At 39.2% G+C, this 62600-nt stretch overlaps 10 protein-coding genes across 10 annotated transcripts; 4 read left to right on the forward strand and 6 right to left on the reverse strand.

Annotated features, from left to right (window-relative positions):
• Positions 1 to 3647: 3647 nt before the first annotated feature.
• Positions 3648 to 8553, reverse strand: LOC108888421 (antigen peptide transporter 2). Its single transcript, XM_018684409.2, has 11 exons — positions 7970 to 8553; positions 7569 to 7683; positions 7345 to 7475; positions 6876 to 7081; positions 6481 to 6678; positions 6240 to 6368; positions 5656 to 5844; positions 5342 to 5515; positions 4905 to 5064; positions 4549 to 4685; positions 3648 to 4308 (listed from the first exon to the last, which is right to left on the reverse strand). Exons 1-11 carry the CDS (start codon positions 8475 to 8477, stop codon positions 4102 to 4104), a joined length of 2154 nt encoding a protein of 717 aa, XP_018539925.1. The 5' UTR covers positions 8478 to 8553; the 3' UTR covers positions 3648 to 4101.
• Positions 8554 to 8725: 172 nt separating this feature from the next.
• On the reverse strand, positions 8726 to 11635 carry LOC108888422 (proteasome subunit beta type-9). Its single transcript, XM_018684410.2, has 6 exons — positions 11332 to 11635; positions 11121 to 11188; positions 10627 to 10758; positions 10333 to 10462; positions 9940 to 10081; positions 8726 to 9689 (listed from the first exon to the last, which is right to left on the reverse strand). The coding sequence occupies exons 1-6, from the start codon at positions 11380 to 11382 to the stop codon at positions 9562 to 9564; spliced, it is 651 nt and encodes a 216-aa protein (XP_018539926.1). The 5' UTR covers positions 11383 to 11635; the 3' UTR covers positions 8726 to 9561.
• A 182-nt stretch (positions 11636 to 11817) lies between these two features.
• On the reverse strand, positions 11818 to 14600 carry LOC108888425 (proteasome subunit beta type-6-B like protein). The gene is made up of 6 exons (XM_018684414.2): positions 14455 to 14600; positions 13944 to 14014; positions 13148 to 13279; positions 12811 to 12940; positions 12572 to 12716; positions 11818 to 12225 (listed from the first exon to the last, which is right to left on the reverse strand). Exons 1-6 carry the CDS (start codon positions 14500 to 14502, stop codon positions 12098 to 12100), a joined length of 654 nt encoding a protein of 217 aa, XP_018539930.1. The 5' UTR covers positions 14503 to 14600; the 3' UTR covers positions 11818 to 12097.
• Positions 14515 to 17353, forward strand: LOC108888423 (proteasome subunit beta type-7). Its single transcript, XM_018684412.2, has 8 exons — positions 14515 to 14662; positions 14897 to 14984; positions 15326 to 15423; positions 15543 to 15683; positions 15792 to 15907; positions 16298 to 16356; positions 16648 to 16799; positions 16946 to 17353. Exons 1-8 carry the CDS (start codon positions 14601 to 14603, stop codon positions 17055 to 17057), a joined length of 828 nt encoding a protein of 275 aa, XP_018539928.1. The 5' UTR covers positions 14515 to 14600; the 3' UTR covers positions 17058 to 17353.
• Positions 17354 to 17593: 240 nt separating this feature from the next.
• LOC108888424 (proteasome subunit beta type-8) lies at positions 17594 to 20779 on the forward strand. The gene is made up of 6 exons (XM_018684413.2): positions 17594 to 18031; positions 18285 to 18426; positions 18805 to 18916; positions 19295 to 19424; positions 19670 to 19874; positions 20225 to 20779. Exons 1-6 carry the CDS (start codon positions 17882 to 17884, stop codon positions 20311 to 20313), a joined length of 828 nt encoding a protein of 275 aa, XP_018539929.1. The 5' UTR covers positions 17594 to 17881; the 3' UTR covers positions 20314 to 20779.
• A 1200-nt stretch (positions 20780 to 21979) lies between these two features.
• LOC108888429 (class I histocompatibility antigen, F10 alpha chain) lies at positions 21980 to 31951 on the reverse strand. Its single transcript, XM_018684418.2, has 8 exons — positions 31762 to 31951; positions 30563 to 30823; positions 25304 to 25582; positions 24558 to 24842; positions 24170 to 24271; positions 24031 to 24048; positions 23826 to 23898; positions 21980 to 23498 (listed from the first exon to the last, which is right to left on the reverse strand). Exons 1-7 carry the CDS (start codon positions 31817 to 31819, stop codon positions 23852 to 23854), a joined length of 1050 nt encoding a protein of 349 aa, XP_018539934.1. The 5' UTR covers positions 31820 to 31951; the 3' UTR covers positions 21980 to 23498; positions 23826 to 23851.
• Positions 31952 to 35680: 3729 nt separating this feature from the next.
• On the reverse strand, positions 35681 to 38779 carry LOC108888427 (class I histocompatibility antigen, F10 alpha chain). The gene is made up of 8 exons (XM_018684416.2): positions 38577 to 38779; positions 37573 to 37839; positions 37009 to 37287; positions 36586 to 36906; positions 36405 to 36506; positions 36190 to 36267; positions 35981 to 36059; positions 35681 to 35881 (listed from the first exon to the last, which is right to left on the reverse strand). Exons 1-8 carry the CDS (start codon positions 38626 to 38628, stop codon positions 35878 to 35880), a joined length of 1182 nt encoding a protein of 393 aa, XP_018539932.1. The 5' UTR covers positions 38629 to 38779; the 3' UTR covers positions 35681 to 35877.
• A 2246-nt stretch (positions 38780 to 41025) lies between these two features.
• LOC108888428 (class I histocompatibility antigen, F10 alpha chain) lies at positions 41026 to 46748 on the reverse strand. The gene is made up of 9 exons (XM_018684417.2): positions 46595 to 46748; positions 45573 to 45833; positions 43282 to 43560; positions 42520 to 42822; positions 42302 to 42409; positions 41938 to 41964; positions 41616 to 41681; positions 41369 to 41444; positions 41026 to 41151 (listed from the first exon to the last, which is right to left on the reverse strand). Exons 1-9 carry the CDS (start codon positions 46641 to 46643, stop codon positions 41148 to 41150), a joined length of 1173 nt encoding a protein of 390 aa, XP_018539933.1. The 5' UTR covers positions 46644 to 46748; the 3' UTR covers positions 41026 to 41147.
• A 2903-nt stretch (positions 46749 to 49651) lies between these two features.
• Positions 49652 to 53463, forward strand: LOC108888426 (tapasin). Its single transcript, XM_018684415.2, has 8 exons — positions 49652 to 49851; positions 50831 to 51016; positions 51164 to 51412; positions 51499 to 51858; positions 52012 to 52335; positions 52532 to 52633; positions 52808 to 52836; positions 52925 to 53463. The coding sequence occupies exons 1-8, from the start codon at positions 49791 to 49793 to the stop codon at positions 52934 to 52936; spliced, it is 1323 nt and encodes a 440-aa protein (XP_018539931.1). The 5' UTR covers positions 49652 to 49790; the 3' UTR covers positions 52937 to 53463.
• A 2289-nt stretch (positions 53464 to 55752) lies between these two features.
• On the forward strand, positions 55753 to 60740 carry LOC108888431 (death domain-associated protein 6). The gene is made up of 9 exons (XM_051067263.1): positions 55753 to 56282; positions 57041 to 57283; positions 57423 to 57869; positions 58252 to 58383; positions 58514 to 58630; positions 59189 to 59420; positions 59703 to 59871; positions 59990 to 60163; positions 60356 to 60740. Exons 2-8 carry the CDS (start codon positions 57059 to 57061, stop codon positions 60081 to 60083), a joined length of 1416 nt encoding a protein of 471 aa, XP_050923220.1. The 5' UTR covers positions 55753 to 56282; positions 57041 to 57058; the 3' UTR covers positions 60084 to 60163; positions 60356 to 60740.
• The last annotated feature ends 1860 nt before the right edge of the window (positions 60741 to 62600 follow it).

The following is a 62600-nucleotide window of genomic DNA, read 5'->3' on the forward strand; positions in this document are numbered from 1 at the left end:
TAACATAAAACAAACACAACCTGGGTGATTCAACATGGCTCTAAATTGATCATAGATATTACTGGATAAAATAATTTCTTATTTTGTCCCACTTGAGGGCACTCGAGATCTATCGTTTATATCTTTTGCCAAGACTTATGCCAGTCGGTTTACAGTGGCTGGTTCACCAGACTGAGACGGAGTTACAGGAAATCACATGGTTGCCTGGTTTTGCCTGAGATACGCACATGGGGTGCTGTTGTTCTTCCTGATGCTCTTCATCTCTCTGTTTTAAGTAAATTATGTCACTCTCCCACCCACCATACTGCACTGAAACTGACATCATGGGAATCTGTCCGACCTGGTTTCAGTACAGTTTTATGGTAATAAGAGAGACCGGTCCTGTAGCCGAAAATCAAACGCTTCAATCCCTTCAACCTGCCAGTTTAGGAGTTCACACACAAGATAACAAAGTCTCTGCATTTTGATTCCCCTGCTAAAATATACAGATCTTACACAATATGTCCAGTGACGGATGCATCCAAAAATAAATCACAATCAACCAGTGTAACTCCCACTATGTCACTATGTTAATTCCTTTTTTGGTGGGTTCTGCTGTGCATTCATGTGGCCCTGTTGTCACATATATGTCTGTGGTTTCCTGTTAATCTATAGATACCACAAGAGCTCATAGAACACAAAATCTATACCAACCAAGAACTGAAACCCTGCTACATAACAAATCTGATTATAACCACCTCTTAAACCAATGTGGTTTGTGTCGTTGGCAGTTTTCAGCACAGTTGTTTTCATGTTTTCTTTTGCAGGACTGTTTTGTGGTTCCCACCAGATGTCAGTCGAGAGCAACGTTTCTATCCTCTGCTGGAGAATCCCCTAACTTTAGCCTATCTGCCAGGCAGGGTTTCCAAGAAATCACATGGCTGTTGATAAAAGTGCCAAACACAGCCAACCGCGGCGCTGTTACACTGCTCAGGGTTGGTGTGTGTTTCTGTTTGTCCAATTCATTTGACTTTTGTTCTGAAGCCGGGACTTCCCTCCACTGATCATGTGGTGTGTGTTCATTACCATCAACTTGGGAAATCACACATTAACTGCTTGATGCCTCGTTAGTAATCTCTAAAAACTCTTGCTGTATTTAACGTTGCAATTGTCACACTCCCCAGGGGAAGTTAGGGGATTCACAAAATAACAGTGGGGGTTTACCTGGCTATAAAACAATACAATACTCTCCCTGGCTCAGTTTAATGCCTGCACAGTGGTTTTATCTGGCTACTATTACCACAAGTAAAACAGTATATCCATAACAGCGTCATGTGACACTCCAGATCAGACATATTAATTCAATAATAACTCATTTTTCATACATCTGTCACACAAACTGAGGTGAGGAGAAGCTGCATCAGTGTCAGTTTTGTTGCTTCAGTTTCTGTATTACTTTTGGTTTAGAGAGAACAGAAGCAAGTTTTATGTTACAGTGAAGCTAATCTGTCAAGTGACTCATTTTCTCTCACTTCTGAAAGACTTTAATTTTGGGATCAAGCAGGATCTATACAGTTATAATAATCCTCTGTCTGTTACTTTACCAACCATTTTAAGTGTTCAAACTATGTAACAGGCTTACAGACCTAATACAGGGATGGCTATTTTCATGACTTGTTTATTAAAGCAACAATAGGAGACCTGTGTAGGCGACCTGGTCCTTTGGCACTGGTAAAACCTGTTTTGAAACAATTAAGGCCTGGTAGAGGGAGATGATACCTTGCAATTGAAACAACAGGTTTACTAGAAAACTCTCCATCAACAGCCACTCGCTGGCAGCCCATCTGACAGCCTGTGTGGCAGATATAGTGTATCAAACCAAATACTGACGCTGAAAAAATCAACAAAAGCTGCAAACCTAAAAGGAGAGAGACAAAACCAGAACAAGTTCAGTCACAAGACCTTGGGCTTGGCTTCGGTTTGGCTGAGTCAGACGGCCACTGCCCAAACAATTAAGAAAGAAAGTGAAAGAAAAAAGATAAGGGACTTTCCAGCTCGGCTGCGTGGTGAAGTGGTATGGTGCAGAACTGGTTAGGCAAAAGCTTCTCGGCACATACGCAAATACAAAGACACACACACACTCACACACAGGAATATATATAGAGTATATTTTAGTGCACACTCAGGTTTGAGGATGCATGAGGGTGACTCTTTTCTGTCACATCACAGTGACAGATCAATCCACAGATTCACTGTATCATCTTTGATTTGTCTTGATAGTGCAGGTTTTGTGTGCACGCACGCTGTCAGACATTTTGTGTTGAGGTGTAGCCTAAGATGGCGGCAGCTTTGCATTTCCACTTTAAGCCCTGCTGCCTTATTGACCCGCAGGCAGCACACCATGCTGATGGGAAGCAGCCAAGTTTTCTGATGAGTCACTGTGCCCGAAACCTTGTGTCTACAAACTGTCCGGCGTTTTTAGAACAATGAAAAAATGTTTGTTTTTTACACCGGACCACCACACATCTTATTTGGTTCATCCAGATAATGTGAAAAAAGTTTTGATAAGTTCCAACAGGAAACAGACCAACTTCCAGTCATAGAGCAGCATGCAATACTTCAGTTCATGTTGAAACAGCAACGTGCAACCAATGTGTGCAGCATAATACTGCAAGCAAAGGTTGTGTTGAAACAAACTTTAACTTAACACACTTAAAACATGTTGAAAAATAACACATAAAGCTGTTTTAGTGTGAATGATGCTGTTTCCTCCTGCAGGTTGGGTTTACATGTAAACACAAGCACCTATAATTACAGTAGATTTAAAAAAGAGACAAAATGACACATATGTTCCTGAACCTGTCTCAGGATACTTTAAGTTCTAAAAAGTCATGCAGGCGTTGAAATGCAGGAGAAGCGAATATCTGATCTGTTTGAAACACGTGACTTTCGCCACCATTTTGTGGATGAAGAGGAGTCTTGACAAAATGGCAGCGAACAGTCTGATTGATGTCGATAGAGGGGGTTGGTGTTTTGATTTGGTGCTACTTGATCGTTTCACTCTACCTTTGGTGTTTATGACACACATCACCAGGCAACTTTCCAAACCATCTCAGTCATAAAAACAACACACACAGATTGGTAGTCAGGGACTTTCCAGGTCAGCGCAGACAATAAAACTCAACCCTGACCTGCTGTGTTTTAATGCACTGCATCAGCTTCAAACCAGAAATACAACACACACTGATTATATGATCAGAAAAACTCAAAGGCCTCAGACAACAGGTATAACAAACTCATAATTAACATGTTTGATAATACTTGAGTCATTTTAGTTATTTTTTAAAATCTAATCTAATCTGTGTTCCTTTATTTTGAAGTAGTTTTTCTTATTATTGCATCTATATAGTGACATTTAGAAAATGCTTTAATGATTATCTCATTTACTTTTATTTTTTTATTTTTACTGTGTATGGAACAAATCTGATCACGTTGGCCAAACCCTGCATTCTCCATGTTTATTCACATTTTTTAATTTATGTCTGTATGAATGTGTGAATGTATTTGGTTTCAGACTTTATGAATATTTGACATAAAGCCAAACAAACACATTCAGATAAAGTTTGTCCTGGCAGGAGTCAAATGAGGCCACTGAGTATGATCCAAAATTATGTTGTTGATCAACCTTTTATTTGGAACAGACCAATAAAGCAACCTTTGACCACTCTGATCATAAATTAAAGTTATGGTGTCAGCTGTGTGTCATCATGTCAAATCTTTATTCACATTCACAGAATACAAGGAAATGGAAAATGTTATAGCAGATTTATATCCATTAGAAAAGTAATTTGATTCATTTACAACGCCTGATGTGATTAGAACAGTCTGCAAAATAAATAATAGATGTGTAACACTAACAGAGTTGTAAAGGTGCATTTTTAAAGTACAGAAAACGTCTAAAAAATGCGAATTATTTTTCAATATTTACACAAAAAAATTTGACTTAAATATTTACAGTAATTCCAACTTGTTATCACACATCTTCATCAGGTTAGCTGCTGTTGAACTGAAACAGAATTATCTCACATCAAACTGCAGCATTTACACAGTGACAGTAGTTTTTCATTGCACCGAGTTTCCCTCAGTGAAAAGCTTCTCCACCAGTTTGTAGTAGCTCCCCTTCATGTTCATCAGTTCCTGGTGAGTCCCTTTCTCCTCAACTCTGCCACCACCAATCACAACAATCTGATCTGCCTTCTCAACGGTCTTCAGCTTGTGAGCGATGACCAGAAGCGTCTGGTTGGGACAGCTAGCCAGGGCCTGCTGGACCTGTGAAGAGTCAGTCACAGAAATATTTAGTTTTATTATTATTATCCACATGGTATGACTCTCTTTTCAGATGAACACAGAGCTAATGGATGTCAGAGGAAGCATTTAGATATATCTTATAATATGTAAAATGAATGATATATGAAGGAATAAAAAAACTAAACAGAACTATGCAGTTGAAAGATGGTATGCTGAGGATATACTGGACAATACAGTGTTAGAAGTTGCAGTATATTGTACCTTATTTTCACTCTCAGTGTCCAGAGAGCTGGTTATTTCGTCCAGAATGAGGACCTGTGGTTGTCTGACCAGAGCTCGAGCGATGGCGATCTGCTGCTTCTCGCTCTTGGACAACTGGCCGCCTCCTTCACCCACCTCTGAGAAATTAACCACATTATAACATCAGAACAGGCTGATGTGAAAGGTTTAAAATAAAAAAACAATTTGATGCAGTGAGGAATATTCAGTCTTCACTGTGCACAAATTTCATCTCCATCAAATAACAATGTTTAAAATAAATAAACACAAAGTTGTTCTTTCTCTCCAAATGATATTTTCTTTATAATTCCTTTCTGCAGGCATTCAGCGGTGTTCACCTGTGTCGTAGCCTTTCTCCAGCTGCCTGATGAAGTCGTGGGCGTAGGCTTTGCGTGCTGCTTCCTGGATCTCATCCAATGAGCAGTCAGGAAGCCCGTAGGCGATGTTGTCTCTAATGGTGCCAGAGAAGAGCACTGGGTCCTGGCTCACCACTGCGACCTGTTAACACACTCTCATCAGCTCGACTGTTTAACACATTATAAAAGTAAAATTCACACTAAATCAGATGTATAACTCACATCTCAGAACACACTTCATTTTCTGAATTTTACTTTTTTGTTAAAGGTCAAAGGTGATGAGTGATGGATGAGTGCTTAATGCTCTCTAAAATTGTTGATGTTGTATTCACAAAAATAAACCAATTTAAACACAAGATAAAACGTTTTCCAAGACAGGAGCTTCATCACCATCAGAAAAAATACTGCTGACTAATGACCTTCTTGTGGAGGAACTGGTGGTCGTAGGATTTCAGCGGTTCATTGTCCAGTAGGATCTCTCCCTCCTGTGGCTCGTAGAATCGCTCCAGCAGACTCACACAGGTGCTTTTTCCTTCTCCAGACGGACCCACCAGGGCCGTCATCTGACCCGGCTTCAGCTCCAAGGAAAAATCCTGAATCAAGGAGATAGCAATGGTATTAATGGTTTTAGTAATTGTAGGTAACTGTTAATAATCTTTTCCTCTATTTATTTAATTTTACTTATGAATTGTCTGAATTGAAACCAAAGATCTACCTGACATTGAGCTCTCACCTGTAGCACCATTTTGTTGGGGTTTGAAGGATAGGCGAAGTTGAGACTGTGGAAGTGAACGTGTCCTATCAGCTGATCAGGTTTGAGTTTTCCGTCTGTGTCGACCTGAGGTTTTCGGTCCAGGTACTCAAACACTTTCCCAGCAGCACCCACCGAGTTCAGCATGTCACCAAAGATGTAGGTGAGTGTCTGGAAGACGGCAGTCACAGGACAGCGTTGGTGAAGTGATCACTTAAAGAGACATGCTTTCATTTATAGAGCGTCTACAGTCAGAGTTGCAGTAAAATAAATATAAATATTTTACAAGGAATTATATGTTCAGAATAGCATATTACAGGGAAGATATGTCCAGTTAGACACACTTAAGAGCTATGAGTTGTCTGGACTTTTAAGGTCATCTGATACTGATGTTCTTGCTGTTCAAAGATTGGTGAAACTGTCTTTTTTGTTTTTCTTTTTCAAATGCCGACTTTTCGACTTGAGTAGGAATAAAAAGTTCTCTTAGCTTAACTGCTAAACTCTAATACTCCAATGACGAGCCCTGACTGACAACAATCCACAGAGGATTATGGGATATGGGATACCCTGATGTTGTCTCCAAGATCTGACTGGTAGAGGATGAAGGAAACCATGTTGCCAGTTGTCATCTGTCCACTCTGGATTAACAGCCTGCTGTAGTACAACATGAGGACCTGCATGGCCAACCCTGTCAACTGTAGACAGGATTACAAACACACACATATGCAATGCACATAGGCAATGATAGAGTCAACACTACATGAGTTCCAAAAAAAATAGTTTCAAAAAATATTACAAACTTCTCACCCTCCGTGCGAGCAGATAAACAGCTGAGACAATGTCCCGGCGGGTCTTGAGGGCTTTTGTGCCCATCAAGCGGTTGTCATAGCGACGGGCTTCATGTTTTTCTGTGTTGAAGCTCCGCACCACACGAATACCAGACACTACCTCACTCGCTGCTTCATTAGCCAGAGCCATGGAGTCCTGCATTGCCAGGGACAACCTCTGAGGAAGGAATAAAAAAACTAGTGTGAGTACTTCAAGAAAATGCAGCTTAAATTAAATAAATTGTTGCAAATTTGTGGCTTACTTACTTATCACTAGAAATGACTATGAATACTTTCTTGGTAAAGGATGTCATATACATATGAGTTTGTGGTTCTCAGTGTTTATTTGACGTGGTAGATGAATAAACCTGATACCTGGTAGTGTGTGTCGTAGATGTTCTCAATGAGGCCAGTGATGGGCGTCTCCATCAATGCGAGGAACGTGAGCTTCCATGAAAGATTCATCATCAGGGAGATCATACCCATCGTCTTGATGAATGTCCTCAACAGTATGTTGACATTCAGACACACTGTTTCGGCCATCAGAGTGGTGTCTCTGGACAACCTGGATGTGATTTCACCTGCACAGAACATGAATATAAATTGTCTTGTCCTGTTCTGTCGCGTTCTTCTTTGGTTTGTCTTGTGTTGTTCCATTATTTTCTGTCCTGTTTCTTTTATCTTGTCTTCACCTGTCTTGTCCAATATGCCTTGTCTTGTCCTGCACTATTTTGTTCTGTCTTTGTGTGTTCTGTTTGATCTCAACCTGATGTCTTGTACCCTTCATGTATACTGAAGAATTATTCATACGGTGTAACTGCATGTTATATTATAAAAGCCTTACCTGTCTTTATCGTCTCAAAGAATCCAATGTCTTGTTTGGTCAAAGCCCCAAACAGCATGACTTTCACTTTGCATGTGAAGGCACTGATGGTGCAAAGTAAGAGACCCCCTCTGCAGCCTGCACTCGCAGAGCTGATAGTACAAAGAGATTAAAGTTAGTTAGTTATGCACTGAGCCACTGACAGATGCTAATGGATGACTGTGGAGGAAAACATCGTCTCGTACCTTCCCACAGAGTACAGGCCCATGAAGAGCAGTGCAGATATGAATTCATTCTGCTGGTACTGACCACCCAGGATGTCAATGACCCTCCCAGTGTAGAACGGGATGAACATCTCACCTGAGAGGAGACACACAGGTTCATATAATTTAAGTACACACGTAAATTAGAGTTACAACTCCTCCAAGATTAATGTTTATATTCCAACAATGAGATTCCAAATTTAAAACAGACTATGTGCAAATCATACTAATAAATAAAATGAAAATAACAGTGTTTTAACAATACTTTCCACAGTATCCACAGCTGACAACCGGACATTATCATCATCAGTCTGCACAATTTTCTAAGACTCACTATCATGTTCAGCGCCCTACACTAAAATCATCCTCAGCTGGATACTTACAGATGACAGCCAGCGACAGGAACACAAACCCTCCACACAGCATGTGATAGTAGGGTCTGTACAGACGGACGACTCTCATTAACAGCTCTCTAGCCTTCTGCTTATTCTCTTCGGCTGCCTCGTCGCTGTCCGGGATGGTGATCTCCCAGAACAGCGCAGCAGCCAGCGACGCTCCGGTGCAGACCATCCAGCAGTGCATGCCCGCCACCTGGCCACACTGGCTCTCCTCATAGTAGAGCGCCTTGGTCCCGGTCCCAAACACCGCGGGCAGGAGACTGTGCGCCGTTATAAGACGAATCAGCAAAGGTCTGAGGTCTCCGAGGGAGAACAGACCCACAGCGATTAAAGCCGAACACCGGAGAGCCGCAGTTAACCAGAGACGAGCGAGATGTCCAAAGACGCTGAGAGTGACTACAAACCCTGACGCGTAAAACAAAGAAAGGTCGACGCAGACTGCTAAAGTCAAAGCAGCCACTGTGTGGATGGTTGTTGCTGTGTTACCTGCCATTTTACAGTAACAGTCGTCCTCGTTTGACCTGCTCTGCTGCCGCACCAGTGTTTTAGTTTTCACCTACTTTCAGTTTCATTTTCTGGCTGAACAGGGGTTTCCCTGAAACCCAGAGACACAAAACTACAGCCTGGAGCAGAGCAGTTCAGGATAATTAAACTGTGTGGTTATACATGTGAAGTATTTATAATTATCATCATCATCATCCTCCACCTAAATAACTACATCATATTCCTGGATATGATGTAGTGGTGTCATAAAACCAGATTTATTGGCAAAAAATTAAATAAAAAACGTATAGCACAGTTCTTGTATTGTATTTTTTATCATTTAAAATGCACATAAATTTAAGACTTTTCACTATGTTCAGTCTAAACTGTTCAGCCAGGAGACCAACCACCAACCAGTCCTCTTTGTCCTGGGGATAAAAAAACTGTCACATGCTGAAAAGGGTGACATAATCCTTTAATGGTATGACTTTCACTTTTTGGTGATATGATTGTCAGAGTGAATACCTCACACAGACAGCTGCTCAGTGCTCATGTTGGAGAAAGTGTCTCTGTGGGACTGTTTATAGAGATGCTTCAGGAATATCAGGGGTTCTGCAGGTTAATTTACTTTTATTTATCCTGCTACTTTGGCCCATTAAACCATAAATTGTTTGTACTACTGTCTTGTGATCTCACTGGCAGAATAATGCAGCAAGTTGTGACCTTGAATGACCTGTTGGGACAGAGCTAATAAACTTAACTATTATATATCTTGTGAGATAATCTTGTCAGAGTTACACATTAACAATTAACTAAAATTAACAAAACCCAGTGTCAGTAAAATTTCCCTGATCAGGAAAAGTGTGTGTGTGAACAACTTTTGAATTATACTAATACAAGAGCTACATGGTCACGCTTTGGGAATTAGAGAGGGATGCAGTTTTTTTTAAATTAAAATTATTATTAAGGTTTACTTGTCAAATATATTTCACTTTACAAGCTGAGTTAGTTGAGAGTTGAGTCAAAAATTAGCCACAGTTATTGTGAGGAAAACAAACATAATTGGATTTTGCAGATCAGTAGCTTGGCACTGATCACTGATCAAAGAAGGTCGGCAGGTTATTTCCCAGAACGACTTTCTCCTCTGTGCTGTGTTCGTCGATGGTGACGATGTAAGCTACACCGCCACTGGAGCCATCACGGTTCATTGCCAAAGAGAGAGCTACAAGAAAGAGAATAAGAGACGGGGTGAGAGAGGTCAGGAGACTGATCCAAATCAGTGTTTCTCCTACCACTGTCTTGGCAGGGCAGCCTGCCATCAACCCCCACCCTCCCAAGAAAAACATTAAAAAGTCAAAGAAATAATAAAACTAAAAGTGAAATCATGATCTTTTCAGCAGTCAGCACAAGAAGGATGATTGTCTATTATCTCTTTCACTATCCAATAATATGTGTGACAAGAATAAACTTACTGTTGACAACAAACTGCTGGCACTCCTCTTTGCTCATGCCTCTGCGATACTCAGCATCAACAAACCCATAAACATACGAGCTGCCAGAGCCACCAACTGCAAAAGGCTGCCTGGTCAGGAGACCATTCAGGGTCGCAAACACCTGAGAGGTCAGAGAGGAACAGGACAGATTGAAATTTACTTCTGCACAGACAGCTGTAACGTTAAGCTCAGATAGGATAATTTACAAAAACTGCTCTACCTATTAAGCTATTGTACCCCAAGGTCACCTGAGCATAAGTTGCAGAGACATTTTTAAAACATAATCTTAACATCACGTTTTTCCCAGTGATCTATCTACATTAAAACTTCTCTCCTTCAGACTGCAGCTAAATACAGCACGTGTTTCCTGACCTGTCCTCCATCTCTTCTGTCCCAGCCGGCCACGATGAGATGCGCCGACAGCTCCTCCTTGTATTTGTACGAGATGTTTCTCACCAGAGTGGCAGCAGAACGAACCTGGGGGTCCTCACCTATCTCAATACTGACACAAGAAATCATCAGGGACATACAGAGTCTTACAGAGACAAACCAGTGTGCACTGTGACTTAGACACGTGGACACATTTGAACGCCACAACAACACTGATATCTTGAAAAATATAACTAGGGAGCGATATGTCCATGGGTCTCTTCACGGTGTATCTACCTGTGCACATCCAGCTGGTAGTTGACCATCTCAGCAATGGTCTGAGCGTCTGCTGCAGATCCTGACAGAGCACAGTAGATCTTATCATGGAGAGGAGACAGTTTGTTCATCACCCTGTTCACCACTGATGCTCTGGATGGAGGGATGAAGAGGGAGAGGGAGAGTGTGAGCGAAGAAACCGACACAGAGAGAAAAGAAGAAGACATAGTGGATGTAAGGAGAGATGGAAGAGTTTAAAATTATTATGCATGATAAGGTAAAGAGTTGCTGCTCTGTTAATGAAGACAGTATTACTCAGATAGAACTGGATACACAGCGCACACATAAACAACTAAAATGTTTGCTAAATGTTATCATCATCAAACAGTTGAAACAGTTACACTTGAAACGTTGGAGGTTAATGATACAAGTACAAGCTGTAAGCTAAGTACAGTACTTGAGTAAATGTACTTAGTTACTTTCCATCACGGAAACACACGCACATGCAGACTCACCCCGCAGACACTCGGGAATCAGACCCCAGCACGACCCCTCCATTAAACTCTATGGCGATAATGGTCGTCTACGAACAGAGGAAGAAGAAATATTCAGAATTAACTCCGTGGATCTGTTACGATCAGTTCCGCGTGAGGCTCAGCAGTACATACATGCAGGTGTGCACGAGGCCACCAGGTAACTCTGACACAGTAAAAATCTAATACTCACTCCGGTTTTCACCTCCTCAGACAACCACTCCGGTCCCGTTTCTCCCAACATGTTGCTGCTCTGCAGAGTCTCCGGTAACGACGGCACCGACCGTGTCTGACTGCGCGAGAAGAAAAGGGACGAAAACCGACACGTTCAGTCGAGCTGTCCCGGTTTATACCGTTTCCTTGTTGTTGGAAACCTTCTCTAACGCCACAGAACCGTTTCAGATCTGCTCTGTTGTTTGGTTCATAAAATCCAGTCTGCCATCAAACATTAGACGGACTCCATGTTTTCCTGAGTGAAATCGAAATTGAAAGTTGAATCGACCTCCCTCTGTTTAACTGAAACGACTGAGTGCATCAGACTTTTTACTGGTATAACTGTCACCAACCCATTACACAGCCGAGAAACATTAAATGCTGCACAAGAAATTAAGAAAAATGAGAGGAAATAGAAATAATTTTAAACACGTGATAAAAGAAAGAAAGAAGAAGGGGGAAAAGGTTTTTGAAAATATTATTGTTTATTTTAATTTCACATATTTCCACGTTACAAGAAAAAAACAACACAAAACATGATGTGGACACCTAGACAGACAGACACCTGCTTCTATAATGGAAGTGAGTGTTGAAGATGTGTCTGACTCCAGGTGAGTGTATGTGTGTGTTTTGTTACATCCTACTCTGACACAGAGCAAATGAATGATAAAACTGTTGCTCTGGGAAATTATTCTATAATGCAAAATAACCACAAAAATCTAATTTCAGTGGTGGTTTGAAGTTGGTCACTCATCATGGAACTTGGGCAGTTTGTCACCAGGTACAACCACGTGCTCCACCCCTGTTTCCTGGATCACCACCAGGTGAGCCACGCCCCCACTGACGTTGTCTCTGCCCATGGCCAAAGCCAGAGCTGTGAGAACAGGAACAGAGGGATGAAATGAAGGCAGAGCAGAGGAGGAAGGAAGATAGAAAGGAATAAAAAGCAGGAGAAAAGGGCAGTGGGTCAAGGTGAACAAACATTAACATGCAGCTACATGCAACCACTGAGCTACCAACAAACATCTGTGTTTAAAAACTGATTTAACTCTTTCCACGAACAGAAGCCCCAGATCTTTGGATTGTAGCCTATATGTAGGAACATAAACATCTGTCCTCTAAATATAAATCAAACCTCTCATATTAGGTTAAATTTTGAGTCAAATCTGAGTCAAATCCTGTCATGGTTTGGAAAGTTAAGTAAAATAATAAGACGGTACCATTGGTGGCAAACTGTAGGCATTCTTCTCTGCTCATGTTGGGTTTGTATTTGGCGTCAACGTAGCCGTAGATGTAAGTGCTGCCGGAGCCACCGATGGTGACAGGCTGACTGACTAACATCCCACCTAGAGACACGACGTACACCTGGAGGAAGATGGAGGACGTCAGTGCAGCTTTATGCAACAAGGTGGACTCACTGAGTCCTGCCATCATCTCTGTCTTCTTTACCACTGCCTACCTGTGGACCTTTCTTCCTGTCCCAGCCTGCAGTGAGGAAGCCGGCCTGCAGCTCCTCCTTGTTTTTATAACACAGTTCCTTCAGCACTGATGCAGCTGCGATCACCAGTGGAGGGTTCTCCATCTGCACACTGAGGATCAGAGAGGAGAAACAGGCTCAAGCAGAGTCACACTTTAAAGATAACGCTGTCCTATAGGTGAAGAATCAGTGTTACATGTATGTTTATGTGTGTGAGACAGTTCACTAACACAAACAGGATTTTAGTTTGGATACAACGGTGTGTGCGTGTGTGTGTGTGTAATATGTGTGACTGTATTCATATGAGTTTGTGTGGCACCTGTGGAAGGCCAGGTGGGATTTCGCTGCCTTGGTGACAAACTGAGCGTCTGCGAGTGAACCTGCCATACAGCAGAAGATCTGGTCATGAACCTGAATCACCTTGTTGATGGTCTTTGATGATACATATTCCCTGAAGAGATGAGAGAGAATGAACACAAATACAATTTACCAGCAGCCTCCAAAATGACCACAAAGTTATATACTTCTCTGAAACAATTTCAATAAAAACCTGACCATTATAACGTTCATGACAGTAAGATATTTCAACACTGCATTAGTTTTAGCTTGGTGTACCTAATAAACTGCCAAAGTATGTGTAAAATCTGTGGAGTAAAAGTATGAAGTAAAATAAAAAGCTCAAGTAGAGGACATCAAAACTGTACTTAAGTACAGTTCTTGAGTAAACAGTTATGTCACCAGTGAGTTTAACAGAACAACACCTGATACTCAGCAGAGGAAGTTTTGAAGTTTATGTCTAATGTAGTTTTACTGGATAAGTGTAACATACAGTTGCTGACACTTAAAACACTCTATTACTAATGATTATTGGATTTTCATGACATGAAAAATATTCAAACTCTGTCTGTTTTCAATATAGAGCATTTGTGCTCTGAATGAAACATTTTTTTCTCTTCACAAATCTGTATAAAACATCTTTCAGAGGTTCTGCACATATCATCCTGACTTCTTCTGTTTTTAATTTAACATTCACCTAATTTTAATACTATGTTATGAAGCAGTCCCTTTGCTGAATTATTGATTCATAATAATAATGTAGGCAGCTTAATCCTCACCCTCCAATGGAAGCCCTGGAATCTGAACCAATCACGACCCCTCCATCAAAAATGGCGGCCAGGATGGTGGTCTGAGGCAAAGACAGTGACTGTTGTTAACTTTCATTCTCAGACATGAGAAGTAGCCAAACAAAGCATGAGTACAATACAGCTTCACAGGTAAACTAATTTCTCCTGACTTCGAGTTCATTCATGTAGACTGAACAGAGCTATGAATTCTGGGATTTAGAGTTCTGTGAACGGGTGTTTTTTTTTTCAGTCAAAATGAAAGTGTAGCCAGTCGTTTACTCTGTAGAAATATAAAGATTAAACTACTCGTTCAGAGATAATATTACGTTTACTCATACTAAAATATCCAGTCGTTGTAATCTCACTTTGTTACTGAGTTACTCTCCAGGTACAGCATCACCTGTTCACACGCGAACTCGATTATAGATCATTTTAGTCGTAAAAGACTGTGGTGCTGCATCAGTGTTAGAGGATATAAGTGAACCGATCCGGATTTACTCACCCCTGTGCTGACTCCTTTGACTTGTGAGTCCGTGCAGTGTTTCTCCATTTTCACTCCAAAATCGAAAGAGAGGAAGGAGAGGTGACGCTCCGAACAGCGACCTCACGCGCACTGAGACGCGCAGAGAAGCCGCAGTCTGATCCAGTATGGCGCTATCAAATGTCCTCGAGACTCCTGCAGCAGGGTTTAATTTCGACAACGTGGCCAGGTATGAACTTTACTTTATGTCATCCGAGAAATAGATTGAATCCGTTTTGAGTAGAAATAAAAAGTAACTGGCGATAACACCGAGTTTACATTGGGATCAAAAGTGAAAGTAACTTTTTCCTACTTGTTTATCAGTTCAATGATGTGTTTACGGTTATTATGATTATATATTCATCACTTGATCACCCCTCCTTTGCTATTACCCCCTCCTCCCTCTCACTCTCCCCCTCTATAGAAATGCTGCATTAGAGGGTCTCTTTGAAGGAGGACAGACACCTAAACCTCTGAAAACAGGCACCACCATAGCAGGAGTTGTGTTCAAGGCAAGTACAAACCCGTTTTAACTGCCCTGACACATATATACAGGGATCAAAAAACTGTGACTTTGAATACTTTAGTTTATGAAGTATACATTTTATTCTTTATGTTGCTCTTCAAAGCACACCAGGTTGACTTGGTACCTTTCAGGCAGCCACTGTATTTCATTAATTCAGTATAACAGACATTTACAGAAGGATCAAACACATGTGAGATAACTTTTGTCAGTTACAAACTTTGTCTTGTATGGTGTCACAGTTGTAAACACAGATGAATCGGTTTCCTCATGGAGCTTAAAGCACATCAGGCACATGAATATAATTTGACTAACTGTTGTGTTGGTTAGGATGGGGTGGTACTGGGAGCAGACACGAGAGCTACCTCCAGTGAGGTGGTGGCCGACAAGATGTGCGCCAAGATCCATTACATTGCTCCAAATATATAGTAAGTGTCATACTGAAAGACAGAAACCTCTGTGTTAGATACTCTCTGTGATGTTCAGGACATTTCCAGGTGTTTTTACAGTGACTCCAACTATAATTCCTCTCTCTCTCTCCTCCCAGTTGTTGTGGAGCAGGTACAGCAGCAGATACAGAGAAAACCACAGAGCTCCTCTCCTCCAACCTCACCATCTTCTCAATGAACAGTGGGAGGAACCCTCGCGTCGTCATGGCCGTCAACATACTACAGGATATGTTGTACAGGTTTGTGATACACACACACACATGTATCTGTATCTAGAGGTGTGTGAATGAGTTAAACATTAGATATGAATGAAGATTTTAAAGCAGCAGGGTTTCTGTGACCCTCAGGTATCACGGCCAAATTGGAGCCAATCTTATACTGGGAGGAGTGGACTGCACTGGGAACCACCTGTACACCGTGGGGCCATATGGGAGTGTAAATAAGGTGCCGTACCTTGCAATGGGTATGTGATATAACACTGTTCTGTAAGTGTTTTCAGTCTGTGACATTTCTTCTTGGATTCTTTGTTGGTGGAGATTGTTTTTCTGTGATGCTCCTCTCTCTGTCTTCATGCTGGTTACGACTGCTCAGGTTTTGTTCTTTATGTTTCAAATGTGTCATTTTGTACAAATGTTGGGTTTTAAACAAACAACAAACCAGACTGAGTGTTTAAAACTGCAAATGCAAGAGTTTAAAGAGACTGATTATGTGTCAGTCCAATAAGTAAAATAATAAAAGTGTCAGAGATTATGACTTTGTTAGTTTATTTTAATTTACTGCTGATGTGTGTTTTATTCACTCCCAGGCGACATCCAGTCTGTGTTTCAGCTGGTTTTACTTTGTGTTCATGCAGGATCTGGAGATCTGGCTGCTCTTGGGATTTTAGAGGACAGGTTCAAACCTGATATGGAGGTTTGTACATTAAACAACTGCTCTTACATAATGTGATTGTTGTTAGTTGAGGGCATTTCATTTGGACATATTTAATTGAATAATTGCAGTATAATCTATAGATTATGCAAACAGTTAAGAAAATGGAAAAACAAAACATTAAGCCTTCTCCTCACTAAACTGTGTCTGTTACTGAATAGAAAACGTTGTAGTCTGCAGTGGGATTTTTATATTGATAAATGTCCTCTCTCTTGTGTTCTGGTCTTTATGTCAGTGTTTCCCTCTCCATCATTTCCCTGATCTCTCTTTCAGCTGGAGAAAGCCAAGGAGCTGGTGCGTGCTGCCATCCACGCTGGCATCATGAGCGACCTCGGCTCAGGCAACAACATCGACATCTGTGTGATCACCAGACGAGGAGTGGACTACATCAGACCGTACCAGGAGTCTGAGTACAAGGACAACAGGTACAAGCACGACTTTATCCAAGAACTGCTCTCTGACATATTTTTGGTATGTCCCTGACAGTGTGATTGTGCATTATGTTTTTATTGTCTATCTATAATTTGATTTAACTTCATCTATCTATCTATCCATCTATCTATCTATCCAGGAAAATGAAGTATAAATATCGTCCAGGCACGACACCGGTTCTCACAGAGAAAGTTGTCCCCTTGAAGCTGGAGGTTGTACAGGAGACAGTGCAGCAGATGGATACAGCCTGAAGCACAACCACACAACATAAACAACACTTAGCAGAAAACGGAAAAAACTTTAATTTCATTCCATTATTACTCATCTGAATTTAAATATAAGAAGTGAAAACTCTCTGACATTTTATTAACACTGTCAAAACGTTTTCTTCTCTGCTGCTATGCTTCACTGTGATGTGGGACAGTTCAGAGAATCTCTGCTGTACTGCAAGGAGACTCCAAGACCATAATGAGAGGATTGTAACACGTTTTAAAATATGAAATAAGAATTTTTAAAAAGCAATGAATAAAATTCAGTTTGAACCCCACTGCCTAATTTCTTTTTATGCTTTGTAACTATTTTCTGACTCACTGTAGTATTTCAGTTAAACTAATAAAAAGAAAGCCTCATACTGTTCATAAGAATGAAATATACAAACATGTATGAATAATGTCATCAACCTCTGCTTCACCAAACCTGAGTCCTGCATTTCCGCCTAGAGACTAATGATGAGAAACATACAGTGATTTCCTATTGGCTTCTGCAGTTTGGAGCCTTTTTTTTTTAACATCACCGATTTTTTATTTTATTTTGATCGATGAACTTTTTGATTTAAAACAGAATTGGTTATGTATATTTGTTAGTAATCACGCATTAGTTTAGTGTTAATGACTCATTTTCCAGGATATTCTGCAGAAAAAGTGAAATTGTTTTTAAACCGTTTCACTTTCGAATTCTTTGTTACGCACAAGGAAATTATCGCCGACGCTTCGTCGATCGCCCTCGTTATTTTGGAAAACCTAACACGTAGACTATAGAAAATAACCTAAATATAATTTATCCACATTAATACATAATGGCTCTCTTCGACGTAAGTGGGTTTAAGTCTTATTCTGAACTCCGTGGGCAGATTCTTCCAGCAAGACAGACGCATCTCGTCGACCGAACCAACCACTACAATTTCGGGACCAAAACTCAGGAATTCGCTGTACCTGTGGGTGCAGACGTGAGTATCATTAGATCTGTTAGGAAGTTAATATGCTGATTAATTTCAGGTAAATCTGACACAAGCATGAAGCGTGTGGTTCAAGTTATTTTACGCGTCTCTTGTTTTCAGTGTGTGGCGCGTGTCTGCTTCTTATCAAATGTCAAATCATTAATTTATCTCAACTATAACGAATCAGTGTCAGATTGATTTACTTTATGATATATATTACACGCTCATGCTCACTGAGTTTCCTTCTTTGGTTTCATTACAGCCCTCAGGTTTTCTCAAGTCCTGCAACAATGACTCAGGTGTGTGTATCGAGATGAACCACGGTACGACCACCCTGGCCTTCAAGTTCACACACGGGGTCATCGTGGCTGTGGACTCCAGAGCCTCAGCTGGTCGTTACTTAGGTAAATATGCAGATTTGGAAAAGTATCAAAAATGCTATTTTCTCTTCCTGATCTGGAGAATTAACAAACAGTTGGAAAAGGTGGGTTAATGCACAGACTGTGTCTTGGTGCAGTTTGATGGCTTATTAGCAGCAGTAAAGGAAAAGAGGGAGTTACAGAGTCACATGGCCCAGTCAGTAGTCATACTGCCACCTTCACCACACTGTAACACCTTCTCATCATCTCAGTTAATAAAGGGGCTGATGAGGAACTTTTAAATGTAAAACATGAAGGCAATAAGTGCTGCTACAGTGAGCTGCCTCACAGTGTTGACATACTTCCATCTACAGTCTTTGTCACTAAATGTCTTTCTTTCCCAAATGTGTCTCATCTCTGCAGCATCCAACGATGTCAACAAGGTCATAGAGATCAACCCGTACCTGCTGGGCACCATGTCAGGCAGCGCTGCAGACTGTCAGTACTGGGAGAGACTCCTGGCTAAAGAGTGCAGGTCTGTAATACTGTGTTTTAATATTGCTCCTGTTGTCTCATTGTGATCTAAGTTTCTTAATGTGACTGATAAAACCAGCTTTCCACTCTCTGATCTAGTTTGTCCTTTCTGAGTGATGCAAAGGGCTTAAATGGTTCTGACAGTGACTTCACATGTAGAAAGTCCTGGGCTCTAGGTCCTGGGTTTGAACCCCACATGGACTGACTGGGGTTTTCTTGTGTTGAGTTTATATGAACACATGCATGTTACAGTGGGCATTATATAGCAAATATTCTGTAGTGAAGACATACACAAAATACATTCACCCTCATGAAATAAAACAAAATATGTTCAGGCCAGTCTGGACTGCCTACATGTCTGATTTATTATTTTATCCAGGTTGTACAGGCTGAGGAACAACCACAGGATCTCTGTGGCTGCTGCCTCCAAGCTGCTGTCTAACATGATGCTGGGTTACAGAGGAATGGGCCTGTCCATGGGCAGCATGATCTGTGGGTGGGACAAACAGGTAGCGTCTTTAAGTGTTTGACAGAGAAAGGAAATCATGTGGTGAACTTCAGGTCACTGGCAAGTTTTTGTCATTTATACAGTAGTAGTTGTCCAAGAAACAGAGGACAGTTTGATTGATAAAACTGAATTTCCCTCAATTTATTTAATAAATGGGAATGGGAATATTTATTGGTGCCAAACTGCCAAAATCCTCATTTTTGTTCCTTTATTCTTGCACCAATATAAAGACTGTGTGTTCTCCAGGGTCCTGGTCTGTACTATGTGGATGATAATGGGACGCGTCTGTCGGGTCGTATGTTCTCTACCGGCTGTGGGAACAGTTACGCCTACGGTGTGGTGGACAGCGGTTACAGGGAAGACATGACGGTGGAGGAGGCGTATGAACTGGGCCGTCGAGGCATCGCTCACGCTACACACAGAGACGCCTACTCTGGTGGAGTGGTCAACAGTGAGTATACTCTGAGAATCTTTTAGCATCGGTGTGGTTCTCTTTGATTTCAGCCACGTTACAGCGGCGTGGCTCAAGGATTGGTTCATCAGTTAATCAGTCTGTGTCACTTTGGTCCAAACTGGGTCAAATTTCATTACTTGTAATGAGTTAATTGACAACCTGGGGTTTTTGTTGCATGTCAGTCCCGCCTCTCTTCCTTTCCTTTCATCTCTCTGCTGGCAGAAAATGTAGTTAAAAAAATTGAGCAAAGACCTGAATTGTATGAAGCTGTTTTCCATGAGCACATGAAACAGGTAAATTGTCATTGTGCATCATGAGTTCATCTGTGTGTGTTTGTGTTTGTCTAGTGTACCACATGCAGGAGGACGGTTGGATCAAAGTGTGTAAAGAAGACGTATCAGAGTTGATCCATCGCTACAGGAAGGGAATGTTCTGAGTTTGATCCCTGAACCTGGATTAACTGTAACACAAAAGGGTCCAGTCACAGGTTTCTTTACAAAAGGATGTAATTAAAAAAAATCTAATTAAGGGATAATTTTTTTTGGTTTGTTTGTTTTTTGGTGGGGGAATAAAAATATAAATTGATGACATGAATTTAGAAATTGATGACTTCAGATTCAGGAGGAGAGAGTATAGGGGAGTGTGCAGTTCCATTTCAACTGTGGATCAATAAAATGTTGGTCAAAGAATGAATAATAAAACTGAACAGTTTCTTACTCAACAACATGTTACTCAAATTCACATCAATAAACAGATCTTTGTTTTGTTATTGTTCTGTATATCATGTAAATTTGGTGCATGTTGATATTTTAACTCTCCAGGTTTGGTTCAGTAAAGTATTTCCTGTTTCCTGAAGAGTTTGATTTGTTCTTCGTAATAAAGCAAGGTGTTTTCAGCCAATAGTAAATGTGTGTTGGGATGTAGACTTTGTCCTTGTGCACTGTTGACCAAATTGTTATGTAATCACAGTGTCATCACATTTTCAACATATCATAAAGCGGTGTTGTTTTTTGTTTATTTTGTTTGTTTTTTTTTAAAAAATATATTTAATTTCTATATTGAGCTGTGGAAGAAAAAAAAGGATCTGCATCACTTGATTGTTATAGAAATTAGTTTTCTGATACATCGCTGGTTTATATCACTCAGTGTAAATAGTACTTTTATATTTGTACATATGATTTCATACATAATTTATAGCATTACACATCCTACAGGTTGGTGACAATATTAGCAGTACCAGCAGCTGTGATGTCGTGTGTTTCTATGCAGAATTCAGCCCCACAGGTTTTATCCTGTACAGGTATAAATCTTCCCCATGAAAAAAGCAGGTTAATCAACTTAATATAAAAAGGTCTGTGAGGATCTGTTTGTTTTTTTTCATGCCTAATGTGATGCTCGCAGAGTGCTAGGGATTAATGACCTCAAGAAATAAATGAGGAAGGGATGGATATTTTCAGGTAACAACTTAAAAAACACACAATAATTAATCTGCCTGTGTAGTAGGTGAATCTATCTTTGTCATATTTCATACAGTTTGTGTAACCTACTGTAAATCTGAGTCATGAACTGGATAATTTCTCAACAGGTGTAACGTCATCAGTTGCCAGGCAGATTTCAGTGCTACAGGTTTTTCAGGGGAAAACCAAAACACCACACTGAGCCTGTGCAGAGTGAACAAGAGAGGAGTGGATCTGCTCAGGTCTAACACCTGTATATACAAAAACAATGTGAGATGGAAAAAAGCATCAATCAGTGGTTGTACATAGTAATATTCCCTCTATTTTGTTAATAAACTAATAGTATAAGCCTCCTATAATAAACAAATAAAATAACTAAGAGAATCAATGACATTGTCTTAGACACAGCAGCAAACCAGACATAAGAGAAACAAAATGATTTTACAGAAGTGGTAGAAGAAGAAGTCAAATTCCCCCTTTCAGTGACATTAAAAGAAACACAGGTTTGTCTAAATTACATCTGCAGGTCAGAGTCAGGCTCATTTAGTTTCTCAGACATTAGTGAATAAATATTCACTGTGGCTACAGTCACAGATGTGACAGCATATACTGTGTGAGGAATCACAAAAAGACACAGAAAACCAGAAATTTGGAATTTTGGAACTTTATTGAAGAGTCAAAGAAAAGTACAAAAAGAATGAAATAACAGTGCAACTTCATTTAACATTCATTTATGTAACTCCACACAAGAAGATATTTTGAGCATCGCTGTTCAATTTCTAAATGTTTACAAAGCTAAGATAGAAAACTCCTTTGTCCCTTAAACACTAACAGATTAATAATTTTCTATTTTTCTATCAGTTTGCTGAGAAGCTTAAAACATCCAACAACCCTTTAAGAATCTCAGCTAAAATGAAAATATAATGTTCAAAAACAGATCAAAATATGGATAATATGAAACCAAAAACAATATACTCTCGATTAATAACTTCAAAGCCATAAATTACATCTGAAGCCTGATTAGAAACAAAACACATCTTTAATTCTAACAATTTTAAAGAAATATACACACAGAATATTTACACAACTGGAAATCAAATTAAGAAGTTTTGTTAATGTGTGTGTCTGGGGGTTGGAGATTTGATACAACCTATCATTGTAATTTTATGTTGCTTCATATTTACATCATGAAAAGTTCTATTTTCTGGAAAATCAAATCAAGAGATTATTATAGATGTAGCAGTAGCCACAGGGTATGATGTCCACTTATCAAGATAATTAACCAGTGATGAAAAAAAATTCCCTCCATTCATTTTCTATCGTGTTGAGTCTCAGAGGACTGAAGTCAGTCCCAGACGACTGGGGGTTGAGATGGTGTACAGTTTATCACCAGGCATTGCACTGATAGAAAACCATTCACATCTTCACCTACAGGTAATTTAGAATCGCCAAATCACAAGCAGGTTTTGGGTTCTTGCTAATTAATTTGCAGTATTGTCTCCAGTGATCTCACACAATCAGGGAACTAAAGAATCTCTCAGTATAAATAGTCTAGAAAACTCTGCACTCTGCACATACCTTTAGATAACTAATTGTTATCTCCAGTTATACATCATCATATCAGAAGACCCTCAGAGTATAGATGAAAAGAAGAATGAATGTATAATATGTGGATCTGTGTTGTATCTATGTATCTATATTGAGATTTGTATTATCACTATTGATTTTACAACAAAACCCCAACACCAGGAATATGAAACTGTGACTATAGTGGATTTGTTTTAGATGATCACACAAACCTTTATATTAACTGTATCTATGAAAAGAGATGTGATGCTTTCATTGGTTTGAATATTATGTTTTACTTCTCTCCAGGTCAGGAAAAAAGTTAACCTCATTTGATTTACCAACTTGAATGACACTTTTTTTATTTAAACTACATGATTAAAACCATTATGTCACCATTTATTTTTAATATTTTCCAAACTGTTTTTTATATTATCATTATGATTATTATTATAATTAATATGAATATACTAATTGATTCCCAACCCTGATTCTGTCAATTTATGATCTGAATAATGAATGATCAATGAACACCCAGTTTATGGAGGAGAATGTGATGGCACTGCTCCTTCCTCCAGTGCAAAATATTTCCATAAACCTGAAAAAAAAAGAAATTGCTATTAGTGATTGAAGAATTCCACAAAGCCACATGTTTATATATTTACAGTATCATCTAGACCTAAAATATCCATGATTCAGTCATTTAAGTGTTAACATTCTTCATTCAGTATTTATGTACAATGCTTTTGAAGTACAAACATTTGTTTCATCTTCACTAATGTAGCAACCCTTTTTAAAGTCACATTATATTTTATTTACAACTTAAATTTGTCACAGAAAAGACACAGTGGACAAAAAAACAACCACATCAGGTTCTTTTGCAGACAGTTTAAATCAGCTTTGTTTAACATGCAAAGTAACTCACTGTGTTCAGGATGGTGTGTTTGTCATTTAGGCGCTGGGATTCAGCTGCTCCATGACCTCTGGGTTGCTTACAGCTGTAAGATCAGAAAAACATTGTTATCTCACATCCTCCTCTGAACTGACACTGTTATATTAACAGCTAACATGTTAAATCTAGAGTGCAGAGAGAGATCACAGAAAACAGGATGGAAATATGTTTTACTCACGAGATGGAGGACGTTTGGCTAAAATAAAAAGAAAAAAGAAAAGTTTGGTTCACTTTTGCAATCTGTAGAAAGCATCAACTAAAATTCTACAATAGAAATACTGAATAAATGAGCCAACGTCTCTGTTTTGGTCTCTCACCGTTCTTCTTTTTGTAAATCAAGAATCCAATGGCAGCGATGGCGATGACGAGAGCAAGAACCACCAGTGCAACAATGGTGGGGGTCATGTCAGTCGGCTTCTCTGTTGAGCAAAAACAACAAACCAATCATCCAAACCAATCCTATACATACATACTTCAACCATTCAGTCTCTTTACTCTTTTATTTAATTAGTTTTGTATTACACTTTAAAAGTTTGACTGAATTAAGAAAATGAAATTAAATTAAGAAAATCAGTCTTTTAAGGGATTTGTCAGGGTCACATACATTGGTTTAATACTGATCCAGAGTTAAAATTATACAAAAACTAGATGGAATGAAAACATGATAGAACACGAGGAAGGAGAACTTTCTACTGTGTTTCCTACCTTTATTACTTCTGATATTCTCCAGTTTGGTGATGATGTCGTCCTTCACACCAGAGAGCTGAAACACACATTCATACTTCTGTCCAGGTGCAGGTGATTTCAGCTCAACACTCATCTGGAAGGTTCCATCATGGTTGGGGAGGATCTCTCCTTTCTCCACGCCATCATGAAGATCCTCTCCATCTTTCCTCCAGAACATCATGGCTCTGTCAGGGTAGAAACCTGTAGCATGGCAGCTGACTGGAGAGGAGGGAGTCTTCTGGAGGAGAGACACTGAGGGAAGGGCTGGAGAGAGGGAGAGGAAAAACAGATTATAGTTTATTTTATTTACTGTTTGATGTCATGTATCTTGAATGTCTTAGTTACACATTTTAATATATATGCCAAATGTAATTAAGAAAGGGTGGTGGGACAGAGAAAAAAAAGGCCAGATGAAGAAATGTGAACGAGGGAGAGACAGGTTAGAAAGGTCAGAGGTGAAGAGACAGTGGTGGAAACAGTAAAAGAGACATTAAAGAGGACAGACAAGGGGAAGAAAAGGAAGACAAGAAAGGAGAAAAGAGTGGTGATAAATATGTAAGAAAAAGTGACCGAGAGAGAGAATGAGGGGAAAAAGAAATATAATGGAGACACAGTAGGTCTCTGTATGTTGGTTCATATTTATCATAATGTTACTGTTGGTTAGAAACAGAGAGGAGACATGGAGATTGTTGTTCATGAAACTACATCAGGTCATGTGATTCTACCTGTTCTCAGCAGAGAGCTCCTCCCATAGTTCACATACTTCTTCAGCCACTCAACACACTCCTGGGTGTAGTAGTTCTTTAAATATGTATTCTGAGCTCTGTCATGGTCCCATTTGTTTTTAGTGATGACAGCCTGTGGTGTTGGAGCGATCCACGTCTCTGTCTTCAGGTCAAATGATACAAAGTCTTCTCCATCATAACCATACTGATCATAACCATTAATCTCTCCAGTCTCATCATCCCACTCACAGCCGTACATGTTCTGGTAAAGGTGAACACCTGAGACAGAGACAGAGAGAGATCTCAGTTCAGTCAGTTATTAACAGTTAATTTCACATCTTTACCACAGAGACACTGATCCACAGACACCAACACAGTTTATCTACACTGTTGAAGGTTGTGTATCTTCATGGGAGCTGCAGGAACACACACACACACACACACACACTCTGAGGTGGAGTCCTGAGCAGCAGATACAGGTTAAACCTGATCCTGGACTGAACATTAGATCCAGTGAAACTCCTGTGGATCAGTCCAACAACATCCTCTTCCTGTGAGAAACTACAGACTAGACTGTCCTCAGGTTTGTTCTAGAAGCTTCCACTGAAGGAGAGTTTCAGTCCAGGATCAGTCAGTAGACTCCACCTGCTCCACCAGGACAGTGTCCTGTTCAGCAGTGTGTTACTACAACCGCTCAGAGTAAGGCAGAGACCAGCAGGACCATTATGGAGACTGGGAGGCAGTCTGTGTCCTGATTGGTCCATCCATCTGTCAATCATTCAATACAACCAACAGCTGATCAACACACTGTGGTCAGCTGATCTGATCTAATATCATCTGTAGATCCACTGAATATTTAAGGATGAAATTATGGTTATTTTAATCACTGATTCATCTGTTCATTACCTTTAAAAATAATCCATTTATCATTTACTGAGCTGAAATCTTCAAAATGCTTCTTTTGTTTGACACTGATCAGAATTTAATTTTATAAAATGTTGTTTAAATAAAAAAGATAGAAGCAGCAAGTTCTCATATTTCAGAAACTGTAATCACCTTTTTTGGCTTTTTGCTTGATAAAAGATTCAGATGATTATTTGATTATCAGAACTGTTGATTCATTTTCTGTTGATCAAATAATCAATTAATTGGCATTTTTCCAGCACTATATAAATGTATTATGGCATAGACACTGTGGGTAAGTAAAGTTAATCTGATCTAATGTGTAACTCTGCTGTGTATTTATTATTAGGTGGACACACTGGTTGGTACAGTAAAGTAAATCTAATCTAATCTGTTGTTCTACTTTATAGTTTATATATTTAGGGTTCAAGCTAATGATTCCTGTCATTATTAATTATGTAATGTTTTTTTAATTCATCAATTCATTTTTTTATCCTGTAATATTTCAGAAAGTAGTAAAAATGTTCATCACAAGTTCACAGAGCCAAAGGTGAAATCTTCAAACTCCTCCTTTTGTCTGACCAACACTGAACAGTATTTAATTTATATTCATCTAAAACAAACAGTAAATTCTAAGATTTGAGAAACAGGAACCTGCAGATCATCTGACATTTTTGCTTGATAAAATAAAATGATCTGATCATCAAAATGTTTTGTCAATTAATTTTCTGTTGATCACCTGATCGATTAATCAACTAATCATTTCAGCTCTATATATATATATTCACTCTTAGAAGGAAATGTGTTGAAAATGTGCACAGTTACAGTGTAGTCCTTTCTTTTACACATGTGGAGTCAGTTTTAAATCAGACTGTGTTGGATGAATTGAGCTGTTTCACACACACAGCTCTGTGTATATTTAAAATGAACAGATTGTATTTGTTCGTTCATTGTTCATTCAGCTAACGTGAGCTTTGCCGTCAGTTCCTCCCTCACACACTCGTCCATGACGGTTACATGACTTACAAACCTCCTGCCTGAGCTGTGAGATTATTATCACTGGAGTCACCAGTTAACACAGCTACACAGTATGAGGCTCATGAAGGCTTTATTTTATTCCTATTTTTTCACTGATGGAGAGCAGAGGATTGAAACTAATGTCTGCTCATGTAAAACTTTGTTGAATTTAAACTTTTCCCTGTGAGGTTGGTGTTGGTCACATTAGGCCAAGTCACAGAGCTAATGTTACACTTCCAGTTAGCTCTGACGTTACACTTTGCCTTCACTGTTTTTCACCACTCTGTGCATTTTTATCATTAATTGTGTTAAAAGTATTACATAAGTGCAGCCATGAAGGAGCTAAAATTATCCCTGAAAAAGCAGAGAGCAGGCTCTTGGTGTGAGCTAACGTAGCATGTTGCTAACGAAAATGTGATGGAGGTTTAAGCTAACCTTTGTGGTGCAGAACTGGAGGGATTTTCTTCTTTAATCACAGTTTGACAGTAAGTTTAATCTAACTGAGCTGTTTAGTATTTTTCTTGTTGATTTGTTATCAGTTCAGTTAGTCACAGTAATTAAAGCTCACACTCACTGATGCTGCTTTGTGACTGATTTTTTCTCAGCTAACAAGCTGAAGCTAAATACTGTAGTTTGATGTGTCTGACCCAGTTATTGACAGTTTATTTTAATGATGTATTTCTTGATTTCAGATGGTTTATATTTCTCACAGTCAGGTTGTAATTGTTGCATTTGGTGACTGGTTTTTATTCCAGCCTCAGCATGTGTTGACTGGAACTGGTAAATCTTAGACCTGGATATTACAAGAGTCTGAAGAGGATGTTTGTGTGGAGTAATGCTGCTTTAACTTCTCTTAAACCTCACCTGTTTTAGATCAAACTTTATGATTAAACATCAATATAATAACCTTAGAGTAACTTGGATTGTTAAAATACTTCATTGTACCCAGATGTTTACAGTTGATTCTACAGATGTTATTTTTGTCAGTAAATTAAATGAACATTTCTGAAGAGGAGCCTGGATCTCTGGATCATCAGCCTGTGGAGGATCACTGACTGAATCTGCTCTAACACAATATTTTTATCTATAAAGGAAACATTCAAATAATGTTCATGTATCACTGAGGCCTGACAACATGTGGGAATATATTAAATTAAAATTTCTCTCATGCTGTGCTCAGGTGGATTATCTACATGCACAAAGAAGATGAACAGTATCAGTGTTGGTGATCTTGTAGTGAGGCAGGGAGTGTAGGTTTGTTATTTTTGTTTCTACTAAATGTTAGGTTTGTCACTTGTTAGATAAAAGGTGTCATGCATTTCACTTTACTGTATAAAAGGGATCTGTAATGTGATCTGTGCTGGTGATGACAGCTAAACATAGGACCATCTGATGCAAATCAGTTTGTCTTTACATTGGTCTCATTTTATCTGTGATCAGTGACACCAGCTCTGACAGACGTTCATATATGGATCAGAATAATCAGTTATATGGAGAAGGTTGGTGAAGACTGGAAACTATAATGATAACGCTGTCTGCTGTCTGCTGTCAGCTGTTACACTGTCTGCTATTTAATTTAATGTCATGTTTTTACAGTGTGTGTATTATGTATTCTTAAATAATATTTGCTGGTCCCTTTTCTTGTAGGATCACTTTTAATTACTCTAACTAACTATATCCTTAGAGGTGCTGGAGCTGAAAAAGTAATCTCTCCCTCTCCTGTCTCATCCCACTGATCCTCGTTCCCTCCCCCAACCATCTTCTCTCTGAAAAACACTGGAGACTGTGCCAGAAGAATTCAGCAGTATCTTATGTTGAAAGAAAAAGTTGTATCTTTGAATAATAGTACTACTAAAAAACACAGATTGTTGGTTTTCAAAGTTTAGTTTTTTATCAACATTTGTCCAACATATCACTGAACTGTATTTAATTTACAAATACACAGAACAGAGAAAAGTAAATTCTCGTACTTAAAAAACTAGAACCAGCAAATATTTTGTTTTCAGTATTTTGCTTGATGAGTGATTATTATCAAAGTTGTTGTTCATTAATTTTCTGATTAACTGATTACTTGACAAATGATTTCACCACTACACACATTTATAGCATAGACACACTGCATTCAAATCATTTTAATACAATTTAATCAGTAGTTCTGATATATATTTATTACAGGTTGGACAAACTGTGGTCAGTACATTACAGTCGCACAGTTAAATATTTTATCCTGTGATCTGAATGAGATGTTTTCAGTGTCATCCTGTCAGTCAGGTGTATTAAACAGCTGACCAACTCACTGTGGTCAGTTGCTGTTACTGCTGTCGTATGAGGACTGTCCTGCTCTGTAGTTTAAGGAACCACAAAGTAATTCTCCTCTATCAGCTGTATGCTGTAAAGCTGTTGTGATAAACAGGTTTCTACAATAAAGTTATTGTGAACTAACTCACTATGGGAAGTTCAGTAGAGTTATTCTGATCTAATCTGGTGCATTAAAATACAGCAGCCAGTCTTCAGTCTCTGTAATGTGAGTTTCAATCAGGTGTATAAATGAAGGAAATGTTTCATACCAAACAACTGAACCTGTGTCCGTCAATGTTTGAGCTTTAAAGCATTCCACATAAATTCCACAAGAAATTCTCTTAAGGGCAACATTTACTGGCGATTATATTAGACAGATAAACTGGATTTTAAAAAAAACTACTGTCTTTTGACTGTGCAGTGCAAATTAAAGATTATATACACAAAGATAACATACCCTGCAAACTCAGTAACAGACGTTTGTATGTTAATAGTTACTACACCTTCTGAGGACACACTGTCACTTTAAATAAGCACATATTATTTTGACTTTAATTAAGAAACTTTACTTTTGCCATGAAGCCTCACTTTACAGATTGAAAATGGATTGAGTTCTTAAATCTCTTGTTGTTTTTATGTTTTTGTTTTCTTTGTTTTGTTTTGTTTTTTTAAAAATAATACAAAAGATGTTCAATATAAAAATATATTTTAAAACAAAACCCTTTAGACAAATTATATGCTTTCCTCATATGAGTGTGGCTTCCATTTGTTATCACTGACCTTTAATTTTAATTAAAGTGAAAGTAAGTTTTAAACACCATATCCTTTAAAAAATAAATAAGTATCAGCAAAAAAGAAAGTAAATAATGTTCAATAAAAGTTTAAATAAAGTAGAAGACATTTGAATACGATACAAGGAGCAGTAGACACATCAGCTGTGTGTGTGTGGGTGACAGAGAGAGAGTAAAGAGAGTGTGTGAACATTGATATCAATGTCACAAATGTTTCTGAAAGGTTTTTTAATGACTGTGCTCTACTCACCTCCAGTCTGATTGAAGCGATTCTTGGCAGTTTCAATGTTAGCTTTGAAGGTCTGCTCAGAACCAATGGAGGCCTGAGTCTGTCTCTCCCAGTACTCAGGTCCTTCAGTCTTGGCAATCCAGTCCTGCTTGGGAATCTCTTTTTTAATGACACTGTCATAGTAAGTGAAAGGCTGCTTATCTACCATGCCCACAGTCACAAACTCTGGAAAGCCTGTGATTCCTGCTGATGCTGTGTAGAAGTACTGCAGCGAATGTCTCACTGTGGAAAAAGAAAACACACATTTGAATGCAGGTTACACTGAGGGAATCAGCAAACTTCAAACACAAACTTGCTGCAATGGTAAAACAAATTGACGAAGGCTGCAGAAAATATCAGACTTAAAATCAGTAGTAATGAACTAATTACTCAAGGACAGATGAAAGGCTTATTTAAAAAAAAAATGTTTTATAGTTTCCGTAACTATTTACACTGAGCTTTCCTAACAAGTAGATGTACACTTTAGATAAATACAGCTTTATTTACCCATTGATGTTTGATCCACTACACCAAAAAAGTTGAGTGATAACTCATCATTATCATTCATCATCAGTTTGAACGGGATCACATTGTAATATATGATCCTATTGTCTACTCAATTCACTGTTTAACACAACACTAAATCTGAGCAAAAATGAATTAAAACGACTAAACACTATGGCCATCGGTAATTTGAACATACAAAAAGTTTTTTTTTTTTTTTAAGTAAATCTTCAGCACAAGATAAACTCTTCAGCTACAGTCACTTGACAGTATTGATATACAGTACAGTAGGCCTTCATTACTTTTCAATAATGTTGAAACAAAATCTGGATTTCAGCCTAAGTGGAGCATTTCTCTTAAATCAAATCTTTCATAAATATATTTTCAGAATAGTCAATATTTCACAGTTTCATGTATGAGTTTCATCTTAAAGCCTTAACAGTGAATCATTAATTCAGCACCGAGTCACACAGACGCACTTTCCTATTGGAAGACATTCAGTAGTTATATCGGTGTCAATATTTGGGTTTATAAAATGTGTTATTATTTTCAAAGTCCTGAAATTTCGAAACACTTTCGATTTGTAGATGCATACATGGTAGAAACAACCATCTGTAGTATTAATACTGCTATTATTTTTTTTAAAATCATAATTATTCTATTAACTATCAACTCACCAGCTGCCGCGGCCTGGATTCCCAGAAGAATCACACTCAGAGCAAGAACAGTCTTCATCGTCTTCAGTAGTCTCTAAATCTTTGATAGACTGACAATAAATACAAAGGTTAGTCTTGTTTACCAGCCACAAAGTTGTCGAGAAGGACGTGGTACTATCACTGCTAAAACCACCGCTCAACTGAGAGAAACGTCTGAGGAGCGTGTGATATCAGCCTCCATCTGGGCCAATAGGAATTTAGGAAAAGCCCAGCGTCACTTAAATCTGGGTTAAATTTACCCATGAAGGTTGTTAACGAAAGTGAAAGTACACTTAGCTGATTTTAGCCTGTATGGGAGGATGGGGAGACAATGTTTGACAGTAATGTGATGTTCTTCACTTTACTAAAGTCACAGTTTAGTGCGGCTCACACCTTGTAAAACATTTGGTTATGTAATATAATGTGCAGAAATGTACTGATTACCCTGAGGAGTCACCTATGGATCAGTTCTGTGGAGCTGGTGGGAAATTCAGAACTGTCGCACTCTTGTTGTTTTTACTGTGTGATTGTCCTTGAATAAAAAACAACTGTTCTCATGAGAATATAAAGTTGGTCTCACTGATGTTACAGTAACTAAATGTGGTAGAGTGCTCCCCCCTGTGGTTCAAACCTGATCTGCAGCAGTGTGGAGGCCATCCATTTATTAGCAACGTACTGACTTGAAATAGTTTTGTAGATTTGCACTTACAGCTTGTGGTTTTAAGAAAAGCAGCTCATCCTCTTTAAGTCCATATCATTATGTTAAGTATATGTGCCATGATACAAAATACAAGACACATAATGTAATAATATAATTTTAATCAAACTGTAGTTTCTATTGTTCAAACTTTTGATATGAAAACAAACATCTAATAAATTAAACCAAAGCTGAATCAGAGAGGCAAACATCAGATCAGCTCAGTGTGCAGGCCGACACTGAAAACTGCCTGAAAGAGAGAAATGTAACACCACTGTTGATGTTTGGACACCTGAGCCTGTTTTCACTTTCTTATTGCTGTGGCACAGTTACAGCGAGTTGAGATGAGCAGAGGTGAGTTAATACTTTGTAAAAAGCCAAAATCTGAATCAGGCGGCAGGTCATGTAACAAATAATCAAAATATAATGATATATCAACATCACACAGGCTAGTGTTTTTTGATATTAATAATCTGACACGAAAATCACAAACGCTTCTGATGCATTAAAGAGGCAGAGGTGTCCTGAACACTGACATTTAAACTCTGTTATGTTTTGTTTTTCTGGCTCACTTTTGTCAGTTTATATCTGTTGTACATTGAAATATTTGCAAATGTTCATGTTGTGCCAAAAATGCTGAGACTAGTTTCATCTGAACTGTCTGTAAAAATCTGAGAACACTTCATAGTGCGGTGAATAAATACAGCGCAGGTTTGATTCCAGCTTTGTAAAACACCTATTTTGTTTTCAGAATTCAAAATATATTTGATATATTCATGATTTATCACAGATGTGTTTCTAATACTGTTTGACTCAGATCTCCTGTGTTGTGATCTTATTACAGACAAAAAAATTTTTACTGTAGTATTATGACTGTGATTCCCAGCCCCCAGTAAGAACATTAGACTCCTCTACCATTTTATATAATGTTGTTTTCTGTCAGCAAAGTCAATCAATCTTCACTTTGTCTGACATTGTCAGGACAAAATGAAGCTTTGATATCGAGCATATCATGAATCTGAAGTTATTTTTCATACATATATATTCTGATTTTTTCCTCCAAGTATGTGGGGAAATTCTCTTTTGTCTTTTTTTCCCCCACAGGTAGACTCAACTACAGACCGGTCTTAGAGCTGGTTGGAACATCAGTCTTTCTCAAGGACATTTCAGCAACATGAGGCTTGAACTCTGCCTTAATTTGTACCTGCTCACTCCAGAGTTTACCTTTAGAAAGGAGTAAAATGTGTGACAGCGCCCCCTCTGGACAGATGATGTATCGTCCCTTAAAGTTGATGATAGAAAGTCACATGATTTTATGTAGGTGTCAGTTTATTAAATTATCATGATAACTGACCCTGGTCAAATGTATTTATTAAACTGAAAACATATCGATTATTTGCTGCACTGCTTCATTAAACCTAAATATACAACTAATAAAAGCAGAATGACTTTTATGTTTTGAAACAAATAAATGATTCAGAAGCACTTTACTCACTTTTAAAACCCTAACCTGTACAAGTTTGGGGGATATTACACTCCAGATGTTATTTACATGGACTGATTGTCATACATTTAACAAAAAAAAAAAAAAAAAAAAAAAAAAAAAAGCTGTGTGAAATAGCACACATGAAACAATGAGAAACTAATGCACATTTCATCAGAAACGTCAGAAACAAACTCCTGAGAACAAATTATTTTTTGATGACAGACTCATTAGTTGTTTTCCATCATCTTCTTCTGATCTTCACTGGTGTCGTGTTAATACAGAAACAAGAAGAAATGTTAAACGTCTTAGTTTTTCTGTTTTCACCTCACACGTGATTCATCTGGATCATCTCTCTGTTGTTTTACAGACTAACATGTTGAATCTAGTATCACACACACACAGACCTTACTCAAGGTCCTATTTTTCCAAGAGAAACAGAGAGGAAAGAAGGGACAGAGACCCCTGTTCCTAGCACTTACAGATTTATGTTCCAGGCTATCAACCTAAACATGACCCCAAAAAATAGAAAAACGTATGTGTAACTTCAGACACTACATTTGTAAAGTCTGTAAAGAGACAGAGAACGACCGAGTTCAGTGTACTCGATACAGAAATGATTTTCACCCAACCCTGAATACAGTCCAGTCTAGTTTGTGCAGGTAAAGCGAAGTCAAAGCAAAAGTCCCATCCGGGTTTTACCGGATCCACCCAAAACAACCAACCCCGGAGCCCTCAGGTAAAACCTCAGCGTCTGTGAACACCGTTCAAACAGTACTGTTTACAGTAAATACACCGGGTACTCACGGTACCGTGGACTGGTCAGTGGGTCCGGTCTGCAGTCAGCTGTAGCTCCGCAGAGACCCGCAACTCCACGTTATTCTCCGACTGGTTAAAACACATCCAGAGTAAAATACACATCAACTGACCGAGTCCAGAGGAGAGGACTGTTTCCTTGTTGTCCACAATCAGCGGCAGTAACGCGGACTGAAGACGCGGACTGATACCGAGAACAAAGCCGGTGTTTCTCTTCATCTCTCAAACACTGCGGCTCTGAGACCCTGTTTCAACCTCACCGCCATTTTGGGGAGAACTGTGATTGGATGATTGGACTCGTGACGTGTAGCGGTGATGAGTCAGTGGACACACGTCAGGATTTAAAGGCAACACGTGCACGTGATCTATTAGAATCCATGAAAACCAACAGACACAAACAAACTTTACAGTCAATCATTTAACAAAAACTTTACAAAGCATCTCATCGGGTCAGTTTATGTCATTATTCTGAATCTCATACATTCATTAAAGAAAAGTAGAAACATCCACAGATTTTACCAACTCACTTAAAATAAATGTAAGAATCTTTTACACCAAACACCATAAAATACAGAAATCATGAAGTAACTTTTCTTCATCAAACAAAAACACAGTTACAACAGAAAAAAATGATGACAAACGGATGACTTCAGAAATCTGATAGATGTAATTTAACCAGTTTAAAACACAGAGGCACAGTTGTAAAATAAATCTTAAACTGACTGATGTAAATGTGTGTGGAGGTCTGTGTATCTATTAAAATGTGAAGACTTAAACCTCAACATCTATATAATGTGAAGAACAATAAATGTGAATAAATGTTTATATTTACATTTTTGCAGACATTGTTTTGTCCACAGTTTGATCACAGTAACATGTATCTACAGCTACAACTTCACCTCCACCTCCTGACAGAAACATGTGGCTCTTTACCTGCTAATCATCAGCTAGCTGCTAACTGTGTCTGTCATTACTGAACAGAGGTTAAATCACATCATCAGAGAACAGCTGTGTCTATAAATCTGCTGTTTATCACAGTTTAGGAGACTGAACAGAAAACAGTTCCTCACAGAGCGGAGTTCACCCTCCTCTTCAAACTGTCTCATCTGTGTGAACAGATAAACAAACATTAATTAGTGAACAGTGCAGAAATCTTTTGAAAACAGTATCAGTGGATACAGGAGTCAGACACAGACGTGTGTTACCTTTTCATCAGTGGTTTGTTGCTGTCTGCACTTTCTGTAGAGGAATTATTATTGTAGTTAAATGACAAAGTGTCCGGCTCTGAAAAGAAGAAGAAAACACAAACATCTGAACAGTCACATGAGATGAAAATGGACATTATAGAAAGAGTCAGACAGACACTTCACCTGCAGGTGCTGCATACAGGTGAAGGGTCAGAGCTGTTAGTTACCTTTGTCACTTCCCTTTGCAGAATTATCTGAACTGTGAGAAGAGGTCTCACTTTGCTGAGAGGATTTCTCTGATTTCCCTGAAATAAAAACAACACAGATGATTTCAGACGTCACAAGCATCTTTGATCAGTTTAGAAAGAAAAGATAAACTGTGGTGTGAAGGGACCTGAGGCTTGTTTCACAATCTGAACAATTATTAACTTGGTTTTTTCACCTTTCTTTGTTTTGTAAACCACGAATCCACTGACAGCAAAGAGGACGAGAGCGACTACAACCACTGCAGCAGTGATGGGGACGGTCACATCACTGGACGTCTCTGTTGAGGATAAAAGGAAATAATCACATCTGAAATGTCCTCTCATCTCTCCACTAACATAATAATCCAAAAAGCTCACCTCTGATTCCAGTTTTTCCCCAGTTGGTCCTGATCTCTGCTTTGTCCAGTTTGGTGATGATGTCCTCCTTCACTCCAGAGAGCTGAAACACACAGTCGTACCTCCTCCAGTCTTCAGGTGAGACTGATGAAATGTTCAGGTCAGCTCTCATCTGGAAGGTTCCATCATTGTTGGGGAGGATCTCTCCTCGGTCCACGTCCTCATGAAGCTCCTCTCCATCTTTCCTCCAGAACATCATGGCTCTGTCAGGGTAGAAACCTGTAGCGTGGCAGCTGACTGGAGAGGAGGGAGTCTTCTGGAGGAGAGACACTGAGGGAAGGGCTGGAGAGAGAAACTAAATCATACTAATATGGAGAAAAGAGTGGTGATAAATATGTGAGAGAAAGTGACAGAGAGAGAACGAGGGAAAAGGTGTGATTCTACCTGTTCTCAGCAGAGAGCTCCTCCCATAGTTCACATACTTCTTCAGCCACTCAGGACAAACCTGGGTCAGGTAGTTCTTCCACTGAGCGATCGAAGCTTTGTTATCGTCCCACTTGAGTTTGGTGATGACAGCCTGTGGTTTTGGAGCGATCCACGTCTCTGTCTTCAGGTCAAAAACTATGAAGTCTTCTCCATCGTAACCATGTTGATCGTAACCTTTAACCTCTCCAGTCTCATTGTCCCACTCACAGCCAAACATCCTCTGGGCGATGTGAACACCTGGTGATCAATAAGTGGATTAACTGATTAATCATCTCACATCATATAAGATCATTATGGACACAGACACACTGACTACCACAAATACACTGTTTATAATCTCTGTCAGTTACTGTGGGTGAGATAAACAGAAACACTGTCAGTGCAGTGTAGCAGCATCCGGTATCAGTAATGAGTGTGTTGAATCTGTGTGTGTGTGTGTGTGTGTGTGTATTAATTTGAAACACAGCAGGTAAAAAAACATGTTGCTGTTTAAAAAACGAGAACTGAAACAAACAAACAAACCTGCAGTTTGGTTGAAGCGCTGCTTTGCAGTTTGAATGTTGGCTTTGAAGGCCTGCTGGATACGGCTCCAGTGCTCAGCTTCACCTGCCAAGTACTCTGGGTTATCCTCGGTGACTTTCTTCATCCAGTCCTGTTTGGGTTCTGCCGTCTCTGTGCTGCTGTCGTAGCGAATCATCTGAACTTCATCAACCGAACCGACAGACACAAACTCTGGGAAGTTTGGGACGTGAGAGGAACCAGTGTAGAAATACTTCAGAGAGTGAATCACTGAAAGACAAAGTGGTGATTTTAGTTTTAATGATCACAGTCAGACGTTCTAATGATCTCTGCTGTGAGGTTAATAAACCAAATATTTCCAATGTTTTTTATGGCCTCTAACTTATTCTGACCAGTGTTTACTCATGGCTCTTCCTTGAGGTTCAGGATTAAAATTTAAACTCTATAACTTCTTGAAGATAAACCTAGAACATGTTCACAGTTTGAAGTGTGTCTTTTTGCTCTTTTCTGTTTCTATTGTCATTTTTTGAGTTGCAGTGGATTTCAAATATTTTAGTATAGTTTTTCTTTTTTTTTGCTATGATATGTATTGTCAGCTGTGAGACCTTATATCAACAGGTGTGTGTCTCTCCTTATCACGTCCAATCAGCTGAATCTACCACAGGTGGACTCCAATCAAACTGCAGAAACATCTCAGCAACAATCCAGAGGAATTAGAGGCGTCTGAGCTACGTTTATTAATTTAAAGTGTCGCAGCAAAAAGCCTGGATACTTGTGTCAATATGATATATCAGTTTTTCTTTTTTAATGAATTTGCAAGAATTTCTAACATTCTGTTTTGACCTTGTTATTGTGTGGTATTGATTATAGGTTGATGAATTTACAATCAGTTATAAAGCTGCAACATGTGAAAAGATTGAAGGGGTCTGAATACTTCCTGAATGCACTGTAAACCTTAAACTGATACATGCTGCAGTATATAGATACATTTAAAATGTTGAACTCACCTGAGGCTGCGCTGTTTATTCCCAGAAGAACCAGATAAATCACAGTCTTCATTGTGTTGGATCTTTATCTGTGATAGAAGAACTCGTGTGTTTCTGTCCGGTGGAGGAGGCTGAGGATCCAGCTGTGGATCAGTTTAAACTGGACATTCAGTGTGAAACCAGCAGCGTCTTCTCACTCAGCTTCACCCAGTGTCAGCTGTGACAGGACCGTTAGTTCACGGCTGAGATCTCAGTCTGAACCACAGCTGTTTCCCTCAGGGACCATCAACAAATCAACATTTAAATCACACACAGCCAGAGTTATTCTCAGCTCCTTCCTGCTCTGCTAACCTGCTCATATTACTGAAAATGCAGAAGACCTGCTTTGACTGCTAATGTGTGATTTATCTATTTTAAATAAATATTTGAATACAAGGTAAATGCATTTTTAAATAGCTTCCATGTGACTCTAAATCTATACAGATACTATAACTACCCTGAACAAACATTATATATATATATAACCGCACTCTCACTGCCAACACTGGGAGAAGCTGGATGAGAAGACGCTGCTATGTCTACAATCCATCCTCTGAGACAGAAACACGGAAATTCACATCTGAGCCAATGATGATTTACTGTGTGCGTCGCGTCACTTATATCTGGGTTAAACTGAGTTTAATACCGGAAGAGAAATAAAAATAACAAAACATCAACAACAACACATGAATAGATGTTTCAGTGTGAAAATGAAATCAAACTGATTATATTTCAACTTCAGCTTCATTCCCAGTATTTCTGATAACCACCGCCATTTGTCAAAACAGATCTTCTGAATTTCATGACAGTCCCAGAAAGTTTCACTACATTTTAAAAAGGTGAGAAAGAAGAGGAAACAGTGTGAGACACGCTGGGACATGTGATTAAATAATGTTAAGCTTTTGAAACACATATTTGAAATGTTCAATAACACCTTTGATAACATTACCCCTCAAATAACTGACTGTGGGTCAGTTCACCCAGTGAATGTAAATAAGCAGCAAACTGGAACGCACTTTGTATAAAAGTGATATAAATGTAGTCCAGACATAAAAGGGCTGTTTTTACAGAAAATATACAATAAACACAAAAAACTGTTAAAGATTCTGTTGTTAAATACAGTTTTGTTTTGTTACAAGTCCCAACCTTCAGAGCCTCTTCACTTGGTCTGGGTGAATAGTTAAAAATCAGGCTGCAGTCACAGATGGGAGAACCAACGTCAGGAAGTAGAGGCGAGACTTGCATTTATTATATTAGATGTTTTATTGACTTGTAAAACCGCAGATAGAAATTTTACATTCCACCATTTAACAAATCCATGTTAGAATCTGAAAGCTTGTGCATTCATTGACAGAAACTGAGCAGAAATACCCCAGATATTCTATTAACCCACTCAGTATAAATATCTAATCTTTTATATGAAACACCAAAACAAAAGAAATCATAAACTTATTTTACAACAGATAAATGCATAGGTTTCACAAAATGTCTTCACACAAACACCCAAAACCTGACATTTGTTATATAATGAGAGAAAGAGTCAAAAAGGCATCATGAATCATGTAACAGTCTAAACACAATAAATGTGAATCATCTAGTTGATAACTGTTTGTCATTATGCAAAATCTCTTCCATTATTCCAGTAGAAACATCCCACAGATTTTACCAACTCACTTAATATAAATGTAAGAATCTTTTACACCAAACACCAAAATATACAGAAATCATGAAGTAACTTTTCTTTTCTTCACCAAACAAAAAAAAAAATATACCAGATAAATGCAAAATTTGATGGCAAAAGAAGGAAATTGTGAAAAAAAATAACTTTATGATTTCATAGATACATCCACCATCTGATAGTTCTATCAGTTCTATCAAAATCTACCAGTTTAAAACATAGAAGCACAATAAATAAAAATATATAATATAATATAATATAATAATCTTAAAAGTGACTGTATCTGTCCATATCAAAATGTGAACACCCAAACCTCAACATCTATGTAATGTGAAGCACAATAAATGTGTTTGTATTTACATTTTTGCCGACATTGTTTTGTCCACAGTTTGATCACAGTAACATGTATCTACTGCTACAACTTCACCTCCACCTCCTGACAGAAACATGTGGCTCTTTACCTGCTAATCATCAGCTAGCTGCTAACTGTGTCTGTCATTACTGAACAGAGGTTAAATCACATCTTCAGAGAACAGCTGTGTCTATAAATCTGCTGTTTATCACAGTTTAGGAGACTGAACCAAAACAATGAGCTGAAAGTCACTAAAATATTGTGTAGAGCTGCTGCAGAGTTGGTGATAATTCTTTACACATGTAACATTAGACTTATTACTTTTATTCATTTTTATATAAAACTGTTGATTAGTCCAGACTCATTGCATAATGTTTTTTTTCCATGTAAATGATAGTGAGTCCATTTGGGTGGTGTGATGCTTTTGTGTATGTTTTGTATATAGATTACAGATTGTCTTTGCTGTAGTTCAATGTTGCAGATTATTATAGAGCGGAGTTCACCCTCCTCTTCAAACTGTCACTTATCTGTTTGAAAAGATAAAGTTTATTAATGAACAGTGCAAAAATGTTTTCAAAAATGCAAAATGTATCAAAATAGAAATGTGTGAGATCACTGGGATCAAAGAATGAACACTTAAAATGGCTCAAAATGTGCATAAATAAGATTTGCTTTTAACATGTAGTACAACGCTGAGATGGTTGTATGCAGTGGATACAGGAGTCAGACAGAGACGTGTGTTACCTTTTCATCAGTGGTGTGGTGCTGCCTATACTTGCTCCGGTGGAATGGTAAGAATTATATGAAAGTGTGTCTGGCTCTGAATAGAAAGAGACAAAATAATTTTAACAAGTCACATTAGACGAAAACGTAAATTATAGAAAAAGTCACAGTCAGATAAACAGATATATATTTAAATATATAAATACAGACAGTTTAAACATCATCTGGATGCTGTATATACAGTTGAAGTGTTGGACAGAGCTGTTACCTTTCATCAGTGCTTTGTCACTTTCTTTTGCAGAATCATCAGAGATACATGAAGAAGTGTCTGAGTCTGAAGAGAAAAATAAAACAAATCAATTTAAACCAAATTCGAGTAAATTGATGGATATTTATTCAAATTCAGTTGGAATGTGACTGGATCTGATGCAGTAAAATTTCCTTCTTGATCTTTATATAATAAAAGTGACTCAGGTGCTCATTGAGACATGAGACCAACATGTTAAATTGCCTCTACATTAAGAGTAAGGGGGGTTTGTCTGAAAGTGGCAAAGTCTAAAATGTAAAACACAATAAAAAGTTCCACTCACTTTGTTGAGAGGATTTCTCTGATTTCCCTGAAATAAAAAGAAAAGACAGATGATTTCAGACGTCACAGTTACAAGTTCCAAAATAAATTCTCTCCACTGATAAACCTGACGCCACTAATCACTGAAATTGGCTAAAAAATACCTCAAGCTCTGGTCATATTATCATGACACTGTGGTTCTGAGTCTTCTGCTTATACTGATCTCTGTTGTTCTTTGATGTTACTCTCAATTCAGCATCTTTGACCAGTTTAGAACGTAAGGACAAACTGTGGTGTGAAGAGACCTGAGGTTTGATTCATTTTGCACTCTGAACAATTATTAATTGAAAGACTAAAGTCAAAATAGAAAATTTTGTTTCTCTCACCTTTCTTTGTTTTGTAAACCACAAATCCAATGACGATGATGATGATGAGGACGAGAGAAACTACAACCACTGCAGCGATGATGAAGACGGTCACATCACTGGACGTCTCTGTTGAGGATAAAAAGAAAACAATCACATCTGAAATGTCCTCTCATCTCTCCACTAACATAATAATCCAAAAAGAAACCACCACACATCACCTCTGATCTCTCTCTTACCCCTGTTGGTCCTGATCTCTGCTTGGTCCAGTTTGGTGATGATGTCCTCCTTCACACCAGAGAGCTGAAACACACAGTCGTACCTCCTCCAGTCTTCAGGTGAGACTGATGAAATGTTCAGGTCAGCTCTCATCTGGAAGGTTCCATCATGGTTGGGGAGGATCTCTCCTCGGTCCACGTCCTCATGAAGCTCCTCTCCATCTTTCCTCCAGAACATCATGGCTCTGTCAGGGTAGAAACCTGTAGCGTGGCAGCTGACTGGAGAGGAGGGAGTCTTCTGGAGGAGAGACACTGAGGGAAGGGCTGGAGAGAGGGAGAAAAAACAGATTACAGTTTATTTATTATAATTTACTGCACTAACATTACCATTCCTTTTTAATGTAATGTATTTTTAATGTCTTAGTTACACATTTCAACATATATGTCAAATGTAATTAAGAAAAGAAAGGGTGGGTGGGACAGAGGAGAAAAAGACAGATGAAGACATGTGAGGAAGGAGTGAGAGACAGGTTAGAGAGGGCAGAGGTGAAGAGACAGAGGTTGAAAAGAGTAAAAGAGACATTAAAGCAGAAAGAAATGAGGCAGAGAGGAAGACAAAAGTGGTGGAAAAGAGAAGTGATAAATATATAAGAAAAAATTAGATCATTATTGAGTAGACACAGTAGGTCTCTGTATGTTGGTTCATATTTATTATAATGTTACTGTTACTGAGACATGTGAGGATTGTTGTTCATGAAACTGCATCAGGTCATGTGATTCTACCTGTTCTCAGCAGAGAGCTCCTCCCATAGTCCACATACTTCTTCAGCCACTCAGGACAAACCTGGGTCAGGTAGTTCTTCCACTGAGCGATCGAAGCTTTGTTATTGTCCCACTTGAGTTTGGTGATGACAGCCTGTGGTTTTGGAGCGATCCATGTCTCTGTCTTCAGGTCAAAAACTATGAAGTCTTCTCCATCATAACTGTCTTGATAATAACCACTGACCTCTGCAGTCTCATTGTCCCACTCACAACCAAACATCCTCTGGGCGATGTGGACACCTGAGACAGAGACAGAGACAGAGACAGAGTGAGATCTCAGGAGAGTTTCAGTCCAGGATCAGTCAGTAGACTCCACCTGCTCCACCAGGACAGTGTCCTGTTCAGCAGTGTGTTACTACAACTGCTCAGAATAAGGCAGAGACCAGCAGGACCATTATGGAGACTGGGAGGCAGTCTGTGTCCTGATTGGTCCATCCACCTGTCAATCATTCAATACAACCAACAGCTGATCAACACACTGTGGTCAGTTGATCTGATCTAATATCATCTGTAGATCCACTGAATATTTAAGGATGAAATTATGGTTATTTTAATCACTGATTCATCTGTGTTTAATTAATTAAGTTACCATTTACTGTAAAACCCTCAAATTACTTCTTACTTACAACACCAGTCACTATTTAATTTTTAATAATACTAAAATAGTCAAAAGTAGCAAATAGAAGAATATTAGAGAATGTGATGGAGGTTTAAGCTAACCTTTGTGGTGCAGAACTGGAGGGATTTTCTTCTTTAATCACAGTTTGACAGTAAGTTTAATCTAACTGAGCTGTTTAGTATTTTTCTTGTTGAGTTGTTATCAGTTCAGTTAGTCACAGTAATTAAAGCTCACACTCACTGATGCTGCTTTGTGACTGATTTTTTCTCAGCTAACAAGCTAACAAAGCTAAATACTGTAGCTTGATGTGTCTGACCCAGTTATTGACAGTTTATTTTAATGATGTATTTCTTGATTTCAGATGGTTTATATTTCTCTCAGTCAGGTTGTAATTGTTGCATTTGCTGACTGGTTTTTATTCCAGCCTCAGCATGTGTTGACTGGAACTGGTAAATCTTAGACCTGGATATTACAAGAGTCTGAAGAGGATGTTTGTGTGGAGTAATGCTGCTTTAACTTCTCTTAAACCTCACCTGTTTTAGATCAAACTTTCTGATTAAACATCAATATAATAACCTTAGAGTAACTTGGATTGTTAAAAGACTTCATTGTACCCAGATGTTTACAGTTGATTCTACAGATGTTATTTTTGTTAGTAAATTAAATGAACATTTCTGAAGAGCAGCCTGGATCTCTGGATCATCAGCCTCTGGAGGATCACTGACTGAATCTGCTCTAACACAATGTTTCTATCTATAAAGGAAACATTCAAATAATGTTCATGTATCACTGAGGCCTGACAACATGTGGGAATATCTTAAATTAACATTTCTCACATGCTGTGCTCAGGCTAAAATCTGATCTGGTGCGTTAAAATGCAGCAGCCAGTGGTCTGACTTAGTAAGGTGTGTTTCATTCAGGTGTATAAATGAAGGAACCAAACAACTGAATCTGTGTTAATAAAACATAGTTGAGTTTTCTGAAGTTCCACAAAGACATACATTCTCTTAAGGGCAACATTTATTGCCAATTATCTTGGCTAGATAAACTGGATTTTAAAAAACTGTTTTTAGCCTCTAACATACTTTATTCTATATCAAGTGAAAGAAATGAAAGATTATATACCCTGCAAACTCAGTTACAGACGTGTATGTTACTACACCTTCTGAGGACACACTGACAGAACATCCATTCATCTGACAGTTTGAATTAGGATATATTATTTTGACTTATACTCTAATTAAGAAACTCTACCTTTGCCAGGTAGCCTCATTCTGTTATTATGACAAAAATAACAACCTATTTCCCTTTTGCTCATTACAGATTGAAATAGATAATTAAATATTTCTCAAATCTCTTTTTATTAACAAACAAAAGATATCCTTAACCCAATATGAAAATACATTTAAAACAAAACCCTGAGGACAAATGAAATACTTTCCTCATAAGGGCGTGACTTCCACTCATTTTTTTTCATTGACTTTTAATCATTATTTTAGTATTGATATTATTCTATAGTACATGTGCATGTGTGTGTATGTGTGTGAGACAGAGAGAGAAAAGAGTGTGTGAACATTGATATCAATGTCACAGATATTTTTTTTTGGTTTTCTAATGACTGAGCTCTACTCACCTCCAGTCTGATTGAAGCGATTCTTGGCAGTTTCAATGTTAACTTTGAAGATCTGCTCAGCACCAATGGAGGCCTGAGTCTGTCTCTCCCAGTACTCAGGTCCTTCATTCTCAGCCATCCAGTCCTGCTTGGGAATTACTTTCCTGATGTTACTGTCATAATAAACCATCTGCACTCCATCTAACATTCCCAGACTGACAAACTCTGGTAAGCCTGGGATTCCTGATGATGCTGTTTGGAAATACTTCAGTGAATGTGTCACTGTGGAAAAAGAAAACATTGTGTCACTTTTTTGAAAAGCAGGTTACACTGTGAGAATCAACAAACCTCAGACACAAACTTGCTGTAGTGGTAAAACAAACTGGGTAAGGCTGTGGACAATATGAGAAAATTCTGTAATTGCACAAGAGATATTAAAATCTGCAGTCATGAACTAATGACTCAAAGACAAATGAAAGGTTTATGATTTAAACAAACACTTTCATAGTCTTCATACCAACTGTTCACATTTAACTTTCCTCACAAATAGATCTGATCATTTTAGATGAATGTAGCTTTATTTACCCACTGATGTTTGATCCATTACACCAATAATGATAACTCACTATTATCACTCATCAACAGTTTGAATGAGATCACGTTGTAATATATCGGATCTATTGTTTCATCATTTCACTCAGTTTGTATCATTGTACAAAACACTAAATCTGAGCAGGTAAGAATTAAAACAACAAAAATAGTTTGTAGGTTAATGCATAACAGTGCATCAGTCTGGTTATTTCAAATGCCATATTTCTATATCAAGATGAAGATGTCAGAAAATTATATCATGAAACTGATTTCAACTATTTTTCCCAAACAAACTGTTCTTATGTCTAAGTTTTGACTCGTCCAGAAACAAACGGCTGCCTATATAACAAAGTTTGACGGAGTTTATTTCCGCTTTAACAAGCGACTCCGAGACGCCATCGCTTCATCTTTAAAGTTCAGTTGTAGCTATTAAACGTTTTTATGAATCTTACCTGCAGATGCAGCGTGGCACAGGAACAGGAACAAAATAACACGTCTCATTTTGATATGACAATGAGTCAAAGAAAGACATTTAATATCAAGTCATTTTAAGTTCGCCACGATCTACCTCGTTTCCTTCATCGATTCAGCTCAACTAACATGAAACATGGCGCACCAGCCTGATTCTGACCATTAGCAATTCAAAACAACGTGTGCGTCATCAGTATCTAGGTGAAAATCAAGAAATCAGGTTGTTGACGAAAGTGAAACTAATGGAGCTGAAAGAGTGTGAATAAACAGACGTATGCACACAGCATTTAACCACTCTGCAACACAAAAATGTGTAAGGGCGAGACAGTTCCATTGCAATACGTTTTCTCAATGTTATTTACTCTTCATCTTCAGTTTACCTACGGTGCAACATCACTCAGTGTCTCTGCACACTTTACAGACTGAATAAAAACACAGTGATGAGGGTGGCCTGTCCATAGCTGACCACTGGCTACAGTCAACTCCACACAGCACCAATTATACTGGGTAATTATGGTCTGTAAACGGTGAAACTAAACATATTGGATTATAGTAGGTACATGCTACTACACAGAAAACTGCTAGTAATGTTGTCAATAAAAATTATTTTAAAAATAATAAAGACACTGTTTCTGTCTTACTGTCTGCACATCCACAAACTATCACCAGCTTATTATAGATAGTTTCTTACCATAACTAAACACAATAATAAACCTTTGTACAGAACCATACCATGAGGAAAAAGCTGAACTAGATTCTAATTTCTATCCCACCATAAAGTGAGCTCTGGCTTCAACCTGGCCATCTCTCATGGTCATCTCATCATCTGAGCAAAACAGTAGATCTCAGCCTATGTTTCACAGAAAACATCTTCAGTTTTCTATCTTTTTATTTTAACCGAAAATAAAAGTCAAAAGAAGGAATAGGATGTTAAAATAAGCAGCTTACACTGTAGGTGTGTAAATCACTCACACTGTACTGTACAGTGTTGTTGATTAAGAGATCTCTGTTTCCTTCTCCTCTTGTTTTGAATTCAAACTGAAAGCTGCAGAACTGGTTATCTCTCTCTCAAATGTTAGAAGAACCAAGTACTTATCCCCTCTGTTACTGAGCTTTTTAATCTGTCTGTTTGTCAGTGAAGCTTCTTGTCTGGTTTACAACTTGAATTACAAAGTGTGAGAGAAAGAGTGAAAGCTTTGTCTGCATATCAAACCATTCCTGCAACAGAATGAGGAATTTAAATTTAACTGGACAGAGGTTTGACTGCATTGTCTTCTCTTTTTAAAAAAAATTAGAGATAATTTATTTTTTGCGCTTAAAAATCTAGCAAAGCTCTTTGAGACATAGTGCTGTGTGGTTTTTAAAGTTCCTAAACTAAGACACACACAGTATCACACCCATGCAAATACATGCTGCAACACACAGTCACTGTGCCACACCTCACCGTCTGACAACAACAGAGTGCTGCCATTTTGTGTGTTCCATTTTTGTAAGATCGAACAAACAAACACACACACTTTCTCTGACTAGGTAGTCGCTGCAGGCAATTTGACTGTCAGTGTTTGATTCCTAACACACACACATCATTTTATCCAGTGGGATTTAGAGTATAGAAGAGAATCTGTGCTAAGTGCCTTAATGATGGTTTGATCAGTCGTTTTCAAGAAATTAAGTCTCTCAAAGTGACAAAATACTTTCATTATCTGTAACAGGCAGAAGTTGTGCGTCACACTGAACCTGTCCAGAAAACAACTGAATTAAACTTGTTCCTTCTGTCTCTCTGTCCGGCCCTGATGTTCCTGTGTCTGATGTCAAACAGAGCAACAAACTAAACCTGGTATAATCAAACCTCTGTATTATGAACAGCTGTCTTTTCAGGACTCAGTGTCAGAGCTCCACCATCAGGCAGAAACAGGACACTCCTCTGTTCTGGGAAACATGATGAGTCTGTTAGGTTTCATTTTTCTGTAGATGACACACAGTCCTGACATGATTTGCAGAAATTGGCGCTCAAACCAGGAACAAAGAGCGGGTTATGGTTGTTATGTTATTTATCTGTCAGGTCACTGAAGCCTCTTCTGCTTCTTGTTCTGTCACATTCCTCTGATGCCCAGAAATACCTTTCTGTACAGACTTAATCAAAGAGGAGCATAAGTAAAACTTCAGTCATGTAAGACTGAATCATAAACCAAGTGTGTGGATATGGCTTTAAATCAAAGAGAAACTGCATCATATGAAGGAAAAATAACTCATCTGATTATTTTATTAAATGGAAATAAGATGCTCTCATCATAAAAACTAATTTGTTTGCAATTTGCATGAACAAAAAAACATTCTGCCCAACTCTGGCTCACAGAAAACCATGAGCTTGATGTGTTGAATTTAGTTTATAACCATCATAAAAAGAGACTGAACTTGGTAACTTGGAAACTTCTCTTGCTGAGAGGCAGATAAAACCAAGAGCTGTATGTGTGGTTTTATGGAGGTTGTTCAAGACCTATTATCGTTTCTGTTTCTCTTGTCCTCATCTGACCTCGGTTCACACTGACCGGATTCTCTTCCTCAAAGTTTGCTTCCTCACACGTCTCCTTGTTTCTCAGTATAATCTCCATTTTCTGGATTAAAGGAGTCATTCTGCAAATAATCCAGGTGAGTACACACTCTAACCGACTGTAGTTATAATAAAACTCAACTGCAGGAGGTTTAGGTGAAGAAGAAGAGACCAAGGAAGCAAACGAAGGATGCATAAAGGTAGTGGATCGTGTCCGGACCATAGACTGTGTAGTCCAGACCGAGGCCCGGTGGATTATTGCTTGTCAGAGGGCGCCACCTATCTGCAGAACCTCTCAGTGCACAGTTTAAAATATTTCAGACAGTGTTTGCTTTCAGGTTGTATTAAAAGGTTTGTCTTTCATTTTTCTTTTCTTTTATTCTTTGATTTAGTTTGATTTATTTTCAAAGCCTCTACAACTTACATTTGAAATTCTTACAAGTTGCGCTTTTATTTTGAAATTATTACCGGATTTTGTTTTGCTCTGGTTAATGTGTCAGGGTCGGTGAAAGTGAAACTAAAGTGAACCTGGGTTTTGCAGGGGAAATCCGCCGATCATAACCCGCTTTAGTCCGTATTATAACAACAGAAAACAGTATCTGACATCCGAGGGGAGACGAACAACAATGACGGACTTTTCTACAATTTATAAACTGTCTCTGGTCGCAGTTACCTGCCTCATACAAGGTAGGTTTACCTGTCCACGTTTTTCCTTTGCTGCTCTGACAAAATACACGAAACTGAGCAAATACTTTGATGCACAGGTTAACAAGATATCTAACGCTTTAACCCGGACGTGGTAGCTTGTAGCTCGTGTCATGAAAGAGGTAATCCAAACTCCATTAAAAAATGGGCACGGCTAGTATTAATATACATATAATTGATTGCAGCATATTTGGAGAATATTACATAAGACTTTTTACATCCACATAGGAGTCGTAGATTATTTCGGCTAAATGCAAATGTATCTAAACATCTGTCTAGTATAATTTGGGAGGGAAGTGTGCAAAACAACTTGAACTTTAACTTTCAATTTCAGGCTATTAAAATACAGTAAAATGTCAGTCTTTGTAAGATATATGTATGCCGAATTTAGCACAAGACACAGTAATGTGGTGAAACGTGTTAATTGTAGTCCTAGGCCAGTGTAAGGTTGTTTTTACATTGTTGGACTTTATAATTTCAGTATATTTCTAAATGAAGTTTGGTGTGAAGCGTTCAGTGCAGTTGTGCGCGCCGCCCTCTCCTGGACTAAACGGGTATTACACCTTGTGCGGTTGTGTTCATTTTAGTTTAATCAAACAAACAACTAAAATTCAATAAATGTGAGTCTATATAAGAATAGAGAGAGATCAAAATGAGAAATATAAGCATAGATTTCTGAGATACTGCCTGTCCTGTCAGACATGAAAATGCAGGAGAATAAAGTAAAAACACGACTCTGAGGTGTGGAAACACTTGAGAGAAAAAGCCACAACCTATTTGGTTTCACCAAAGAGGATCAGTGTTTTCTTTTATTTCCAACTTCTATTTAATGTAACTGTAGCAGATTATTCTTGTAAAATGTTTTGTGTGCTACCACAGAGGACACATTGCTCTGGACCTTTGTTAGTGTAATCTGATTATTACACTCATGTTAAACTCATTTTTTGTGTTAAATCTGCAGCGTGCAGCAGCAGCTGCCCAGTGTTGGAGTGCTGGTTTGTGCAGGAGAAGGCCGGTCGAGGAGGAGGTTTAACTGCAGCTACGACTCAGGAAAAATCTCTGCTTCACGTCAGAACAGACCCAAACAGAGCAGAGTCCCGACACACTCCATCTGATATCAGCCCTGACAGAGTCTACTTTGTTACAGGTGGGTTTAACATGATTCTCTAACTGTAATCTGTAATGTATCAGAAAATAAAAGTATTGTGGTTTATTGTTTTCTTTTCAAGCAGGCCTAATATTTATGTAAACCAGGACCATGTACATGTTACCCTCCTGCTTCCTCTGTCCTCAGACCCAGCTGCCACTCTCTGCCACCGCTCCCTCAACCCTCCCAAAGGCTCCATCAAGAAGCCCCAGTGTGAGATCAACCCCTTCCTGCCGCAGATCTCCAGCCTCAAATGGGTCACTCCACTCACAGACTCTGCCTTCAGCCCCGTGTACCTGCAAGCTGATTGGTATTCAGCCGCACTACAGGGGCTCAACAAGCAGATGGGTGTTTCCACTATCATGCGTGCTCCCACAGCGTCTAAGGAGAACAATGGTAAAGACTAAGATGTTCAGAAACTGGAAAAGTGTCTTATCTCAGTCGTATTTGGTAGTTTGACTCTCTCGTCTCTGTGTCCTCAGTGGTCCTGAGTGTCACCAGTAAAACAGTCTTGGTGAAGGCCAGGCTCGGGAAGCCGGTGCTGCTGGACTGTGGCTTCTGGGTCGACCCGTCCTCGCCTCTGGCCGGGATGGGTTTTGCTGTCGAGTGGCGCTACCAGTTCAGAGGCGAGGGCCGACTTGTTCTGGCGTATGATGGGAAGACGGACCGCCTGGCCGACACACAGGAGGAAGGAGCCATGCTGGACTTCGAGGGTTTGCACACGAAGGGAAACGCATCCCTGATCCTGCAGGAGGCTAAAGTGCGTCACTCCGGGACGTACATTTGTACGGTGTATCTGCCGTTCCTTCTGGCTCAGACGGCGATGGAGCTTGACATTGTTGGTGAGGGAAAAGATGGTAGTTTTTGGAGCCTTTTTCAAGCACTACTCAAGAGGAAATGTGTTAATAATCCAAATCCAAGAGTAACATAATTAACTTTCTCTTTAATTAATGTTTGCTTTTCTTGCTCATCTGCTCTTTTCTCCTTCTACCCAGAACCTCCATCCCTCTCCATCCACCCCTCCCCTCTGCCCCTCGCTGTTCCCGGCCAGACTTTGGTTGTCCAGTGTGAAGCGTCCGGCTTCGCCCCCCTCTCCCTGGAGCTGAGCTGGGAGTTTAAAGGCGCTGATGGGAAAACCAGGCCCCTGGAGACAAGCAGCGTAACGGGCCACAGGCAGGCCTGGGATGGCACCTTTGGGCAGACCGCACGGCTGGAGCTCGACGTCTCAAAAATGGACCTGGGCACAGGTGGAGAGCTCACCTGTGTGGCAGTCCACCCTGGAGGCACACGACGGGCCAGCACGACCCTCAGTGTCATCGGTAACATGCGAGAATTTGGTTGTTGGTTTAAGACATGAGTAGGAAATGAAACTAGAGCAACAATCTCATTAATTTAAGTTGAGGTAAAAGTGGTTATTGAGTTTTAAGTCTCAGTTTAAAAGTTGAATTGTATGTTTATTATTTTCATTTGTTTTTAATCTAATGAGACTTGAATTCTGTCTTTTTTTCTTTTCAGGGTTCAGTACTCCCACTATTGAGGACTCAATGGCGATGGTTGGTGTGGCGTTAGTGCTCTATGGTCTCATCAAGTTTGTGTCCTGGACCTTTACAAGCTCAGGTATCAAATAAAACAACGACAATAAGCCAGAAAACATCTTTATATACTGACAGTAATAATTATTAATTTAAATCACCTGCACTGTAGGCTACTTAAAGACAATATATCTGTACAAATATTCATTTTTGTGTTTTAACTTTTTATCTTTGTCTTGTGTTTTTTCACTGTGTTTAGGCTCAGACCAGGCTGATAAACCAGATAAGGTAATAATAATAATTCTGAATGTGACTTTACATAAATGTTTCTGTTTGTCCTCGTCTCCTCTCAGTAATAACCTTTGTCCTCTCACAGAAAGAGAAGTAAAGAAGAATAAAGTCGACTGATGTGGATGTGTGATACTGAGCCACTGTTGTCTGTTGGAGGGGAGTTTCAGGAGCGACTGTTCACCTGTTTGTGCCGACAGTTATTTTTAGTTTAGTGATACATTTTTAGTTTTTTTTTCTACAGATCTGCTGGGACGCCTGCTCGCGCTCATTCTCACTTAATTCTGTTTAAACTGTTGTTTTCATTTTGTTTTTTACAGAGAAGGTTTAATCTTCCAAAGGTTAAGGGGGTTTCTGCTCAGTTAAAAAAAAAACAAAAAACTGTTGTGTCATTTTTTTAATCTTCTTTTTTTAAAGTGATGTAATGTTTCATTCTCTCAGTGTTTTATACTGATTTTTTTTTTCACAAACACTGGAAAAGACCCAACAAGTTACACTCTCCTGTGCTAACAGCCCCAAAAAATCACAGATGAAGGATTAGACCTGGGCGTGTCCAAACTGTCCAAACTTACAGACTTAATTCTATTTTTGTAAATACATGAAAAATAATGTATGTATATTCTGTCATCACATGTTGCTGTTTTTTATTTTATTGTGTGTGTGTGTGTGTGTGTGTGTTGTTCAGACTAAAGTAGGAATGATGCTCTGTCCATTACTAAAACTGAAGATACAGCCTGGGCTCATTCAAAATAAAATGTCCACACAAGTGGGAAGCACATGTGTGGACATTTTAATGGTACAAAAAGAGCACATCATAAAAATGGGAATGAAAATTCATAAGTGAAGTATCATGGGTACAATAAAAACATTTCTTAAAACACGCCTCCTCCAGTTTCTTCTTTCTACACATTGTTTAAAAATAACCTGAAAATACTCTCATGTATTTTTATGACAGGGGAAGGTGTAAGAGTTAAACTGTGGTTTAGTGCAGTTTATGTCATTGAGCAGAAAGTTAATATGTTTTGTGTTACTTCTGTTTCTACTCTGTCTGAGAAATGGTCCACAGCAGGTCCAGTGTTGTTTTTCTGAGTGACTTTGTCTGAGCTGCACAGTTGTGTTGTGGTGACTGGTGAGTGGGGGAGAATGGTCTGACAGTGTTAGAGCTACTTCTATACAGATTGTTATTGGCAGACCAATGATGGGTGATGAGGTAGGAATGTGGGAATAAAAGGTTAAAAAAAAAAACTCAAAACACTGAAGCTCGAGGAAACTGAACAGATGAACTGAGGGGGACACGAGGAGGGCGAGGACAACAGGGCAGACAATCAAACAGGCAGGAAACACACAGGGGCAGGAAGTGAAACCAAACAGCACACACACAGAGGAAATTACTACAAAATAAAAGTCCAGAAAATCACACAGAAGCAGATCATGACATTACTTTATACTTGTACTGAACTGTAAAGACTGTTGTTGAGTTTGATGGTTTAACAGGTGATTAAGCAGGAATACAGCAAACAATGGTCACTTTGTACAATGACGGGCCACAGACGAGTGTGAATGGGCATCTACATATGGTGATGAGTGTTCAGGGAGGGAAGCAGCATGGTGGTGGTTGTGGTTGTGTTATATGCAAAAGATATTAGACAAGAGTTTGACCATTTTACAGAGCTCCAGATACACTGTTTTCAGTTTAAACAAGAACTTATTTTTCAGGAGTGAGACATTATTAATAGGACTTCTCATTTTTAGATTAGTTTACACAAATTTTTAGATTAGTTTACACAAATGTGAACACTGTGCATTTCTTAATGTTTTAATTTACATACACATTTGTTTTTTTAGACTGTTCCTGTAACTGCTTTACATTGAATCCAACCCAGATAAAGTCTGTCTAATATAATCTGCATTTTGTAGTATAAAATAGTTTTAATAGGTTTTAATTAATTATTAGACTTAGTTAATTTAGTGGTTGTTACAGAGAGTATAATTTTGTAGTGAAGATGTAGCCTATATAATTTTATTTATTTACAATGTGGGAATCTGGTCGCACAATTAGGCCTATAACAAGGGTATATATATATATATATATATTTGCAGCAACTTTTTTGCAGGTAGGTACCCAACTCATTTTCCTTATGTGTGAGATATATACGTATTTTTGTTGTGTGACTCTCTAAACTGTTGTCCATGTTTTTTAAAAAAAATGAATGGTTTGTAAAGGTTTAACTTTATGTCTTTTCAGAGTTGAAGGAGTGCTCCATCCTGTTACATCCTACCAGGTTCAGCAGTGGATTCTTGGATGGGATGGATGAAGCTATGAATGAAGGGATTGATCTTTCCAGACCTCTGTACACAGCTGTTTTAAAAAACAAAAAGGTAATTTCAAATTGAATCTAAGAAAGAAATTATTATGTATATATTGTATTATATTGTCAAAAATGCATGGTGTTATTCATGCAGTTCCTACAATGTTTTTTCCGTAGATGGAGGAGAAACCAAAGGCTGTGGGGTTGCCTTCACTTACTAGTGCTGTGAAAGTGGACGTGAAGAAGGAGGTTGGTGCAATTTGTTCTACCAAGTCACCGGAGTGCAACTTAATGGAGACAGATGAGTTTCATGCAGCAGTCTGGACAAGTCATTTTGTATATATCATGAATTTGTAAGAAAAGCGCCACCCAGCGGCTGACTGGCGCCAACTTTTACACAGAGCCTCAGTGAAGTATGGGAAACTACAGGATATGAATTCTACACTTCCTGTTTTGACCGCAACCCATGGAGAGTTGTTTCTTTATGACTGGCACATTATTTTAATAACTTGATCACAGGAGTCCATGGGAATCACATCATAGGCGGAGTTCAAACAAGTAGGTTTCGCATATTTCGCAATTTACGGACAAAATCTTGGCGAACTGTGTGTGGCTTTTACCAGGAGATTTAGCTAAATTTAAAGTTGTTGAATGAGTGATGTACAATGTAGGAGAATAGATGTATAATAAGACTTACAAGCAGGCAATGTGAAGGAGTTACTGGCCAAAATACTCTCAGCTCGACTACAGCGCCTTTATCCAATGGCTATCGACGTTACTGACCGTCAACCAATCAGAGGCGTTGATGCTGACAGGACTTTAGCGGGTACATTTTCGATCTCGACTCGACAGCAAGACAAGTAGACGAGCATTGTTTTGGTAAATAGAAAGTCTGCGGGATTAAAAACACGATTTTATAGAGCACCTCGGACCCGTCAGTTTAACGAATTATGTGATTTTAAAGAATCCAGCATGCGGACTTTTCTTTTGGTTCGTTTATTTTCTTACTTCGCAAAGTCCAAGCGCTAACTAGCTGCCTGGTGCTAATGTTAGCTAACTCTAACAGTGTTTTAACGATGCATCGTGGCGGACCTTTATCTCCCTTTGTTGTCACGTCTAACTGCTCATAAACAAGAGGTGGGTGTTTCTTTCATAACGACAACTTCTCTGTACATTTTCATGTGAGTTTAACGAGCTGCCATCGAGCTCCACCACTTCACTGTTTAGTTTCACTTGTAGTTAAGATTCGTCTCCTGTTGGTTTCGGTTCCCATAAACAACATCGTGCTGATGTTAATAGATTATTTGCTTTGTCACGACTGAAGCTATAATGTTCGAGCATCGTGGCAAAATTCACAAGTACGTATTTTAATGCTGGGCTGTGTTTGGGAGGATACTCTGATCAAACATAACTATTTTCACGACAAACGTTTGAGTTTGTAAAATAATAAATGATGGTGACAAATGCGTTTTCAAATAGTTCTAGTATATAATAGTCTGGTCAGAAATCTGAGACACAGAATAGCTGAAGCTGAAGTTACAGCCATTTAAATGTAAACAGAATTATTAGATATTAAATTATTTTTCTGTCTGTTAATTCATGTTCCTGTAGATGTGTTTTTGGGATCTGATCAGTATGAAATAAACAGTATTTAATTTTTTGGCCATCATCAGTTATTCTTTAACTATCCGTTTTGTCAAAAACATCAGAAAATTGATTAAACTGCCCACTATGATTTTCCAGAGCCCGATGTGATGTCTTTAAATGTTTTATTTTGTCCGACCAACATCCAAAACTACTGAACTACTACTTCTGAACTATTGGTTTAAACTGTCGGACGCTTGTGACCTCCTGTATTATCAGTTTCCCTCATCAACATTATTTTCTGAAAGCAGAAACAATCAACATTTTGGATGGCGGTGGCTCCCGCCTCGATGGCGGATAAGATCATAGTCCTTGACGACGATGAAGAGGAGAGTCCTCAGCCCTCCTGTGCTACCCCCACCTCGCCCCCTGAGCATGTCTCGCCTGTCCAAGCTCAGCAGCCAACTCCCACTCACATTACCCAGTCTCCTTTTGCCTCAGCGAAGAAGCAAACCCATGTTCTTCAGGCAGAGAATGAGAGGTTGTTCACTGAGGTGAGTTTACATGAAGGCACGTGAACAGTACATTGAAACAGGCTGTGAAGTGGAACTGAATTATAATGTGCTTTTGCGTGTCCTTCCTCTGTCACCTTATCTTCTTATCCTTCCTGTTTTATTTTTTGCTTCCTCCCAGTTTGTGGATCACTGCTCGCCCCTTACCCAGGACTGCCCCGAGGTCTTGACCTTCCTCCAAACCAAACACTCCAAGGCCTCTCCCGAGTATCTGTCATCCGTGGAGTTCAGGAACACCCTGGGACGATGTTTGACTCGCGCTCAGGCCAACCGCTCTAAAACATTTGTCTACATCAATGAACTGTGCACTGTACTCAGGCAGCATGCTGCCAAGAAGAGGCAGACCCTCACTAAAGTTGAGCCCGGGTCTTCTACCTCAACATCAAGTACTCTCCAATCTACCTCTGTTACGCTCAAAAGTAAAGACAAGACTAAAGGTAAGATGGATGAGGAGGAGAAAGGAGTGAAACTGGAAGATGAGCAACCTTCCACCTCAGGGCTGCAGGAGAACAACAAAGAGGAGGAACAAGAAGCACAGAAAAAGGCAAAGAGGGCATCCAGGAAACAGGTAAGTGTTGAACATTAGTAGGTGGGAGTAGTATTGTTTTTGTCTGATAATGACCTTAAAAGGATTCAGCTGCCAAATATAATTATTGTTTACTTTTCAAAAGTTGCTGCAGTGATGATGAAGTCCTTTTCATAAATGTAGAACAGATAATGAAATCCCATTGGAGAGCATTTCTAAATCAATTCACTGTGTAGTAAATGGACTTGTGATGGCTTTTTAAAATGTGTCTTGATTTTTGAAGGCCACATAAAAACGTTATAATTCTCCTCCCTTCATTTTCCTTTCACCCTTGAGGTGCAACACAAACACAAACTTGGACTCATCAGAACTCTGTGTATAGGAACACGTCTGACTCTTTATGTCTGTTCTTAATTGATCTCAGATAGCGTACCTGGAGAACCTCCTGAAGGTGTACAACAGTGAGATCTGCCGACTGCAGCAGGCTGAGCTGAGTTTAGACGACCTGGGAGCTGAGGACTCTTTGTACATCCAGGAGCACAAGCTCAAACGCAAGGTCAGGCTGGGGTTTGATGTGGGACTCCACCAGGCTCCAGTCACAAATTAAATCTGTAAAGAGAAGGATTACACCAGGTTGTGTGACAGTTAGTCAGACCTCTTTGTTCTCTCCCCTGCTTCTCTTCCAGATGATGAAAATTTATGAAAAGCTGTGTGAACTAAAGGGCTGCGACACGTTAACAGGACGAGTCATTGAGCAGAGGATCACCTACAGAGGCACTCGTTATCCTGAGATCAACAGAAGGGTGAGCTGGCTTTTAATGTGACTGGATCAACATGTTATTTAATCTGAGTCCTGCTCTCAGCCTGGGCTCTGAAAGTTAACAGGTTGCAATAATTATTATACGACTATATAATTCCCTTAGAGTTATTGTAACCTAGTAGTAATCCCATAGTAGATTACTAATGACCTCTAATCTTCTCTCACACACATCAGCGTAGAGTATTAATTTTACCTGCAGTGATCCTACAAAAATTTGACAGTTACGGATTAAAACTTGTAGTTTTGAATCAGGATGTTTAGTATTTAAGTCGTAAATTTAACAGTCAAACATTTAGGTACATGTAAGTACCAGATCTGACCCTGAATCAGCAGATAACCAGTGTTAAAGGACTGAGACATCCTTGTTTATTCAGTGGTAGCAGTTTCTTTCTCTAAGTCTGAAACAAACTTACAGGATGTAAGAAGAAGTGTGTAATCATGTCTGAGGTTTGAACTGGACTGTGCTCAGGCTCTTTCATCTGACATTACTGTGAAACTGATATGCTCCTGATCCTGTACCTACGTTCCTCCCTCATATCAGATCGAGCGTTTCATAAACAGTCCCGAGGCACAGAGGAACCCTCCAGATTACCCAGACATCCTCCAGCAGGTGCTGCGTGCCAACGAACGCCACAACCTTTGCCTGAGCAGAAAACAGCTGAAACAGATAGCCCAGGACGCCTTCAGAGAGACCGGGAGTCGCATGCAGGAGAGACGTCACCTGGACCTGGTTTACAACTTCGGCTCACATCTCACTGACAACTACAAACCTGGTAAGGCTTTGAGCAGGGGTAAAATTCTGCTGTGACTGAGAAAACATTTCAAGCCGACTACTTTTCTGACAGACAAGTCACGTCAACCACACTTTTTATATTTCATAAAGCTCATTGACATTAACAAGCAACATCAGACAAATGTTTACAATATCTCTACCATATTAATACAATGCACAGTTGTGCACACACCTCATCCATTCCTTCATCAGTTCCTTCATTTCCACCACCGTCTCACACTTGCTCTTGTCTCTCTCCTCCTCTCTCCGTCACCCTCTAAAGCTTCAGACCCAGCTCTTTCGGACCCTTCACTGCTGCGAAAGCTGCGATCGAACAGAGAAGTGGCTCTATCCCATCTGGAGGAGGTCATCAACCAAATACGCTGTCAAACAAGAGGACACAGAGGAGCAGGAGAGGAACAAACGGACTGGAGAAAGACAAGCAGAAAGAGGTATGATTGACGTAAAGGACACAGTCACCACCTGACAGGGTCCTTCTTTAATTCACTCTCCCCCTTCCATCTACTCATTTTCTGGTCCTGTCCGACACTTGCACATCTTATTTTTCAGGGCAACAAATCAGAAAAGGGAGAAGGAACTAAGAGGTGAATGGAGTGGCAGAGGAGGAAGAAGAAATGGAGGAAGAAGAGGGGGAGGAGGATGATGATGATGATGAAGAAGATGAATCCTCTGATCCAGACATAGAGGAGGAGATCCAGGCCAGCACTCAGCAGGATGGACCAGGTCCAGAGCGTAGATGGTTAATTCACACGTTTTAATGGTAAATCCAGTGTTTAGTCAGTTTCATGTCTGGTCCAACTGAGTCACACATTTGCGTTAACACATAAAATTTCAGGTTTGCAGTGCATGTGTGAAAGCAGGTATTTTGTATTTTTGAGAAACTATTAAATCGCTTTAATTTTCCTTTTTCTATAGACGATGATGAGAATGAGGAGGACAACAGTAACGAGGCGGAGCAAGCAGGAGATGACGCCAACAAGGAGGATCAGACAGACGGGTTGTCAGAAAGCGCTAAAGACGAGGAAGAAGAGCCAGTCACAAGTGGACTCAGTCCTCTTACTGATGACAGCAAGTCCCAGATCTCTCTGTCTGACATCCCCTCCCCTAGAGACAGCCCAGCCAATCAGAGGCCATGCAGACTGATAACCAGACGCCTCTGTCTAATGGTAACCTTGCAGGATTAGAGGAACCTGTGGATTCCTCCAGTCATGAGCCTGCATCCAATGGGGTGTCTTTACCCCTGTCACCAGCAGTGATCTTAGAAAAATGTGACATACAGACCACCAACGGCACGTCGCCGCCGCCCCAGCCCCAGAACCACGAGGAGCCAGAAGAGGAAGAGGGAGGAAATTACGTCAGGGAACTCCAAAATACAAAGCACATAATCACACAAAACAGGTACTGTTGGGTTTAAGGTGATAGATTAGGACTGCATGACAATACTTATATTGTTGCTTCTACCTCTTTACTTCTCTCACCGTCTGACTCTACGTCCATCCCTCCTCCTCTCAGTGAGGTAGATATCTCTCTGGATATGGGCGTCGTTAGCTGCAATTCTCCACATCAGGCAGAGTCTACCGAGCAGACACTCCGAACCAGGAACTGGTCAGCAGCTCCCAGTCGACGCCGCCTCCTAAGAAAAAGGTGAGCAGAATGAATGGTTAATGAGAGTTCAGGGGTGATGATGATGAGGATTATACATCCAAAACCTGGAGCTTAGTTTGTCCTTTTATATTTAGAAAGTAAAATAAACCATCCTTTATTCCTCCCTGTCCCCAGTTAGAAGAACCAGACGGGGAGTGTTTTTACATGGACGTGATGTTTACATGTAACACTTGATAAATACCAGTATCCTGGTTACTGTTTACATGTTTGGGTTTCTGAAAATTGCTAACATACTGTGTTCACATGGACTGATACTCATGTCATGTTAACAGACTTGATATGTCATTTATGGAAAAAAAGGTCAAATTTTACAATGCACAGAAACTACTATATATGTTATGATTTTTCTCAAGTAGATATTTTCACATCACAGATTCTTTTAATGAAAAAATATAAATTATTCAAGAGGAGCAGACCAATTTAAACTGAGTTTCACACAGAGTTAATGTTTCTGTCGAGCTACAGACTGTGTTTCCTGCTACAAGTAGATGTTATTGCGCCCAGTTTACAGTAAACAAGTTCCTCTGATCAGAATATTCTAGGAGGGAAATTTAAATGCAAAATAGGAAAATCTGGCACAACTTCACCTATGTCCAGGGTGCATGGAGATGGGGAAAAGACTGAGGAGGCCAAAACGTGTTCTTTTAAATATGTTAAATGACGACTGATGAAGGCCACAGCCAAAATATGTTGTTTACTAATTATTGTTGTGTACAGATTTCCCTAACTGTGAACACACTGTTCCAGGTCAACGTGGCGACCCAGTGTGACCCAGATGAGATCATCGTCCTGTCAGATTCAGAGTGACCTTTGACCTCTCCGTGCACTGCAGGATTCTTCCACTGCTCACCTTTATTCTGGGACTGTTGGCTCGTAAGAGTAGGAGAAAGCCGAATAGTTGTGAAAGTGCTGATGTAAATGCAATCTGAACAGTCAATATCAAGCTCTAACAAACACAGAACAACCAGTGACAGCTGTCGAAGACAAGGAAAACCAAGTATTAAGTACCTCATGTCACTTGATCACATATAACCAAACAAAAGCCAAGACACATGTTTTTTTGTAAGTAACTTAAATAAAACGCTTGTGACTTAACACTTGAGGGAAATCCAGAGTTAACAGGATGTGGATTTTTTTGACGATGCAGCAGTGACCTCATCTGAATCTTTCAGGTGATACGACCAGTCAAGACGTCTGTTTCAGTGCAACACTACTAACACTTCTGTGGTACCGCTTGGAAGTAGCATTGAAAGAGAGTTAAAAATATTTCTCTGGGATGACTGTCCCCTGGACTTGAACCCTGAACTTTAGTTACTGCGCTTTAGGTAAGAAACCAGTGCCTGAAAACATGAACTGTGCAGTTGGACTCTCGACTGGCGAGGGCTGCAATAGTTTAACCTTTTTATATTTTCAGTCGCTTTTTCATAAAGGAGAGGGGTGTGGTGGTTTGTATAAACGGAACTTTGAGATGACATTGTTTTACTTGCTGTTGCTA

This window comes from Lates calcarifer, unplaced genomic scaffold, assembly GCF_001640805.2.
Source record: "Lates calcarifer isolate ASB-BC8 unplaced genomic scaffold, TLL_Latcal_v3 _unitig_1352_quiver_842, whole genome shotgun sequence".
Lineage (NCBI taxonomy): Eukaryota > Metazoa > Chordata > Actinopteri > Centropomidae > Lates > Lates calcarifer.

Bases quoted from the DNA above. Each gene is read 5' to 3' on its own strand.
- LOC108888425 (XM_018684414.2), bottom strand. From the start codon at position 14,502: ATGGAGAAACACTGCACGGACTCACAAGTCAAAGGAGTCAGCACAGGG. The intron at 13,280-13,943 runs GTGAGGATTAAG...TCATCTCTTCAG, and splicing joins TCCAGGGCTTCCATTGGAGG to GGAATATGTATCATCAAAGA. The intron at 12,717-12,810 runs GTAGGCAGTGGT...ATCTTCCTCCAG, and splicing joins ACAGGAAGAAAGGTCCACAG to GTGTACGTCGTGTCTCTAGG.
- LOC108888426 (XM_018684415.2), top strand. From the start codon at position 49,791: ATGACGGACTTTTCTACAATTTATAAACTGTCTCTGGTCGCAGTTACC. The intron at 49,852-50,830 runs GTAGGTTTACCT...TTAAATCTGCAG, and splicing joins AGTTACCTGCCTCATACAAG to CGTGCAGCAGCAGCTGCCCA. The intron at 51,413-51,498 runs GTAAAGACTAAG...CTGTGTCCTCAG, and splicing joins AGCGTCTAAGGAGAACAATG to TGGTCCTGAGTGTCACCAGT.
- LOC108888431 (XM_051067263.1), top strand. From the start codon at position 57,059: ATGGCGGTGGCTCCCGCCTCGATGGCGGATAAGATCATAGTCCTTGAC. The intron at 58,384-58,513 runs GTCAGGCTGGGG...CTTCTCTTCCAG, and splicing joins AGCACAAGCTCAAACGCAAG to ATGATGAAAATTTATGAAAA. The intron at 59,421-59,702 runs GTAAGGCTTTGA...CACCCTCTAAAG, and splicing joins CACTGACAACTACAAACCTG to CTTCAGACCCAGCTCTTTCG.
- LOC108888422 (XM_018684410.2), bottom strand. From the start codon at position 11,382: ATGTTGGGAGAAACGGGACCGGAGTGGTTGTCTGAGGAGGTGAAAACC. The intron at 11,189-11,331 runs GTGAGTATTAGA...CTCTGTTCGTAG, and splicing joins CTGAGGAGGTGAAAACCGGA to ACGACCATTATCGCCATAGA. The intron at 10,082-10,332 runs GTCAGGAAACAC...CTGACCTCTCAG, and splicing joins ACAGAAGAGATGGAGGACAG to GTGTTTGCGACCCTGAATGG.
- LOC108888428 (XM_018684417.2), bottom strand. From the start codon at position 46,643: ATGAGACGTGTTATTTTGTTCCTGTTCCTGTGCCACGCTGCATCTGCA. The intron at 42,410-42,519 runs GTAAGAGAGAGA...TATCCTCAACAG, and splicing joins AGAGATCAGGACCAACAGGG to AGACGTCCAGTGATGTGACC. The intron at 41,965-42,301 runs GTGAGAGAAACA...TTTTTATTTCAG, and splicing joins GGTTTACAAAACAAAGAAAG to GGAAATCAGAGAAATCCTCT.
- LOC108888424 (XM_018684413.2), top strand. From the start codon at position 17,882: ATGGCTCTCTTCGACGTAAGTGGGTTTAAGTCTTATTCTGAACTCCGT. The intron at 18,917-19,294 runs GTCTGTAATACT...TATTTTATCCAG, and splicing joins CTCCTGGCTAAAGAGTGCAG to GTTGTACAGGCTGAGGAACA. The intron at 19,875-20,224 runs GTGAGTATACTC...GTGTTTGTCTAG, and splicing joins CTCTGGTGGAGTGGTCAACA to TGTACCACATGCAGGAGGAC.
- LOC108888421 (XM_018684409.2), bottom strand. From the start codon at position 8,477: ATGGCAGGTAACACAGCAACAACCATCCACACAGTGGCTGCTTTGACT. The intron at 7,476-7,568 runs GTACGAGACGAT...TTGTACTATCAG, and splicing joins GGCCTGTACTCTGTGGGAAG to CTCTGCGAGTGCAGGCTGCA. The intron at 7,082-7,344 runs GTAAGGCTTTTA...TGTTCTGTGCAG, and splicing joins CTTTGAGACGATAAAGACAG to GTGAAATCACATCCAGGTTG.
- LOC108888427 (XM_018684416.2), bottom strand. From the start codon at position 38,628: ATGAAGACTGTGATTTATCTGGTTCTTCTGGGAATAAACAGCGCAGCC. The intron at 37,840-38,576 runs GTGAGTTCAACA...TTTGTCTTTCAG, and splicing joins AATAAACAGCGCAGCCTCAG to TGATTCACTCTCTGAAGTAT. The intron at 37,288-37,572 runs GTTTGTTTGTTT...ATTGATCACCAG, and splicing joins GCGCTTCAACCAAACTGCAG to GTGTTCACATCGCCCAGAGG.
- LOC108888429 (XM_018684418.2), bottom strand. From the start codon at position 31,819: ATGAAGACTGTTCTTGCTCTGAGTGTGATTCTTCTGGGAATCCAGGCC. The intron at 30,824-31,761 runs GTGAGTTGATAG...CTTTTTCCACAG, and splicing joins AATCCAGGCCGCGGCAGCTG to TGAGACATTCGCTGCAGTAC. The intron at 24,843-25,303 runs GTAGAATCACAT...CCCTCTCTCCAG, and splicing joins GAGCTCTCTGCTGAGAACAG to CCCTTCCCTCAGTGTCTCTC.
- LOC108888423 (XM_018684412.2), top strand. From the start codon at position 14,601: ATGGCGCTATCAAATGTCCTCGAGACTCCTGCAGCAGGGTTTAATTTC. The intron at 14,663-14,896 runs GTATGAACTTTA...CCCCCTCTATAG, and splicing joins AATTTCGACAACGTGGCCAG to AAATGCTGCATTAGAGGGTC. The intron at 16,357-16,647 runs GTTTGTACATTA...TCTCTCTTTCAG, and splicing joins GGTTCAAACCTGATATGGAG to CTGGAGAAAGCCAAGGAGCT.